Source organism: Epinephelus lanceolatus, chromosome 20, assembly GCF_041903045.1.
Source record: "Epinephelus lanceolatus isolate andai-2023 chromosome 20, ASM4190304v1, whole genome shotgun sequence".
Classification (NCBI taxonomy): domain Eukaryota; kingdom Metazoa; phylum Chordata; class Actinopteri; order Perciformes; family Serranidae; genus Epinephelus; species Epinephelus lanceolatus.
This window is the reverse complement of record NC_135753.1, coordinates 10690537-10762625: the sequence shown is the minus strand read 5'-3', so window position 1 is coordinate 10762625 and position 72089 is coordinate 10690537. Positions and strand designations below refer to the sequence as shown.

General features: G+C 39.7%; 1 protein-coding gene across 1 annotated transcript; it reads right to left on the bottom strand.

Annotated features, from left to right (window-relative positions):
* Window positions 1-22896: 22896 nt before the first annotated feature.
* LOC117264790 (cadherin-10) lies at window positions 22897-64517 on the bottom strand. Its single transcript, XM_033639047.2, has 12 exons — window positions 64217-64517; window positions 58022-58363; window positions 47518-47812; window positions 44735-44854; window positions 37749-37916; window positions 37430-37611; window positions 34919-35172; window positions 33764-33900; window positions 33501-33622; window positions 32119-32227; window positions 29960-30211; window positions 22897-24782 (listed from the first exon to the last, which is right to left on the bottom strand). The coding sequence occupies exons 2-12, from the start codon at window positions 58229-58231 to the stop codon at window positions 24292-24294; spliced, it is 2340 nt and encodes a 779-aa protein (XP_033494938.1). The 5' UTR covers window positions 58232-58363; window positions 64217-64517; the 3' UTR covers window positions 22897-24291.
* Between the last annotated feature and the right edge of the window lie 7572 nt (window positions 64518-72089).

Genomic DNA, 72089 nt, shown 5'->3' with positions numbered 1-72089 from the left:
AGGTACATCACAAGCAGTATTGTAGTAGGCACTGTATAAATCTTAAAACACTGCATGTGCACATAAATATTGTAAGATTTTGATCTCAGGGATTTTGTGCTTGCTAAAAACGAGATATTATTGGATTGATGGGACCTCAGGAAAACACAGTGCATAGCGGAGACCACAGCTATGAGACCATTAGAATTCATACTCTGTTCATGTGTCTTACTTGGCGTTCAAATGAACACACCGGTGCAGCTTGGGTACATCTCATCTCCATTTATATAAAGGTGAGCAGATCGCTCATGTTGTGATTACTTTAGGAGATAACATATGCATTAACGGAACATACCTGAAACTTAGCCAAGGTCAAACCTCAAATATGAACCGTAGAGCAGGAGCTACAATTGGAGCTGCAGTTTAATATCAAACAAGCAATTTGTGGTTAGAGATAAGTGGGACATGATGTATAGCAGGTGCCAGGTTGCATCATCTGACTTATTTGCTGCACAACCTTTTATATCCTGTTTCCAATAAATCTTATATTGACAGAGTCTTATCATGTCCGAGCTGAAACACGCATCCTATTCTTGAAAGAGACACTTGTGATGAGCCGCATCACATCAGGGGCAAATACACCCCAGTGCTTGTAAACAGTGAACAAGGACAGCTCTCCACTTCCTGCTGCAGAGATTCAGGTAGGGAGGCTCTATGCTGTTTCAAAAGTGCTGATCCTGATGTAATATTGACAGGCGCTGAGCCAGGCGAGGTCTTTGGGTCTGACACATTAAGGTCATATTACTTCCCTCCAACCTTTCTGCCTCTCTGACTGAGCTGAGCGCTAAAGATAGCACTTGGCCAATACAAAAGCCCAACTGTTACCATGTTGGTGATTAAAAATTCATGGACCTTTAATGTTAAACATGGCAAAGGACAATGAGTCAATACAGTTTTGGACATGTGCATGGGAAACTGTTGAAAAGACACTTTAACAAAACAACCTGTCAGTCTGTCAGTGCCAAAAAGATGATTTATATTTTTTATTTTTATTTTTTACAATACAACATATTAATACATGGTTGAAATAAAAAGAAAAGGTTTGATGATCCTAAGAAGATGTTATGATTTGGCATCGCCCTCTTGAGTCCGACAGACTATACCTTATTGAAGTGTCAGATCAAAATTCAATATATCGTCTTGGCAGCATAAATAATGCATTGCAGGCTCTTAGGGTAAAAAGGAGAGGAGGTTATAAATATGAAACATATGAGTTGTATTGACTAGGCCGAGCCAAGCTGGCACCTGTCATCAGCAGGAGAGCTTCCAGTGAAACAACAGACAAGTGTCCTTTATCATCTCTGCCCTTTATTGGACCTCTGGAGGTCGCATTTGTTAGCATATCTCAGGAAGGTTAAATCTGCTGATGTTGGGCTTTTGCCAAATACAACGTACTGTGATTACTGTAAAAGGAGTCCTTTCTTTCTTGATGGGAACAACAAAAAGAAATAAGACAAAACAACAACTTCAGTATGTTTTGGGCATATTGAGTGATGGGCCTCATATGCTTTCTCCATAATGGCCATTACGAACGCCCTAAGCAATAAGATATATAGATTCTCTGGACAGATTTTACCCATGTGTCTATTTTGATATAATACACAACAGCACCAGCCTAATACAAGCTACTATTTTTGTCTCATCCTGACTTGTGAACACAAATAAATAAATAAATAAATAAATAAAAATAAACACCGGGATATTTACTCAATACTTTTTAATTGGAAAGGGACTAGGACTCTTTGTTTTAATTCAGAGAGCTGCCATGATTTTTGAGCTGCCGTCACAAGATAATTGTTACCTGGATCGATGGTTTCTTTCCTCAGCCCGGATGATTCCTGTGCAGTCACAGTGGCAAAGAGTTGCTTTACTCATGGGGGTACATGTAAGGCCAGATTAATGGTCCACAAACCAACTCTAGTTACAGAGCTCAGTGCATGTAAGCCCTGAGAGAAAATAACTGCCAGTCCCATGAATCAAAAACATGTGAATGGCCATGTTGTAAATTACATACAGCAAACTTAAACAAAGATCTAGAGCATGACACTCAATTCTGAAGAATGCAACTTACGAACAATGCTCACTGAATTTAGTACACAATTGGGGAAATAATACTGTTACTGCTGCCAAGGTTAGAGGAATGAATTTTCCAATAACTATTGATTTCCCACTAATGAAAATATAAAAGGTCGTGCTCTTCAATTTTACAAATGGTAGATTTTAACAGTTATTTGTCTGTTTAGAAAGAATTCTTAAATGTTTTTGACAGACTGACAGGAAGGAGGATGGAGTTCAACATTAACTCAAGGCAGCGTGCAATTTTAACTCTTTCAGTGGACATAGTAGTTACTGTGGTGCAATTTTTAACTTCTAGATGTCAGAGCAAGTATTGAGAGGTAAGTTCAGTATTTTCCAACCTGGACCCTTCTCATGTTCTTGCATCTATGTGACTAATGGCAACACCATATTTTTTGTTTAAAAGTATCAAGCAATGGGCTGTAGAACAGAACAGAACAGGTAGCAATGTAACCATTTGGGTCATGTTCACACCATCAAATTATATCCACTAGCTGACAAGTTACGACAAAGGCTCCTTACAGAGATAGACATTGTTGTGAAAGATATGAGATCATTTTTATTTAATCAGACACAGCCATCCTAAACTGTATTTCAATAATGAATATTTTCACATCTAACTCAATAAATGAAGGATTTATTTCAACCAAAGCAGAGTTGGTGATTGCTGGAAAAGGAAAAAGAGGAACCAAGATGTTTTTGTGAGTTTTATTTTGTTTCTGTCGACTTTGAATGAAGTGAGTTTTACCATGATGTAATACTATTTATTAGGGCCCCAAACACCACCAGGTGTGAGGAACCTATTGAAATGCAAGGAATTTATCATCTTCTTCTTCTTCTTCCTTTTTCCTTCTTCCTTTAAAATACTCAAAAACCTATGAAACGTACACACATCACATGTGGCATTTTTGCTTGGAAGCAAAAAATGGCTCATTAGCGCCCCCTACAACATTTCTGGGAAGCAGCCTGCGAAGCTGGTTTTATCGACATGTATGAAATTTGGTAGGCACACGTAACACCCCAAGACCTACAAAAAAGGTCTCTTGGAGCCATTCCCTTAATCCAACAGGAAGTCGTCCACTTTGAATTTACTGTGCAATTTTGGTGCATTTTTGTGTTGGGTTTTGTGTTACCATGGCGAGGCGTCAAACTTCCATGTTTCGCCACCACACAGGAAGTGATTTGTAACTCCAGCATACATCGTCCAATCTGCCTTAGACTTCACATGTGTTATAAGGCTCCAGGCCTGAAGCCATCTACACACAAATTAGGTGTCATGGTGGTTGCGCCATCTGCTGGCAACAGGAAGTGAGTCTTTTCAGACACTTAACTTTTGATTTACCTGAAATTTACATGCTGTGGTCTACAATTGATGCACAACAACATGACATATAATTAGTGTCTTCTCAAGCTCCACATAGTGGAAACAGGAAGTGGTACAAAATGTAAAATAGGTCATTCCAGCGCCCACACTCTATGAAGTATATGCTATATTGCTGATGTCTACGGCGGCCTTGCTCAGTGCTGGACCAATTTAACAAATTGTTGTCCCCGCAACTCACCTAGACACAGCCAAACTTACCCTTTAAGGACTTCATATCCATTGCCAAATAGGTTGGACAAACAGGTCTACAGTAATTTAGTTAGAGAATGTTCTCAAAACAAAAGTTTCATGATGTGACAGTGCAATGGTTAAGGTCCGGTTAGGTTTAGGCTCTGTTGCAAAAGCTGGTCAAAATCTAGATTTATTAGTAAGAGGCCACCACAATAATGTTTCTTTGTGTACAACCCAATCTATATTCTGTTTATGTACATGACATACAAGATATCCACAAGTCTCAGAATTATTCATTGCACATCTGGTGCTGTTGTTTCATAATTAATTACCCTATGACTGACTGAAAATGGGCTAAAAATGGAATAAATATTTAAAAAAAAAAACAAAAAAAAAAAAACTATTCACGGATATGAGTAAGGAATTGATGCAAACATCTATCCGCTTACTTTCCAGAGCACACCTGTTTCTCATCATATCTCCTTTGCATAATCCTTTCAGAGTGCGAAAATGTATTATTCTCACTTTGCGAACATGTACCATGACTCATAAGACCAGTCTCATGAGCAGCAAATGGTGGTTTTGCACCTCTGAAGAAAAGGTGGGTTCCTCTGGTCTTTTCCCAATTCTGACACCCTGCTGTCTCGCTTTTGTCACTTTTCTGTCATTCCCAATTTTGTCATTACACCCTCCTGCTGCTCCCCTGCCATCCTTGCGCTGCTGTCTTGACATCATCCTGGCACTTATCTGCCACCTTTTTTTTTCTTACTCCAAGAAAGCCAACACAAAAAAGAAAACTCACTTTTTTAAAATGTCCTAACTAAATATCCTGGCTAAAGGCATAGCATTTTGGATCAGCGGTGCTAAAGGATTAAATCTGTTTGCCATTTTGACAGTGTCACAGCAAGACACAATAAAAAAACATATTTTGAAGTGAAAAGGAGCTGACTACTTTCCAGGAGTGTTTTTTTTCTCCATTTCATTTTTGTGACCTTAGAGGTTAAAGCTGTGGACTAAGTGCTACAGTGAGTGGATACAATTATTTTCAAGTGCATCCCATTCACTAATATACAAGGTAAGAATAATGCTAAGTCGATATAATTATTAAATTTACATTAATTTGAAAACTCAATTTCAATTCAAATTCCAAGCGAAACCTTAAAGTAGGCAATATAAATGTAACACAGTTGATGAGTTTTTAAAATTAGGTGAAGTCCTTGACAAAATATTAAGATTACTTTAAACATAATAAAAGGATTTATCAAGTTTAATAACTACTGACCTTTTTTTACAACAATGAATTACCTTGTAGTGATGTGTCCATGAAGTAACTAAAACACTCACACTACATTGTAATTTCCCATTAACGCATAGATAGAAAGCTAAGAAAGAGGTGTACTCCCCCTCATTACTGCTGCATGTAGGCTCAAGTTCAAGTTCACAGTCCCCAGACAACAGCAACAAAAAGAAGAGACAGTACACACAATAAACAGTACATATATTATACAGCAACAATGTGAGGTGTGTACGGATGCTTCAACTCTTCAGCAACCTGAATGCCTGAGGAAAGAAGGTGTTACATGTGGGAGGATGGCTGTTGTTTTTTATGCAGCACAAACCATACTGTCTTCATATTGTTTGTTAATATATTCTCTAATATAGTCTCCTTGCTTACTCTGTGATGAAAATGTGATACATTAAAACGTACAGGCTGGTCTCACTCCCAAAGTCTCAAAAAAATGCTTCTTGGTCAGTGGCCTTGGTGTCATATAAGTACACACCGTGCATCCCTCAGTGTCTGTATAGTCCCTTTCCCACTGGATAAAATCCCACAACACCTGGCTTTTGTATTTTAAGTCCAGTTTAGACCAAAGATTTGTGACAAGAAGAAACCTTTTTAGAACGTTGTAGAGAGAAGTTGCAGCTGTGTGAACTGGCCAAATTGCCTGTGGCTAGGTTTAGAACGTAAAGCACGTCACATGTTTCAACAGCCACTCAGCTTGTAGTGTGGTCCAGTGATCAAGTCTAAAGGACTGCAGACGGCGTGTGTTTTTTTGCTGGTCTCCATGTTGCTTTCAACTGTTTACTAAGCTGCCTGCAGTGAAAAATTAGTCTATTGCCTGTTTATAATGGGTTTTCTTTGGTTAAAAAAACAAACCCATATACACATGCTAATTTTGGTGGAAATTGGGGTATGGCGGGACGCAACAGGCTTTTGGCCAACTCCAGTGTAAATCCCTCTTCATCAGTATTTGATGGTCAGAGCAACAGACGTAGTACAAAGAGCGAGAAAGTCAGTGTTGAGCTATTTTGTCCCATCAACAATTGTCTTGCGAGTGGACTGATGTGACCTATGGCAACTACAATCTTTTCCCAATCCTAACAAAGTGGCTCTGTTGCCTTTACCTAATTACTGACCCCGTCTTATTCACTGGAGTTAACTTACATCAACCATGATCTTTTCCTAACCCTAACCAAGTAGTCATGTTGCCTAAACCTAACTGCCAACCTCCTGCCTCAAGATACAACGCAAAAGGCTGCCCAAGCATCACAATATGATGAGTTGGGATGAGATGACTTGAAAAGAACAAAACCTCCGGAAATGCCCGCCACACGCAGAATGTTACTTCATTTCATAACACATTTTATTTTTGTCCGTACTCTGTACTGTTCCAATGCTGTGTGATAACAGCCTAATTAGCTCAATTAAACCATTCACTTGTGAAAGCTTTGGAAATCTCTTTTGTGTTTTGGACTATTGGTTGGAAAAAAATAGCAATTTGAAGACACCTTGTGTTCTGCGAAATTAAGGTGGTCACTTTTTAAACTTTTCATGGAATAAACACGGTATTTGAATAATTTACAAAAAAATAAAAAATCCAGAGTAATTAAAAAAATAATTGCTAGTTGCAGTCATCTCACAGTTATGTTGACCTTGCAGAATGTTGGATGAGAAGACAGACTTTTCTAACCATTATTCTAGTCTGCTGCTGTCAACCTATTGAATCATGAACCTTGAGCACTATTGAAAGTTTTTCAAACTATTTTACCCACCTCTCTACTGTATCTTTTGAGATACAGTAGGTAGATGCTGAACACCCCAAGGAACTTTTGTTCAGAGGCTCACTAGCAAAGCCCAACAAAAGGTATGTCAGTGCATCTGCTCTGGGCTTTGTGACTACACAAAATCAAAGCTTTGAATCTCATCTCTCTTTTGGGCAACCCTGGGATAAACTCTTTTTTTTTCACACCTGGACAGAGTTATCTCAAGACCATAGCAATGCTCTGTTTTTTGTTTTGTCGGGTTTTCTTTTCAGTGATTCTAGCACATGTGCATTGCTGTGAACTGCGCTATGGCAAGATGCTAGTTAGTGAGAAGAGAAGAGACTGTTGTATCATGGGGTGTCTGTGTTGAGCTACAGGCAACCCGCGGAGCTTTTTATCTGGCTGTGCAACCTGGCCGGATGGCATTCTCTTGGCACGCCATCCTTGTGACTGGCCACTTGGCTCGTGGCCCAGGGATATTTGGCTCGCTGTGCATAGCAGAATCACCCCATCCCCCTAATTCCCTACTTTACTTCTCTCTCCCTCTCCCTCTCCTTCTCTCTCTTCTTCTCTCTCTCTCACTGGCCACTTGCCTAAGGACAACTGCAGTGCTTTGTGTGGCCTAGCGGGTCTCTTTATACCGGCTTCATGGCCATGGCTGGTAGGAAGACAGTGCCATGATAGCTACAGACAACCGCACAATTATACAACACAGTCAGTCAGTCACTGCAAGGTGGCTTTTTGCAATGCATGAGGCCCTATCAGCTGTGACTTACCAAGGCACCGGTGTAATTCAATTGTAGGGATGGCCTTGGGTGGCGCAGAATCAGGGGACGTACAACAGCTTATTATCCACCTCTCTGACTGTCTATCAAATTGATAGCTCACTCATAGTGGCATCTCATTGACATTGTGTTGAATGTCCTGTGTCTGCCCTGCTTAATTGAACACAGAATTACCCTATTTGGACACGCTTAGCAGAATGGAGCTTAACGAACGTAGAAAATAGAAGATGAGATCAGAGCTGACCTCTGGAACACACTCTATACACAAAAGCTAGAGGCTGCAGTCAGAGATTATCTAAAGGGGGTGGTATGAACATTTTGTAATCTGTCAAGTGCTGGCGCTGCAAAATACACATAAAAAATCCCAGTGGCCATTCCTAATATGCTTTGTTCTGTGCAGAACCACTGTGTTCATCATGATTTTGTTATTGTGCAAAGTTTTATGGATTGGAAAGGATGGAAGGGTCCCACATGTGCTCATTTATTTTGGTTTGAACTATGGGGCAGAAGTCATGGGTTTCTATGCAGAATCAGTGAGGTTGGATTAAATTTACCACACGTAAAAGGTTTCATGCCCATATTTTTGGATGGGAGTTGTCACTATCTTTAGTTTTTCATTGTAAGCGGGGTGAAAGCAAGAGTGAGTTGAAATCAGGAAATGTAATCATCTGCACAAAGGTGTATGGTTCTGGCAGCATCTCATTTGTGAAACATGAAAATAGAATGTCCATGATCATGAACACTGAATGATGCAACTCACATGACACACCTAATGAAAAGGCATCCAGAACTGTTGCCCTGATTTCAACACCTATGTTGTACGGGGGATGTTTCATCATTGTTTGGTAACTGAAGCATTCCCGTAATGGAGCGTGAATTCATGGAGGTGCAGGCTAGATCACTGCAAGTTATGGCGCCATGAATGACCTGCTGCAAATTATTTGTCATGATTTCATAATGTTGCAAAGTTTCGGGGATTGAAAATGATGAAAGGATCCCGTGTGTGCTGAATTAATTTGGTTATTACGGGTTTAAATATGGGGCCGTAGTGATTGCTTTCTCTGCAGATTCAGAGAGGTTGGATTACATTTTCCACATCTTTACATAAAAAGGTTTCATGTATTCTGATTGGAAAGGGCAAGGGTTGCAGGGGTATATTCTCACAAATATTTCAATTAAAAAAAATGGTTTCAAGTCTCAATTATAGTAATAAAACATGTGTTTAATTGAAAAAAAAAACCCTTTGTTGTTCTGATAATAATACTAATTATGAAATACCTTCATACCATGAAACCGCAATATTTTCTGAGATGATAATCGTACCATGAAACTTGCATATCGTTGCAACCCTAGAGTGGACACTCAGCCCTTTTTACACAGAGATTGTGCTAAAGGGCCACTATGAAGTCCCTTCTTAACACCACCTTCACATTTTTACACAGAACCAAATAATAGCAGCCTCATGCTGCTCCACTGTGTGATTTAAGACAGTATGCCGGCATCAGGGAAGCAAAGGAGGCGTGACGGGCATGACATTTAACAAAACAGCATCAACATCTTGTGTGACACATAACATACATGTTGGCAGTGCTTTCTAAACAATAAAAATGGCATTAACATGGCAGTACTAATCATTTACTGTTTCTGTTATATGGCAGCTCATCTCGTCCTCTGTTCAGAGGGTAAGGAGCTCCCTTACCTTGTTGTTTTCCCATTTTGCATACATTTTCACTGCTGTTTTTTTCCCTAGAGTTAGGCACTAACTGCTCCTAGCTGCTTTTAAATCTCCTGCACATGGTCGTCCTGCCAGCCGTCCCTTTTACACTGTTGTTGTTTCTGTGTTGCCACTACCTCTGTTGCATGCTTAAAGGTGAGAGAACACTGTCTCGTAATACCGGGATTGTACCTTTTATACAGAATGGAGATGGGGCAAGGCAGCATAATGACGTGATTCCTGCCTTGAACATGCAGTGTAAAAGAGGCTATTGTCTTAAGTTTTTCATTGTAAGCAGGGCGAAAGCAAGGATAAGTCGAAATCAGGAAATGTAATCATCCGCACAAAGGGTGGGTGGTTTTGGCAGCATCTCATTTGTGGAACATGAAAATACAAATGTCCATGATCGTGAACACTGAATGATGCAACTCATATGACACACCTAATGAAAAGGCATCCAGAACTGCTGCGCCTTATGTTGTATGGGGGATGTTTCATCATTGTTTGGTAACTGAAGCAGTCCCTTAATGGAGTGTAAAATCATGGAGGTGCAGGTGAGATCATTGCAAGTTATGGTCGCATGAAAAGCCAGCTTCTAAATTATTTGTCATGATTTTGTTACTTAACAAAGTTTTGTGGATTGAAAATGATGAAAGGACCCCATGTGTGCTCATTTTAATTGGTTATTACGGGGTTAAATATGGGGCAGTAGTGACTGGTTTCTAGGAGGATTCAGAGAGGTTCAGTTACATTTACCACATCTTAAAGGTGTCATGCTTTTATTTCTGATGGGGATTGTCATTGTCTTGAGTTTGTCATTGTAAGCCGATAAAAGCAAGAGCAAGTTGAAATCAGGAAATGTAATCATCCACAAAAAAGGGTGGGTGGTTTTGGCAGCATCTCATCTGTGAAACATGAAAATAGAATGTCCATGATGGTGAACACTGAATGATGCAACTCACACAACACACCTAATGAAAAAGCATTCAGAACTGTTGCAAAGATTTCAATACCTTTTGTTGTAGGAATGTTTTTATCATTGCTTGGCAACTGAAGCCTTCCTTGAAAGAATACTACGTTCACAAAATGATCATTTATTTATCAATTACTCACCCAGTATTACATTAAATTCATGGAGAAAACATTGTTTTTCTTGCATGCCTCCCAGGGAACAAAGACTCCAAGAACAGCAAAAAATTCTCGATGAACTGAAACAAAGGGAGAACACATCTAACAACAGCAAAACTATATCAAAACATCCATTTAAAAACTCTCACACAACTCTTTTACAGTTAAATGCTCAGTACTTACTGAACACATGCATTTGCACTAAAAACTTAGCGGCAATGGGTAAGCACGTGCATTTGAACTCTGCTTTTGTATTCCATTGAGCTGCCCAGGTCGCGAAAATGCATATGTTTTGGATGTGCTTAATGTACAACTGGATAAACAGCATCAGTGTGAAATAAACATATATAGCTTTAGCCAGGAAACAGTTAACTTAGCTTTGCATAAAGACTGGGAACGCTGAGGATTATTTAGTCTGGCTCTATTCAAACGCCACAAAAACTGGCTCCCATCAGGAATTAACATGACATATCTTGTCTGTTTAATCTGCATGAGAAACTCAGTAAACAAAGTGACAATTAACAGCGGGGTGCCAGACAAATGCTCCACGTCAAGGAATAGCTGACAAACCAAAACAATGCTGAAAGAGGCCAAATCGCTCTGTAGAGCTGAGGGGAGCTGCAGAGTTTGGTGATGATGTCTTATGGGTTCATTACAGCTAGTCATTAGCCATTTTCAACTAATCCAGTTTGGATTCTACGACAGCATTCAACTATTCTTCTACAGAGACCCATCTTTAAATAAAAATGACAGGTCTTTTTTCTTGTTAAATCTAACTAATTGAATGTCCAAACAATTTGTAAATACAGTTAAATATAACTTTACTCCTAAATGTGGGTTAAGATGATTTATTTTTCTATAAATCTTTGATATGCGATTTTTTGAAGAAGCAGTTGGTAACATCTATATCTGCTGAAACCGTCAGAATATGCACTTATTAGTACGGACGGATACTCTGTAAAAAAAATCGTGTTCATCTGTCTCCTTTTAGTGATTCTAATGGCCTTGCAAGAATTCACTGCACCTAAACGAAAATAACCAATCGCAGGCGAGGAGTTTCTAACACAGCTGTCAATCATGATGATCACTAAGCAGCGCTGATCAAATATGAATCAGGATTTTGTTACTGCATTGCCTTTTTCCTCACCTCAGTTTTTAGAAACATGTTTTAGGCTGCTTTCAGACCTAGAGTTCACTTGCTTTGGTCCCAATCAGGAACTAATTTTGTTACAAAGTTGCATAACTGCCAAGAGTTGGTGCGTGCTCTCACAGCAGCATTTACAAGCGGACCAGATAAAATGCCTTGTGCAAGAAAGCTGCTCTTGATTGGTCAGAATTTCCTTATGGAGTACACTTGCATGATAAATGCAATACTTTATAATGACACAATGGAGGGACAGCTATGCAGGTTTATTTTAGCGCTGGTCATCGCGTGCTATATTGCTTCCATTTTTCTCTTTAGGCAAACCATACAGTTTGAAAACGAGGCGTGACTCCAACTAGAAAACAACGTTTCTATGCACTGGGTGCACCAAATGCACATATCAAGGCAGCACAGGGGGAGGCGCACATTGATAATCCCCAAGGACTGTGACATGCTCAGGCTTGTTTAACCCAAACAATGCGTAATTAGACTGCAGTTGGTTCGGATCGAGGTCTAAACACGTTCTCACCACAAACCTCTTCAAGAAGGTCTCAGTCTGGTTGTTTGGTTGTTTTGGTGCGCACCAGAGTGTGACTACTGTGTTCACACCTGCCCAAATGAGCTGCACTTACTGGGCAAATGAACTTCAGTTCGACTGCACAGAACCAAACAGGGCAGGTGTGAAAGCACCCTTAGTGCACTGTTAAGCTGTTAAATGAAAAAAAAAATTGTAACCTGGCCATGATGTTTTAAACAGTCGAGCAAAAACTAAGCACTGCCCATCAGCTGGAGCAAACCTATTTCTTTCATAGCTAAATAACACAGTAAAATATGTTTCTGAAAACATTTTAGGTGAGAAATAGGCAATGCAGTAACAGAATCTTGATTAATATTTGATCAGTGCTGACTAGTTTGACAGTTTGACTGCAGATCATGAGCAGTGATTGAAAGCTGAGATAGAGACTCTAGACTGTCTGTCTCATGTTGCACTGTGTGGCCGTAGTGACAGTTGCAGCAAATATGACAAAAATTTAGTTCAATAAGAAGAACCAACTGTAACTTTAAGGTACATTAATGTTATAATATTCCTCATGCAATATAACTGCCACTGAAGAAGCCTGAAGTCTCAATTTGTAATGTATTTTACCTTTTAAAAGTAAAGCCGGATGATGAGTTTTGCATATAGATTAAAAAAATAACAATATCCTTACCAGCTGATTGCATATGTGAACGGGCCATCAGTCATTTTAAGTTACATTTTAATTCCTGTGTTGTGCATTTTTGGGAGTGCAAAATTTGGATGAAATTGCAATCTGTTAAAAAATAATTTAGATCATTTGAGGTGCTGTAGTGTAGTGCAAGGGAGTGTGAGTGTTGCAGCAAAACCGCTGGTACAACTTCCAGCTGACTATTTAAAGATCTCTGCTGCCCTCTGTTGATGGCCACCCAAGGACATCAAACCACAGAGGCCCATAAACAATGTGACTATGTTAAACACTACAGATGTGAAACACATACCCTAAGACTGTATGATTTACATACTTAGTCAAGCCCTAACTGTCCAGTCAAATTGACACAGTATAGTTCTTTTTAATACTCATAGGTTTTCTTGCAAATAAATCTGCTGGTTGACATGTTTGTAGTTCTGATTTCACTAAAAATAAATGTAACATAGTGTTCTTCTAGCATTGTTTGATTCTTGCCATTTCTATATTCGTTCATGATCCAGAAGCCTTTATCTAATTGTGAAGATCAATCAGTAAGAATGATGGCATGTATGGAGCGTCTGCAACGTCTGTGTGTTGTGATTTTAGACTTCCAGGAGATGGAGCCAAATACTAATTAAAGAAATCTGCTGTTGAGGTGGTGAGGTGCTGCATTCCTAAAGCCCACTACAACACAGCATGTTGGGCAGTGGATAAAGCTACGTAGTCCAACCGTTGGACTCCATTGAACACACTTTTTATGATCGACCCCCTGGTTTATATTTAATACAGAAATATCATCATGACGGTTGTAAAAATGCAATACCACACGAGCAAGCTCAGCTCTCAAACCAAGCTTTAATAGACTATTACAGGTCTAATTGACTGACAGGCAGACGGCGGCACCTGAATTATATGAAACCTGACAGAATGACAATTCATTGGCAGCAGAGGAAGTGGCATTATGCATCATCTCAGGTGCTGTTTTTGTGTGCATACACTCACCACAACAAAGATAGCATTCACCATTTCTGAACAGCAATTACATTTCCCCTAAGAAAATTATCCAGATGGGTTTGAAATATGCAACAATTTGTTTGGTCATTAAGATGCCTATTCAGAACTGCTTTTGCTTGTAATTATAACAAACTAGGCAGTATGCCATGCCACTGATGCATTCCCTTTGTGCTCAGAAGTAATTTTCTTTTCCTTAGGGAAAAAAACTGCCTTGTGTTTTTTAATGTTCAACCCACGTCCATAACTACTAGCCAGTAGAGCACTGAAATCGCTTTAAACCTGGAAGAGTGGTTTCAAAATTGCAACAGCTACAAAAAAAAAAAAAAAAAAAAAAATGGTCAAAGCAGGGTCTTTGTTGCTACTAAGATCCCTGTGGAGTTCTGATTGCTATCGCAAATAAAGTGTAATCATTTTGTGAAAAGTGAAAAGTCTTTTAGGTAAAGGATTGTTTGAAATTGCTACCATCACAACGAAATGATGAGAATGCTTATTTTAAAGGAGATATTGCTTTTAAATTGTCCTCTTAAGTATTAAATCCAGTTAGTGTGTTGTGCTTTCAATAAAAAAGCATGAGCTTTTTTCCTCTGGTACACATGTACAGTATTGCAAATTTGTTATCAGTCAATGCGCTGTAAAATATTGTTCAGTAAATGTTTTACTTTAGTAAGTTACATTTTTACCCAATATCCAACACATAAACATTTACCATTTTTTAAAAATTAATATTTAAAATGGGCAGAATCGTATTACGCTTTATTGCTTTGCTCAGTGCCTCATTGCCCCGCTGATTGCTCTTTCTTTGTCTATCATAAGAATACTGCTGCAGGAGTGTGAGCTCCATGCCAGTGACATTTGGTGAGAACCCAAACACACACACAATGACAGGGCTAACTGTTAGCATCACACAGCTAATACTACTTACAGTTTTAAGCTGGTTTAACAGAGTCTAGCAGTTTTGTTGTTGGTGTGAGCTGGTTGCAACCATTTAAGACTTGATGTCAGATGTTAGCTTGTACTAACCGGGCAAACATTGAACTGACCATGACTGAAATGGTTGTCAGACAGTCATTAAGTGCTGCTAAACTATTTATTATTTTCTATTTCTTATGTTAACTTTGAATTTATGGTTCGGTGTTTCCCGAAGAATTAGAGTGTATGTGGGGCATTAGCTGGCAAAGTGTGTGTGCGGAGGGGCGGAGGCACCTTTCTTTTTTGTCCCTCTTTCCTTTCTTTTAAATGCCTGTGTGTCCCTTTTTATCATTCTGTTTCCCCTCTCTAAATTAAGAGGTTTTTGTGGGTCCATGAACGCAGCACAGGCACAACTCTCCATAAGTTATTTTTCCCTCAGCAGCAGTTTGTGACTTGTGGGGTGGATAAATGATCTTTTGAGCTGTTCAGAGTTGATCAGATCAGAGAGGAACGGCTGCTGCAAGTGAATGCAAACTTTTAGGCTTAGCAGAATGAACTATGTTTCACTTTCAATGTGCCTGATGTTTCACTGCTCCGTGTCTGCTCTGTGCTTCAACAGTGGGGTGATATAAATAATCAAATGCATATAATATCCTAAAATCCTAATGAAAAAAGCAGAGAATCTGTTTGTGGCTGCAGATGTTTTAATTGTGGTGGCTGCCACAAATAAGGATATGGAAATTATTTAAAAAACCTGTCCCTACTGTGAACATGTACAAAACCCAATTTGAGAATGAGATGTTGCATTTCAAAGGTTGATTCTTGAATTTTAAAATAAATAGACTCCTTCTTGGCACCAGATTAGAATTCTGGATTTAATGTAAACCCATACTGCCATACACATCAGTGTTAACCTTATAGTTGCATTTTTGAGTGTTCTGTAATATCTTTGGCTACCTTTTGAATTCTTGTTTTCCTCTTGAAAGGAGTTTTAGACATTTTAGTTTTTAGGTTGTCATCTAGGGCTGCGGTTTACTGTTATTTTCATTGTTGATTAATATGCCAAATATTTTGTCCATTAATCATTTGAAAAGACCCAAAGCTATTCAGTTTATCATCATGAATCTTGTAGAAAAGCATCAAATTCTCAATTTTAAGAAACATGAATTCAGCAAATGTTTGGGTTTTTTTTTTTTTTTTGCTTAAAAATGACAAAAACGATTGTTCAATTATCCAAATAGCTGCCAATAAATATTCTGTCAATCAACAAATCGATTAATTGACTAATCGTTGCAGCTCTGTTTTCATCAGTTGAAATGTTAGGGACTGACATGGCTATGCTCTGAAATGATGAATGTTTGGTCGTTAATAAGACAGTCAGCTGAGACCTTCTCAGCCTGAATCGCAATTATGAGTGAAGCTATTTTGATGTAACATGCTATTTTACAGCCACTCCGCACCAAAGCAGTCTCTGATTATTTAAGTATTATGTGTTTGCTTTCTGACAGATAAGTGTTTCATAATTTATTCCATTGTCTAAGAAGAACAAGTCTCACTTTACACGGTCTGAGACAGAGCAGGCATCGCCACATGTCAAGACTCCGGGATTTCACAAAGCTTCACAGTCTTCACTGGCTCATGCCTGGCCATGCTGTGACTTGTCTGGCTCACAAAGATGTGACAATGTGTCCTAAGGTGTACAACCTGGCTAAAAACTGGCCAACCCATGCCTACAGCAGACACACAGACCTAAAATAAAGTGTTTAGATATGAGGTGGATGGATTAGAAATACAAAAAGGACAAGAAAGATAAGTAGAGCTTACAAACTTTTAATGATCAAAACATCAATATTGATATGATGTCTCATCCATAACTACAGCTGTATATTTTCAGTAGTAGCCCTAAATAACAATGCTCCTAATGATTTATCTGAGCAGATTTCATTTTGCAGAACATTTCTGAAGTCTGCCTTTATTGGCACATAGGGGGTTTGAGTTTCTAAAGGTCAGTTAATGGAAAAATCAATTCGGCACTCAAGCTGGGTAGCTGAGGCTTTACAAGTAGCCAAATGGACAGTTATGTAATCAATATGTGTTAAAAATAACGCCCTTTCAGTTACATTTTAGCCACATTAAGCTGAAGCCCAGAGCATGTTCGAAAATAGGGTATCTTGGGTGTCTGCTCATTACTTGTTTTGGGAAACGTTATGCTAGAAAGGACTGTTTTAAATAGTCCAGGCACAGGACAAGAAACAAAGCCTCAGGTGGCTCGCCTGTGCTGTCACATCTTGTCTGCATACCAATATTTCACCTGCATTATTGATTGCAGTACTTTGCATCTTTTAGTCTTTTCCAGCCAGACCCATATGAGACATTATGCATTATGAATCCTGACAAGAGGCCTGTTTCTCATAAGCGTGGCAGGGGGCACACAAACATCCTAAAAATGAAAGCCTTGAAGTTATGGCATCAACCTGCTGTCTGAAGTCTGTCTGTGATAATCTTAGAGCAGCTGTGCACAAACAATCTGGAATAACGCTTTTGAGAGTCAGAGCTGAACTGCCTGTCATGGTTGTGCCCTCTTTGCGTTGGGAGCACCATTGTTTTTGAGTTGCTCATGTCAGTAATCAATGGAAATAGCACACATAGCAGCTTGTCCATCAGAGAAAAGCTGTAGCAGCCCAAAGTTGGTTTGCAATCAGGACTTACCCGTCATGTATTATTCCATGTGACATGCAAATGCCTTTCTTACATCAAACAGGATATGTTCTACTTAAGCTCTAATCATGCGGTCATGTGAGCAGGGTGAGCGGAGAAAATTCCCTCTATCTGCCTAGAAAGCCAATAGAGACCCTCAAGAGAACAGAGGCCAGGCTCAATACAGGTCACTGTAGTCAAATTAGTGGCAAGACATGAAACATAATGGAGATACACCATTAATGAAATGATGGAAGAATAATCACTTCCCACTGGGCGTTTGTGTCCCAGCATAGCAGGTCAAATTTATAACGTTTCCTTTGATTCCTCCCACTGGACGGGAAACCAAATTATTTTATGACAAGCGCAGTCATTTCACAGCAGTGTTACACAGTCATGAATAAATATTCTGCGCACATTTATGTAATATAACTTTGGAATATTTTTTGGAAGTTTGAAAACAAATTCCACATATATTAACTAGTCAAACTTTATGTATGCAGTTTTAGTCCCAATATATTTGTTCTGGTGCCTTGTATTGATTATAAGTTTGATGTTTTTGTACAAAAGTTGCAGTCTTGATCATTTAATTCATGGTTTATTACCCCAATAAAAAAATGGCTAAATTATGTTGCAGGGTTTGAAATGAAGTGCTAAATCAACCAAAATAACCCCTTTGCCGCTACTTGACTAGCTAACTGGGCCCTCAACAATCAACTAAATATGTTGAAATAAAAACCACCAACAAAAAATTAGTAATGTTAAGAGCCATTTCACACCTATTATGGATTTTTATCTAAAAAATGTGTGTGTAAATGTACAAAGACATATATTCATCTTTTGGTTTGTTTGCACCCCAAGTTTTTGTGTGAGGGAAAAAAATATTCAGGCGTATGTAGATTTTGGGGGTTCCTGTCTGCAGAGATATATAGTTTTGACCAATGAAATCTTTCGTTCCAACTGATCTTATACCTTAAGGTCATAGCTCGCTTGTGGCCACAATGGAGGAACATCTCTTTCATTTGATTTCTCAACACCTAGTATGTACGACAAACACTGCAAGGACTACCTTGACAACAAAATAAAGAACAATATGCAGCTTGTCAAGCAGCTGGAATACACTGAAGTTGGTAACAATGCTGATATGCACTTCCCAACGTTAATATGTTGATCACGGAATGGGGCTAGCCAGATAGCCAAAACAGCTAGCATTAGCATCATATTTGGGGTCCACCGATAAAAAAAAGCTATTCTTTAACTCCAAAATGATATAAGGGTTGCCGTTAAAGTTTAATGGCAGTCAGCGGCGTTAGGGGAACATGGCAGGACAAGAATTAACATTAAGATGGCGAAAGTTTTGGCTTCTGGTGGCTAGGTACAACAAATACCATCTTTTTTACTGAACCCAACCACGTGCTTTTGTTTCCCAAATCCAGTCATGTGTGTTAATAGTTAAAGGCACATTGTGTAGCATTTTCAGTTGTTTATTGGCAAAAATCGATGTCTGCATTCATAAATATGTCATCACTGGTGTACTATTACCTCCACCAATAGTCTGACTTATTCTCGTAAAGGAAAATTTCTGATTTGTTTGTACATTGGGCAGATAAGTCGTTGGGGGTTCCATAACGTTTTGCCGTCTTGAAAAAACATCCGCCAGCAAGGAAAATACAGCACTACCAGGGAATAGCCCCGCCTTCAGCGTTTTTGTTGAGAGCCTGGCTAGTGCTGCGTGACTGAGAAGCGTAAGGAGAGGAGCAAGAGATGCTTCGCTACTAGCCTGGCAAATTTGAAAGCTGGCACTACTGCAGCATAACAAAGTCCCACTCTTTGAGCATAATGCAGGATCATGTATTATGCAGCAAAACGGGAGACGGAATCCTCGTCGCCAAGAAAGCGCAAAAGGGAATCAAAAAGGCAACGTGACTGGCGAATTAAAAAAACAAGGGTCAGCATTGGAGTAGCCTTTTGAAGGTGAAAGAGCTGCTGAAGGAGAAAGGTTTGCTGCTGGCCTACCTGTCATTTTTTTCCCAACAGGCAGGCCAGGCTACTGTCAGCGGCATAGTGATGCGAGGAGAGGGATGAGGTGTGTGAGGTTTAGCCACTTGTCACTTGTCAAAAGACAAGACGTGATTGGTTTGTTTCGATGTACACCTGTCCCAACAGTCCTACATTGTAAACGCAGCCAGCATGGTGAGGAGGGGGTTTGTCAACTCGCGTCGCGTGTGTCTGTGTAGGAGCCTGAATGAATACTCCATGTAGTATCGAATGACATGGTTTCATCAGTGTTATCATAGCTTTTTGTACACAGCGGCTACCGTTGTTGCAATACGCGTTTGAAACACTGAGGTGCTAGAGTGCGCCATCTGTTTGAATACAATATATGAGTTCAGCGTTAGATGGGAGAAATTTCTTTAAAGGAAAGAAAAACATCATTTTAAGGAGTGTATGTAAATTCCCTATAAAAGGGGAAGTCTATTTTGAAAGAAGACAATGCATGTAACAGGTAGAACTTGACACGGAAAACCAACACACCCTGGGTACCTTGCATGTCATATCTGGACGTGGAAAGTCCATGACCAAACGTTGATATGTGAAGAGGTCCAAGTAAGAATGTGTTGGTATTGTGTAGTTAATGTTACGCCCCTTATACATTCTCTTTTTGAGTCGGTTTGTGTTGCGTAGAGTGGACATGGGCACTATTTAGGGGGAACTTTTTTCTGTATCTGCGCACAGCATTTTGGCTTTGTACTTGTGAGAAACAGCTTTTACGGACGTGCTGGGAAAGTCTGCTCTTTGCTCAACCATGTCCTTTAACATAAGGCTTCTAAAGCATCCTTTTTTCTCAGGTTGTTTTATCATGAGACTAATCACGTTGAAGTATTTTGATTACATTACTTCCATCATCATTAGTCACTGAAAGATGATCAATATGGAAAACGCAGTGGTCTCCCCTGTGTTTAGCAGGTACGCTCTGTTGAATCTGCAAGCTGTGGCAGGTGACAGAAAGCAGGATGGTCAATAATAGTTGTGTGACATTAAGATCAGTAGATATGCTGCAGTGTGGACAAGGCTTGAGCTCCAGAGACCTGAGAGGTTCCTGCTGGCTCTCAGTGTCAGAACAATCATAATGGAAAGCAGCACAGCCATTGTTCCCACGTCTTGGAATGCACATTGAGTTTAATGCAATAAAGGAGATTTTTTTTTTTAAAAAAACATTAAGTTTCTATGCCTGTACAAGGCAACACAATTCAGACCTGCAAATAAAATCTATATCAATCCTCTAATTTGTAAGCACAATGTCAGAGGGGTGCTGAAAAAAATTTTTTTTTGAGGCCTTGGTAACTGTTATTGTATTGGACTGCATTTTTGGAGAAGTCATTTGAGAAGGGGTGAACAAAACAACTGAAATATCTATCCATGCATTGCAGTCAGTACAAACACAAATGCCCCAGAATGTTCAGCAGGGTTTGGTCAAAAGCTCTCGGTGATGGCAGAACACTAAAAAGTTCACAGAGCTGGAAGTTATTGCTTGGCTTTTGCATTGGTTTGCATAAGATTGTATGGATGTGCCTTAACTCTTTAAATTTTAATTTATGAATCAAGTGTTACTTTCTTGTTAACAAGGATGAATTACTTGTACAGGAGCTAGACAAACTGCAAAAATAGACATTTTTCAAAACTCAAAAATTATTAACAACAAAGTTTTAAATATTAGGGTTTCAAGTACTGTCCTAGTTCCTCTTTGTACAGCAATAAAGCGGGCTGTTCTCATTTCTGTGAGTGATAACTCTCGTAGTGATGCACGATACAACATTTGATGCCACAAATCCAAACAGCTAAACTAGAAGCTTTCATGGACTAGGTACACAAAGTCATTATGTCTGAGTAGAGAGAGACAAACATTTAACATCAGAACAAGAATTTAATGTTCCAACTCATTCCTCCAGGTATGGCACACATGTTGGAGGTGTACTTCAGAAATCATACTGTACATTAAGAAATAGGACAGCAACTACATGTGTAGCACTGCAACGGTGATCTGGCAGCTGTTGAAATCTGAATCCAAGTGAAATGACGTGAGAAGGGCATTGATTTGAGGTACTGTCATCTCCCCAGCTGCCCACTAATCAGCGAGTACTGTGTTGAAGAACAGAACATTTGCAGATGAGTGTGTAATTTAGCACGTGGAATTGGGGATACTGTACATTGGGAAATGTCATTTTCTTTTGGTCTGAGGTTTTCTTGTACATATTTAACACACAATTAAGAGAGAGTTAATCATTGGTGTACCCCAAAATAATTATTTTCTCTTCAAGTATTGTTTGTGAAGTCTCAATAAGTATTCTTTCTTCCTTCTTTTTATAATCAGTTTTCACAGAAAACCAAAATCAACAATCTTTAAAGAACACAGCTCATTTTGTTTTTAGGCCTCTGCACTGGTGACAGCCATTTGTGGAGGCATTATATTTCCAAGTTGTCTGTCTGTCCATCCCATTCTTGTGAACGTGATATCTCAAGAAGGCCCTGAGGGATTTTATTTTTTTAGAAAAATTTGTCCTCTTGGATTCAAGAATGAACTGATAACATATGGTTGGTAAAATATCTCAAGAATGCCTTGAGGGAATTTTTTCAAATTTGGCACAAACGTCCACTTGGAATCAATGATCAACTGATTACATTGTGTTGGTCAAATGTCAAGGTCACTGTTACTTTGTCTGTTTCATTCTCATTAATCCAATATCTCAATAATTGCTTGAAGGGATTTCTTTAAATTTTGTTAAAACGGCCACTTTGACTCAAGGATGAACTCATTAGAATTTGGTCACTGTAATTTTGCATTCAGCTCATTCTGATTCTCATGATATCTCAAGAAGTCCTTGAGGGAAAATTTTTAGAAAAATTTGGCACAAACAGCCAAACCAATTCAAACCACTTGGACTTGAGAATGAAATGATTTGAAATTGGTGGTTGAAGGTGAAATGGTATGGTCATTGAGACCTCACAAAACATGTTTTTGACCATCACTCAAGAATTCATCGCTAAGTTATGACAAAATTTCACACAAATGTCTAATGGACTTAAATTATAAAGTGATGTCACTATATATATTCAAAAGGTCAAAAATCAGCTTCACTGTGACATCATAATGTTATGCAAAAACACTTTTATGGCCCTTATTCAATGCCATAAGAACAGAAAGAACAGTAGGGTAGAGATTTGATTTGATACTGATTCAGTGACACTGAAACTTGGTACTGCAGTGATTGTATATATCTTCTGTGATGTGTGTGAAGCGTCCATATTTTCACAGACATGGACGTAAACTGTAACTGCAGCACGACTTGTTCATGGAGGTATACAACTGCAAGGCGGTAATTCTAGTTTTTAACTGCACTGAAAGTCAAAATGAGATGTGGAGGACAATGCACCATGTTCTTAAATGTTGCTCAAAATACTGATTAGATTAATCAGAATCTGCATATTTAATAGTACAACTACCCACAAGTGTTCACAGCACTCTAATATCACAAAAATTACCTAATGCATTCCGTCTCCGTACGTGATACCTATCTGTCAAAAACCCAAGGCAACACGTCTTACATCTCTACTGAATTCAGGCAGCTTGTCAAATTCAGGCGCAACATGGTAATGCTAACAAGACAGCTAGATTTTCAAATTTATCTCTGAGGTTTTTGGATGGGAAATTAGTTACTGCAATGTTGAATATAAAATAGATATATGAATCAAGAAAAATATTACTCACTATTTGGCCTTCCTTTCTCTTTTTTTCCTTTACATGTATATCCCTTTGTGTCCTTTTATTCTGGAAAAAATATAAATTGTAACAATACTAACCAGCATTGAAGGAAAAACAGCTGAAAATACAATGCCTTTATGAAATCCCCATCAAGTTCACTGACCTGGGCCTAATAGTCATCTTGAAATGGCCTGTATTATCACATTGATTAGAGAGTTTTACAAATGTTTTAATGAACCACATCTCTATTGATATTTATAATGGGTGGCACAGTTTTACCAACGTGCAGACTGCATGACATTTGGAAACTTGCTTTTTTTTCTAGGAGATTATGTCTGTAATGACTCAGTAAGGACTTACAGCATCACCCTTTCAGTAGCCACAAAAGCAGGCAATGGACCAAAACTATAGCTGCTTCTTTTTTTAACATCATTTTATTAAGAAAATAAGTATAAAAATATAAATATAAAACAATATGACTCAGCATTCAAACGGCATGAATTGTCAGTGTATGACAGTTTTCCTACAACATACACTTTCCATTACATATTACACCTATATGATGGAATGAATTCACAGTTTGACAAATAAACTGCACCAACCACTCACATGAACATTGCTTGTCAAACAAAGATAGCAAATAGTATATAGGATGTCCATCATTTAAAAACACTTTGTACATTTACAGTATTTAATGGAGGTGGCTGGAAAAACCACTAGACTCCTTCCCTACCCCCACCCCAACCCACTCCAGTGCCATTAAACATTGATAGTATACAATACTACTATCTCTCAGGTCGATTACAAAACACATTGTCCACACCATTGTTCACAAAAAAAATCCTAAAATTCAAAGGCATCTTTACTGATTATGACCAAAAACGGTAAAACTTTGAGAATTATACTGTATCTCCATTAATGAGAAAATGCAACTCTGTTCAAGTCTTAATATCCACTTCAGCATCCACAAATAGATTGTGGAAATTGTGTATTTTTGTGCGTGTGTGCACATGTGTATGAGAATCAAATAGACTACTAGTTAACTAGCGAGCTAGCTAGCAAACTAGACAGATAAACAGATAGATAGCTGGATAGATAGGTAGACAGACAGTCAACTAGCTGGCTAGCTAACTAGACAAATAGCTGTCTGGCTCGCTAGCTAGATAAACAGACCAAAAAAATGGGCTTGAAAAAAGAGAGACTGCCATTGCGCACTCTAGGTCTCCCTGTCGGGGCTCTTCCCTATGTACATCTCTGCCAACTTTTTGAATTGTGGTCCCCAGTTGCTGAGGTAATCGTAATCATGGTCCCCCTCAGTGGCAGCAGACTCCAGCGAACTGAGGGATTCTGCCAATGACCCACTGCCCTCGTAAGCATACGTAGCCAGGGAGTCATAGGGCGGCGCTGTCGGATCTGTATCGTTCTCCTGAAGCCTCCCGTTAATGAAGTCTCTGACGTCTGTGTTATCTTTTATAGGTGATGTCCTCCGAAAGGGAAACAGCATTTCGGGTATGATGTCCCTGCGTAGCTTGTTAGCATCCATCACCTCTGGGTTGCGCAGCGTGCCAATATCAAAGGCCTGAGTGTCCTCCTCTCCACCCCCTTCATCGTTGTAGCTGACAACGTTGTCTCTGACATCCTCTTTGGAGATGATCAGAGGCTCCTTCTTCCTCTGTCTCCTCAGGGCAGCAAACAGCACCACGATCACTACACAAAAACAGTTGGAAACACAGAGACAGAAAGCTCAGCATAAGATGTGTGCCTCCTAACATGTGTCATGCATTAAAGAGCACAGGGGAGCGGGAGCGCAGAGGGGAGACACATTTGCTACCAGTGATAAATCCCCAACACTGCCTCAGGCATTCACCTCCTATTATTAAAGATTCAGTGAAAAAGCTTTCTCTTTCTTTTTCCCTTGAACGGCACATTCACTGTATAAAATGCACGGTGGTTAGATTTTCTCCCCAGCACCCAGCCTCATATCTATCATCTCCTTCATTCCTTTTCAGCAGTAAAAGACAATCAGAGATTGCAGAGTGAGCATGTTTCCAGAGAGTGGCACTGTGTGGTAGCAAGTTTTTAAATAAACCCATAATTCTTCAGAAAAACAGGAAGCAATCTCTTGTTTAAGACAGGCACACATTCTGCTTCACCTGTGCTGCTCTCCTCCTCCTTGCTTTCCCTTTTTGTCCTGCCAGCAGGTACCGTAGTTGTCTACTTGCCTCCCACCTAGGTGTTAATTACAACGCCTTCAACGTGAGTTGTACGGGGGTGGAGGTGGCTGTTTATAAGGTTCTTTACGAACATTTGTGACTGACCAGTGCCATGATTTTAGACGGTGCAGAGGGCTGCAATGAGGAGGACCAGATAGGGAGAGCCGTTCCAGCTCAGCACCTGCCTGTCGGAGTCAAGCAGAGGTGAATGAGACAGTCTGTCAGGGGGGTTCAAGCGCGAAAAGCGTCAGATAATGAGCAGATGTCATGATATTTTGCTCAAGAGGAGAGCATGGAGTTTAACCTTCAGTATGCTCGATATGTGAGACAAGATCTGCCCACCGCCAGACACAGAATTCAAAATTTGGAGTTAAAACAAGCAGATGGAAGAGAAGCTGGTCAATACTAATTTGCTTGTATCGCCGGTTTAGTCAGGGTGGAGATCAAAAAGGACACTCCAAAAAAAGAAATAATGACAGGACGAAGGGGGTTCAAATTAAACACATGGAAAGGGTTAGAAGCTCACAGGCAGAACAGCACACACACGTGCATGCACACATTCATGAGGAAGATGATTTGTTGAAACTGTTAATTGCCCTCAACAGCATGCAAGGAATTCTACAGTCACAATGTCTAGTGAGTCGTAAATGCTCCTATCAAGCACTGTGCTTAGCCAAGCGAGGTAAAGTTCAATGACAGTTGAAACCCATTACTTATTGATATGCCCTTGACCATAAGCACTACACATTTCTGCTTTTTACTGGGTAAAACGATAGGCACTGTTGCTGCTGTGCCCTGTATGCTGATACATACTGCATTAGATCACGAGGAGGGCTGAAGTGGTGCTTTAGGATGTCAGGAAGTAACATGCAACCAACCGAGGAAACACACAGACTATTTTGTTAAGTGGATTTATTTGCTAATGAATGGAGCTTGGAACCATAGTGCTATTTTCTGAGGGCGAACAGCCGTGTATAACACAATATGCAAAGTAACCTGTCTTTGATTGCGCCTGCTTTAATTACTAATGATCGCCTACACGCTAAAAAGTCCCTAACAAAACCTCCTGAAGCTCTTTGCAGCAGGTGACAAAATGTTAAATATTACTGCAGTGTCCTTGATACCGGCAGCATCAGTTGTTTTGTTCAAATGCTTTAAACAGCTATTCCTTGACAAGTAACCTCCTGTGGTCATGTGAATAATGACTGTCCTCACTCAGAAGCAAAGGTAAAAGTACTGTGGCATGACGTTTTGTAGCACCCTGGGAAAACACGCAGTGCGTTCAAATACCCATACGACCACACTTATTAGTATGCCAGAATAAGATTTAGTATGTCCACATGTCAAACACCGTATGCCACAAATACCAGAATGTCCTGCATCCGGTCGCATTTTGCAGTATGCAAACCAGCATGCTTTACAGCTATTCTGACCCGCAATCCTCAGCAGGAGATCAATCACATCGACTGAACCGCAGACAAATGACAGCAAATTATGAACTGATAGAAGCCACAATAACTATAATCAGTCAATCACAAACAATCTACATTATGCAGTAATACCTTAAATGTTTAAACTACATACACTGCAAACAACAACAACAACAACAACAACAACAACAACAACAACAACAGAGATCTCCAGAATAGCCTCCGTCTCTGGTGAGCTTGGTGAATTGAAATGCATGCCTTTCGTTTTTACTTCAAAGTTCGTGCTACGAACTACAACGGACATACAAGCAAGTGAGACAACGTTCAAAGAGATGTTATGATGAAGTAGTATCTCCCAGTTGTACAGTATGTATACTCCATGCAACAGTGCAGAACAGCTGTAGGGTGTTCTCAAAGTAAAAAGGAAAAGCATGCAATTTGGAATGTAGCCATTGTTGGTTGTACAAGGTCTCAGGTTTGCATCTAACAAAAGCAAATGCAGTTCGAAGTATGACTACGGTTTTTGACCAAGTTTAACAAAGCAGTAGAATGTTAATATGAATCATGGGTGTTTTTGGAAGGAACTGAAAAACGACTTAGTTTGCCATTTAGGTATGAGGTGTTCTAGTTGTGATTCATTGTCGGCTGAATCATTCCAGTGCATTATTTCTAATACTGTAAGATAGAACTGTTTCAGAGTTACATCTTGTTGCATCAACAATTGTAAGTATTTAATGTCACAATAATGGTTTTAATACATTAAGATGCTGGAGACTGGTGACACAATTGCATATTTACAGGAGCATTTTATTGATTGCGCTGAGTCGGGACAGCTTTCAATCGATGTTGTATTTGAAATGATAGACCATGTTGTGGCAGAGATATTCACTACTTTTTCCCCCTCTGTGGGCACTCGGCAACATGTGCTTGAGCAAAGCAACACACTCTGGGCCACGTTATTGACTTAAGTACCTTGAATTAGCTGCAGCATGGAGCATACGAAAGTAAGGCTTGCCTGGAGTGCTGATTTTATCTGCTTTCTGTGTGTCATGTGTCCATTTCATGGACAGAAAAACACCAGCATTACAAAAAAGAGCAGCAAAAGAAAAGCCCTGTGTGCTGTGGCAGTGTCATTTAGATCCTTTGTCTGGCTCGTATCCTACCCAGGGCTCATGTAGTGAGGAAAACTGGTTCTGAGCACAGCCATGGTAGCAAAAGAGGTCGATGTGGACTGGACAGACATATGCTTCTGTAGTGCTTACATGCCACATATGTTGTTGTGACTTCAAGGTCAGGTAGATCTCTGTTTGGAAACATTTCTGTCACAAAGAAAGGGGCATGTTTGACATTGCTGAAGGGACGTCACAAGAACTGATGCATCGGTACCAAAACGATGGCAGAATTCCGAAAAGTACAACAGTACACATTTTCCTCCAGTATTGTAGGTAGCAGAATGGAATTTTTCCGGACCTGACGAGGTAGCACATATGCCAGAGCGTTGTAGTCGGTTAATTACCAAAGGAAGAAGAAGGCCTACCAGCATGGAAGAACAACAACAACACATGACAAGTAGATCTGCAGCAACAACCCAGCTCAAGTCGTCTATAAGAAAAATGTTTTTCCTGGCCCCTGTGTATTTTCTGTGCTTTGTAATGGGAGTGCTATGTATTTACATGATGCTTAAAATGCCCACATGATGAGACATTGAGCGTCTATTCTGCACTGAGCGCTGCACAGTCAGCATTTATTTTCTAATTGCTGTGTGTTCAAAAATGTTCAGCTTTGGGAAGAACACTGCTCTCGTTACTGTATCTTTTTATCTATCTTTTAAAAACACTTATTCATAGATGTCAAACAGCCTGTGATGTCTTTAGAAGAATTACTGCAATTTCAAAAATATTTCTCTTTTTTTCCACATTCAGTCAGTCTACTATCTATTATATGCACATTTTTCTATACATTTCCACTCCTGTGTACTAATCCTGACATAACAACACCAAACTAGAGTGAAATAAGAGAACTGTATTCTGTGGTCAGGGTAGAAAAGCCTATGAAGTAGCATTTCACATGAAGAAAGCTACTCACTGTTGATACGTGGCACCTCTTAGCCTTCACAAGTGCATCACTACAAGGTGTGCAAGGTCATCCAATGGGCCGGATTGGACCCTTTGGCAAGCCAATACTGACCCACAGGCGGTATGTCTGACACCCCTGTATTAATCTCTTGAACCCACATAGACAAGTACTTTGTTTTTACTGTGGTATCGAATTGGGTATCGAGAATCAGTTGTGTTGTGACATCCCTAGATTGCAGGAATTGGCAACATTTTTTGTAGATGACAGAATTGACAGTTTGCTAAACGTCCCCCTTGACAATGAGTCTCCAATCAGAACTTTCTCTTTTCTAAGTGACCTTTGTGTTGCTTTCCAAGTCTTCTTCTCTTTTTTTATAGTAATCATCCAAACCACATTTTTTGAAATACTGTTATATGATACCGGGGCTAATAAGATACCTTACCAAACAAGAACAAGGGTGGTCATCATTTACGTGTCTTCTACGTGGGTCATCAACTCATAAGAATGCTTTACTACTTTTTGGCCTTATACATGTAGCTTTAGCCTTAGCCTTCAGCCACTCATCGATGCTTAAGACCCTGTTACAGATCCCTTGTTTTAAAAAGAGTCAGCTAGTAACATTAAGAAGTCCACCGGTGGTGGAGTTTTCAACCAACTCAAGAAACCAACATTAATTGGGAAAAGTTGTGATTTCAGCCAAAAAAATCAACAATGGCTGGCTAGAAACAAGAAGCCTGCATTTGTTAACGTCTGTGTGAAATCATAGACCCATTATTTCAAAAACAACCACACATTTAGAAATCTGCCACCGTTATCTCTGTGAATTGCACTTGTGGTATGCCAGAATGGAAAGCCTACATGCATAGCAACAGTAACTGTTGCCAGGGGTCGGTTATAGCAAAGGATTATTTGAGAGTCTAAAGATAAAGTTGTATGTTGTACAGATTTTAAAGCCCTGTGAGGCCAATTTGTGATTTTTGATTCTGGGCAATACCAATAAAATCGACTTGTCTTGAATAAGAAAACTGAGTTTGTTGCTACAAGCAGAAGTTGCAAACAGAGCTGAACAAAGAAACAAACATCACAACACAAGACAGACGAGAGGGTTCAAATGCACATAGTCACACACATGCGCATACACATGCTCGTACACGAGGGGACTTACTGAGGAGAATGATGACACAGAGCAGTATGGCCACCAGAGCTCCAGTTGTGAGACCATCTGAGAAGGGCAGGACCTCTGGGTTACAGGACAGCATGTTTCCACGGCTGTCACAAGCACACACTCGCACGATCAGTGTGCTGGTGCTGCTTTGAATGGGGTAGTCGTTGTCTGAGATCACTACAGGCAGGAAGTACATGCTCATCTCGCGTCGGCTGAAACCTCCCCTCCGTGTCAGGATATTGGCGGTGTTATCTGTGGAAAGATGCAAATGGATAAAGCTTGTCAGGGATGTGATGTTTTCGTCAGCCAAGGGATCATACAGGAAAGAGTTGCAATCTTTGGTTTCTTTTCTTTGTATCCTTCAACAGACAGCTTGTAACAACTAAAAACTAATGAAAAAACTCTAAGCATATTAGGAGCAACCTGTGTTGTTTGGCTTTATTTTTGAAAAATATATAGTAGTCTCTCAGCAAACACAGCTTAATTAGTAACCATACAGTAGTCCCCTTCTAAAAAGACATAAGCATAGTGGTTACGCATGGCCTCACTTTCTTGCAAAACTAATTAAAGTCCGAAGTTTTTTTGTAAAATTCCACTTAGAGGGGACTTTCTAGTCTCCATTTTGAGACTCTGCTGCCGTTGCTTCATTTTGTCTACTGCAGTACATCCCAGTCATTGAGGAGCTTAGTTAATATTTACTTTAAATCAATTCTAAAACTATGATAGGCACACTGAAGCAGCTGTACTAAATAGAAAGGGAATATAGAGATCTAGCTGCTGAAGTTGTCCAATCTTCTACTGCAAGCTTGCTAACTGACCTCTACATTTCTCTCTCCCTCATAAGGGTTGTGAGCATGACCTTTTTTGATTAGCATATTTTTATCATAGACTGTATACAAATAATGGGCATAGCCACGGTGACATCACCCATTGGTTTGTAGACTCAGGTTTTAAAGCCTTTAGTTCAGTATTCCGGTTGTCACCATGTTGGATATTTGAAGTCAGATGTGACCATATGTGGGCGAGAGGCTGGTGCTGTGGATGAGCGAGGGGAGGATGTGACCTAGAGCCCGAGGACACTATTGGCTTTGAGTGACAACCTGTCACTCAAAGCCAATAGCCGAACTGCCCTTAATTGTGCGTAACTTTGCACCTCAAAAAAATTTAAACGGGTGAGTTGTATTAAAATTCATTGCCCATACAGCTGTCTTGAATAGGAAAATTAGCCATAGAGACAAGGTTGTAAACATGTTTATTTCTGCTGTTAAGTTGAGCATCTTAACATGGGGGTCTACAGGGACTGACCTGCTTTTGGAGCCAGCCTCAAGTGGCCATTTGAGGAACTACAGTTTTTGGCACTTCAGCATTGGATTTATTTTACTGCCTGGAGGTTGCTGCTTAATTTTTATTGTATGACAGAGCATTCTATTTTCATTCCAATGTCATCAAATACTGGCGCTTGGTCTTTGATCGCAGCATCAGACACAGACGAAAATACGACATCCTTTTGCAGTGGTACAATATGCTGCCAGTTGGCGTCAGATCATAACCCTGTGGGACAACGTAACATAATTTAAGTAGCTGGAAAATCCCTACAGGGCGGGCAGGAGGGGTGGTGAATGAATACAGCAACACTAGACTTTCACCCCAGAGGCTGGTGTTTGCTCCCCATATGAATGTAGAGCCAAACCATGTTTTTTTCTAAACCTAACCACGTGCATTTGTTGCACAGTAAAACTGACATCAATACGAGGCATTTTACTGATGCTGTAAGTTTATGTTATAAAAAAAGACTATGCATCTAATAAGCAGAAATTGTACACTTCCTGTGAAAACAGAAATGATACTGTGCATGTAATAGGCGTAAACAGAGAAGGCATCCCAGAACATCAACAACACTTCTGAGCTCTGCTGCTAATTACATTTTTCCACACAACTCTGTATATCAAAAGCTTTTCAGAAAAGGGCATCAGAATCACAAAGTCAATCAAAAGGCTAAAATCACTTCTTTTTTTTTTTCAAACAAATTATTTTATGCACCATATTTGGCATTCTGTTATTATCAAACCTCATTTCCTGACTGAAACCTTAGGACTTATTTTTTTTTCTTTACATGCATTAAGATTTCATTTGTTCTCAGTAAAAAATATGTTTCTTACCTTCCCTGTCAACAATAGTGAAGTTTGGATTGGTGGCACTTATGCTGAAGACAAACTTGTGTCCAACAAGGGGTTCATCGGTGTCAACAGCACTTATTGTCTGGATCAGCTGCAAAGAATAGAAGAGGAATGAGAAAACACGTGACAGCTTGTAATTCTTCTTAGTCCAAACTCATGACATAGAGCAAAGCAATTATCCCTACTTTTCTTTAATTACATTTAAAACATATACATTTGTATGCATTATAATTTACTGCCAAGACTGCGCCTCAGAATCTTGCTGTTGTGTTGGGGAAAAAAAAACATTCACAGAGAGTTAACTGTGGCCAATCAGATACATTGTAGACTAATCTGCAATTAGTGAGGAGTGTGTGGCTAATTAAAGGATTTGCTGTCTCTTGAAACTCCAAAACTATAAACACATGTAGCTGTAGTGCAAATGACTGTGAACCAACACAGATCTGTCGGCATGCACTGTGCACATGGAGTGAGCATTGTGAATGACACTTCTTCTGTAAATGTCAGGAAGTGACTGATAATCGCTGCCAACTTCTGTTTGGCTCTTTGCCCAGTAACACTGAAAACTGTTTGCTAATGTAGGAAATGGTTCTCCTAAGACCTAAGCCTCACAATTACCGTGTGTTACTTTGCTTCCAAGTTTGTTGATTAAAGGATATGTATGTATATATATATATATATATATATATATATATATATATTCATGTATATTCTGGTAATTATACACCTCCAGCTCACAGATATCACATAAAACCAGTCACATTACAAGTATATCTATAATATGCTTGATAATTAAGCAACATTATGAGAAACAAGACAAGTTGCCAGAAGAAAATGTTGGCATTGTACATTTCTGCAAACCACGAATGCTATATTTGCATGTTTCATACATATGATATCAAAAAACTATCATAATTGTGTTTCCAGTGGCTTTTTAGCCATCAAACGCATATGTTTTTTTAGTGACTTGTCGCTGTGTTTCCATTTGGTATTGTGCTACAAAAAGTGGTTGTTTTTTTTAACCAATACATTGTTGCATTCCCAGCCAGGAATGTGCCACAATAAAATGGTTGTTTATTATCGATACATCGACAGCTTCTCCAGCCACCAAAACCGCGTTTCTTAAGCCCAAACAAGATGTTTTCCTCACCATAACCAAGTGTTTTTTGTACATAGTAATGTATGTGTGGTTTGCAGAAGTGTACAATACCAACATGTTTTCTGGCGATTAGGTTGAGGTCACAGATACTGTGTCAAAAAATCAACATTGTGATTCTGTGACCCAGCGTATAATAAACCTGAACCTACACAAAAATGATGACAATAGCCAAACAAATCTTTTCAAAGTCATGAATTTTAAGCACCTGTCCTGCTTTGACATTCTCACAGACAAATGTGTCATAGGACATTGCAAACTCAGGGGCGTTGTCATTGACATCTAACACCTTGATGAACACAGGCACTCGAGTTGTCTGACGTGGGTTATCTGAAATGAATAGATACAAAATGAAAATCAGCATGCTTTTGTAGAATTAGAAATAAAGAAAACACCTTGACTGAAGTCAGCATATGTCATATATTAGGAATTGCGACCAAAAACTATTTAAGAAATGAAAGCAGCAATTACTTATTTCAGTGGCCACCACAGAAATGTTGTGCCATTTGGACGTTTCTCTGTCCAGTGATTTCAGTGTTGTGATGGTGCCATTCACTGAATCAATGTTGAACAGTCTCTCCAGATCTGTATGCCGATCAATAGAGTATCTGAAAGAGAAATGCGCAAACATGTTATTGTTATTACCAACAAATATGAAAATGCTTCACCTGTGAACAAAGCACACTGTGTGTCTCTGCGACATTTGCATACCTGTAATATTGCTTTTAAAATTTATCTATCGTTATCTTTACCTGCCTGCACAGATCTGTCTTCACAAGACGAACACACTAAAGTGCCTCTTTACTTCATATGAGAAGGTGTACAGGTACACAGTACATCACTCCCTGTTGCCAAAAGAGAATATATTCCACGCTCTCCTTTGTCAAAAGATGATACATCCTTCCTCGTGCCTGCTCATTTGTCATAGTCAACTTTCATATTCCACTGAAATTTGAATAATGCAACACAATACACCATGTGGCATGGGCCGAGAGTGGCATATCTCTTTGTCAGAGACGGGTAGGCGCCATATGTGTGGAATGTGCGGTACTGAGCTGTGTGGAATCGATACAGCAAATTAGGCTCTTTCACTTTGACTTTGTGCAGTGCCACAGAGGGCTTACATAATTCTGGGAAATAAACAGTGTCTGTATTCACTTCACAGGGCCACCGCCACCTTCCACTGGGAAATAACCAGGGGGGGACCCATGAATAATATCCTTGCCCCCCCCCCCCCCCCTGCACTGACACATGGTTAGGCTGATGGATTAGATTTAGCCAAGTGGGCATTTTCATCCTCCTGCTACAAAAAAAACCTGATAAGAGGAGACTTTGCATTTCTACCATGTGTTGCTTGTTTTCTTATTGATTTTATACTAGTATAATTAAAGCTGGAACAATGTGTTTTGAAACAAATTACCACATTAAAGCATTACATCCACTTGCTTGATGAGGAAATCTTTGCTTTACAGCTCATTGATTAATTTCTAAGTTTACTAAATAGTGAGAACTTCCCAAAGTGAATTCATTTGTTTAGAAAAGGGGAGAGAAGTCATTTGGCACACTGCTCAAACAATCTGGCACTGTTTAAAAGCTGAACACTTTTCTCTGTGTTTTATAGCGTACTTGACTGGCTTGTTGTCAGCATCAGGGTCCCTGGCCGACACGACACCGACGAAGCTGCCAGCAGCTGTGTCCTCGTGCACCTCGATGATGTAAGGGTTCCTGGTGAAGACGGGTGGCTCATCCACATCTTCCACGGTTACCTTGACCGTGGCGTAGTCTTTGAATTGCAAACCGTGGATGAACCTTGAGTCTAAGTAGGTGTTTCTCACCTCCACTCTGAACTCATAGTCCTTCTTACTTTCGTAATCCAGTGCCTGGAGATGAAAGAGCATCAGAAGTCAAGCTGTGGACTTTTCCATAAAAACAGTCCGCCTCCAGGATTTTGATAGGCAATTCATAGCATTTCATTTGTCTGCCTTTATCTTATTCATGCTCTAAATTCTAAGTTACAAATCCAAGTGAGGAATACTGATCTCTGGGATCTCGGGGGAGAAACTAAAAAGAGTTTCTAGCAAAAGACTGCTTTATATTATTCATTTCACAGGCTTAGGGTATCTGATTCTACACTACAGTTCGAGAAAAATTCTGCCATATGTCTTTCTTACATGAATAAACGTTATCACAGAGCTTTTTCTAATCTGAGACTGCACCATTCAGTCCTACCATTGAAGTTAAACGTACATATAGACGAGATAAGACAGCTCAGATTCAGATCAAATTAAATCGTACACTGAAGCCTGAAGAGGAACTCCTGAAGGTTAATGAATTAAACTACTAAGGAAATAGTAAAAGTAGGTTTGTAATATATAAGTATTGGCTGGCATTTGATTAAAAAAAAAAAAGAAGTTAACTTAATAAATAAAGCACCTCAATCTTATCTGAAATTGTTGGCATAGTGCATTTCTGCAAACCATGGATATATTATGTTTGTATGTTTTATACATACCATACCAATGTTTCTAAAGTGATGCAGTATGTGGACTGACTTTGGCACAATCCTTATACACTCCTTGCCCCTATCACCAAGAAGCTCACCCCTCCGTTTTGCATCCTCATGGGTAGGGTGTCCTGATTCTTGGGATGGAGGGGTACGGTGAAGTGTTAAGAAGTTTTTCAGTGGCACATTTTAAAGTGAGTGTTATAAGAAATTATAGATGACCCCACTAGCAAAAAGAAATCCTGACAGCTGCATTTTCCATGTTAATAAAGATTTAAAAACTTGATATCTTCTGTGTTAACTTAATTCATTTTCGTTTTAATGTGTTGTGGTCCTTTTGTCTATAACAAGCAAAACATATTGCTAGTATGCCGATGGCTCATTAACTTACTAGCTAGCTAGCCAATGTTACATTGTTATTGTGGACTTGTGCACGACAGTCCTGCATTTTGATATATTCCAATGCTGCATTCCCCCTCGCTTGATAGCGTTTGACAACAGAAATTTAATCAAAATTCAGCAGTGAAGTTGCTGCACTTGTTAGCACTCCTCTAATATCAGTAGAGACTGGCAGGGTAGGAACATGGGTTGCTAGTGTCAGCCTACAGAGCACTGCTAGTGGCCTGGTAATGAAGCGGTTTTCTATTTTTATTTAATGGCTTGTTTGGTCAATTGATGGTGTGAAATTTAAGTTGTTAACAAATTGCAAGTGTCCAGACAACTGCAAAAGGCTGACTGTAGCCCACGCAAGGGAAATTACCATTGCAGAAAACAGCATATTGGCAATTTCCGGCAAGTCTTGTCGCATCTGTTTATGGAAACGCAAGCATGCTGATTAAGTACTGGGGTTTTGAAGGGTTGTTCTATGTCATAGGGGAATAATTCAACCACTGGCCTAACTCTGTTTCAAGGGGCAAGGTGGCACTTGAAAACAAGGAGTAGGGGTAGAAATATGATGGGATTCGACCTTATCAGGGGGTGGAGGAGATGTTAGATAGTGTGACACCCAGGACCATCAAACAACAAGAAACAGTTGTTTTTAGTGAGCCATTGATGCATTTTCAGTTGCTTTTTAGTCATAGAACATTTGTGAACCATTGCGTTTTATGAGATATGTCATTAAAAGTGGCTTTTTTTTACCAAGACATCATTGTGTTTTTTGTTTGTTTTTTTCCGCATAACTCTAATCACACATTAACCAGTGTTGTCCAAATGTAAAGTTATAAAGTATCTGCTATATAATAATGTAAACATGTAACAAATCCATGGTTTGCAGAAACACGCAATGCCAGTATTTATTCTTGCAATTTGGTTGTCGCAAAGGGTACAATTGTAAATTTTTCATACCGGTGGTATTCCTTAATCTTTCAGTTAAAATGCATTTTATTGAAATGCTTTCCTTGGAACACTAAAGTATTTCTTGAAGGCAGCTGTATGAAAACATGTCACTTGTCACAACAAGTGTATTGACTGATTGCAAAGCCGTTATCAGTCTAGTAATAGTTACATGACTGCTCACAGTGACTGCGTTTGATGGAGGTTGCAGAATACAAAAGCATAAAGCAGTGAAGTACATGAAAGAAAATAATAAAGCACATAAAAGGAAAGAGAAACCGGGAACAAAACAAAGTCACCTTTTTGATTATGATGACTCCCTCCTGTGTGGTTTGGTCAGTGATAATGTTGAATATGTCATGACCCCCGACGATACTGTACTCCATCTCCGCATTGCGCCCGATGTCTGGATCATCGGCCTTGATACGTCCGATGGCACCTCCAATCTCTGTAGACTCCACGGCAGTCAACCGGAAGGAATCTATACATGAAAGTGAATTAAATGAATTCATGAAAGACCTGTTTGTGTGTGAGATTTCTTTACTTAGTGACTAAAGCTCACTTGTGTTTAAAAGTCTGTTACAAATCAATCCAACATGGGGAGGAATGGTCTCTTACGGTTAGCAAAGCGTGGTGGGCTGTCATTCACATCGGAGAGGGTGATGCTGACTGTAGTGGTCCCTGAAAGCCCTCCCATCTGTCCAGCCATGTCTTTAGCCTGAATCACAACCTGGTAGTTTTCTTTGACTTCTCTGTCCATGCCCGGCAGGGCTGTCTTGATGGTGCCTGGAAAAAAAAATAAAACAAAACAAAAAACCCATTCTTTTCACCACTGTAACCAATTTGAAGGAAAACTTCATTTTCGAAAATGCATTTACTGCCTTACTGAAAATGAAAACAGATTAAGATCAATTTCATCCCTGTGCTCAACCATGTCTCCTAGAAAATTGCATTTATATACTACTAATTTGGTATGCCAATTATGTTTTGAGGGGAAATGTAATTGCTGCCTGGATTATGTTCCCTGGCAACGTTTTTCTTGTGTCACAAGTGCTACATTTATGTACAGCATGAAAGTCGTGGGAGGTGGTCAGGGTGGCTGCGCATACGAAGCACAGGACTTTGAACCTAACCACATGCAGGACTCAGGATGTCAAACAACAAAGAAGTTTCGGTTAAAGATGATTTCTGTGGCGCTGCAAATGGAGCCCAACTGTTTACTGGTCAGATCTGCTGCCTATGCTGTGTGTAAACCACATTGTTCTGTCACTTTTCTCCATGTTAAAGAAACAAACCCAATGTGTAAATAAGATGGTTTGCAGTTCTTGGAATGAGCCTTTGAAAGAGCCTGGCTATCGGTTTTCCTCTGCTTCCAGCTAACAATGTCACAGAGCTATGTACTCTGTACTGAACGCCCCCAGATGAAACTGACATTCATCATTTTATCTACCTCTTGGTTAGACATCAAGTAAGGACACTTCCTAAAATGTCAGACATTTACCTAAATCAAATTTTATACATGCTGCAAATAAACAATATGAATGATGGCTTAAAATAGCTCTGCCTTTTGAGCTTTTTTTGATAAGTGGTTTCTAAAAGGAAAAGTGATTGTAGAAATTTTAACTACCAGCACCGCAGTCTTCTTGCAAAGCAGTAAAGGAGCAGGAGCCGGCTGCTCCAGCTGCTATAAGTTCACAATTGGCCTAGTGATAACAAAGGTTTACAAAGTTGAAATTTATGTTGCCATCAAATGGGATCAGGAAGATGGTAGATGGCAAACTTCAAACTTTAAAATTAGGCAAGGCCAGAAGAGAATACTGTCAGTGGTAACAGTAGATGGCATTGCCGTTCATAGTTACAATATTTTAACTTTTTCCCGCCCCCCGCAATCAAATTTACAATCTGGACAATCGATCTTGAACAATACAGCATTACCATCCCAACGTATCGTCATGCATGTTTTGTTTTACCATTCTGCCATATTCTGTCTGCCTGATTCTATGTGAATGCAGCATTGCACTCAATTAAAACTGGTTGCACCATGCAAACTCCTTCCTTTAGAAGGCTCAGCTGTTAGTAAATATTTTTACCCAGTAAGTACTAGAAGCTACTGTGTATCTACTGAACAAATTTGTCTAGAATGAAAAGAAAAAAACAAAAAAAAAACCCAAATGGTCTCCAACTATGAACTGCTTTTGGAACCAAATACAATTGAAGCATATGTCATAAACACCACTGGTGAAAGATGTCGCCCATTCATACAAATTGGGACAAATCATGTCCTTCCAAAAACTTTCCTAAAATTATAACTTTACACACTGGTTTCGTTTCTGGGTTGAAACATTATTTTCAAAGGATTAATATGTATGAAATAAATATGATTTATAAAATAGTCAAGAGTTCAAAAACTTCCAGCGCACACTAGAATATCAGGATTGACACAAAGTTTATTCAAAAATGTTTAACAACAAAACGCGTTTCACTTGTTGCATCATCAGATTCGCGAATCTGATGACACAACAAGCGAAACGCTTGTTTTCGAACTCTTGACTGTGTTTTATCCTGCACCAGCTGGCACCTAGAAGAAGCACTGCGCCGCTGTGCACAGGGATTTACTATTTTTATGATTTATAAAATATTTTGATCTGCTTACAATTTTTCAACTTGTTAACTTGCCCTATGCCAGAAAACAGCCTTGTCCAAATCTAAAACTAACATTACATACTGATTACATTGGAGTAAAAATATACTGCTATAATTGTCTTTGTTTTTAAATATTTTTTGTTGTGAAAATGTTAGACCTTTAAGGATTTGTCCCAGATTTTTGTCAACTCTGTCAGATTTCTACAAAAACATCAGGCGTTTAATCAGGCGTAAAAGGGGTTTAGTTTTATCACAAGGACTTCTGTCTCACTTCTTGGTTTCCAAAAAGATGGGGATGCTGCTCAAGTACTGGTAAGCTTTGTTTTCTGATAAATTCATATAATAATATTGCTGACATATGGTATAAAAATTAGTATTTTGATTTGTATTGAAGATAACTTGTATATATAAATATATAACTTTATGTCAGCTCCACCTGTGAAACTCATTATGTATGCTTTTCAAAAAAAAAAAAAAATCACTGGGAGTTTGGCACATTTCAAGGTCTAATTGTCAATACTTTAATCTTTTAAAATATATTCATCCAGCCTAAATGAAGAGTAAATATTAAAACCCCCCAAAAGTAAGATTTTGTCCCAGTTCTCAAGAATGAGTGATGTAATAAATCAGACTGATGAATAAAATTAAGTTAAAGAATGTAATTCACATTGAACATTATGAACAGAAACATTAGATTGCATTATACTTTTTCAATGCCGAACATTTTGAAGCCCTCAGTTCCTCTTGTAGCTTCATGTTTTCGAGGTTTTTCGAGCTCATTTCTTTCCTTTTTTAGCTGGTATTTTCAGAGTCTCCTGTTTAACTTTGCTCTGCCTTATAAAGCTGGCACCTCAGGGTCTCGATGTCCTCCATTAAGGCTCCTCTCTTCACAGGATGTCTGATTGCCTGAGGAAGAGCTGATATTTAAGGTCTGTGGAGGTGCTTGTATAAGCCTGCTCTCCCACGGAAGGATTATCTTGCAGGCTAGCATCTTGACTATTCATATGACTGGATTACAGACACGCCAGCTGATTGACAGGCTGGTAGACTGGCTGCAGGGCTGGGTGTCTGACAGATGGTTTGGTGAAGGTCTTCAGAGCATGATGGCTGGTCTCTCAATCCCCTTATACACCACATTTGATACCTTTAACTGCGGGTGAAATATCTCCTATCATATCCAGGACCAGGATGAATAAGGTCCCTCCTCTAGTTTGGGACCACCTCTTGATAGAAAGTGTTTTGATCTGGGGAAGTGATATGTACCCAGGCTTTTTAAGTCACTCCTTTTCTTCTCACCACTCACACTTCCCTAACTTGAATTCTGTTAAAATTAATGGCTGTAGTTTTCTCTTGCCATTTCTTGAGCTTTCCTCTGATGGTGACAGTGCTATTGAACTTAGACCTGGAGTCGAGTAGTGATTTTTTTTTTTTTCCCACTTCACACAGCTTAATAATATCACGGCTTTATCATGTGTAGTTTTTTTCCTCGGGTGCTTGTCCTGCAGGTTTTCCTCCTTAAATGTGAGAAACCACATGTGTACTCACAGTAACTGAAAGGCTCTTGAAAACACTAATACCTCCAATAGTCATTATAACAAATGTGATGAATGCTATTGTAAGTAACAAGAAATTCTTTACACAAATTAATTACATTATATAAATATATCCAAATTAGCCATGGCATTAACATATTTCACCAAAATCTGTCTATTCTGTGGCATAATGCTACTTAAATTTTAATTGTCTCAACTAACACAACTGGTGTGAAGTGACGTAACAGTAAAATAAGATAAAAATGTATTTATAAATGTGTCCCATTTATGCACAAAGCATGAAAACACTTACCTTTAAGATCAAGCTTGCCAGTTGAAAATGTTATCAAACATTATGATGGACTGGACAACTCAGTCAACAGATAAAATGTTGGCATTGTATTTTTCTGCAAACCACAGATGCACTCCATTTCTATGTTATTATGTAACAAGATGCATCAAAAATATTTTTTAACAGCACTGTGGTTAAAGTTATGTTAGGTTTAGGCACAAAAGCTACTTGGTTATGATAAGGAAAAGATCATGTTTGGGCTTAAAACATGTTTGGTTTTTTTTACGACCTCAGTGTCTTAATAAAAAAACAACCACTTTTTGTGGCACAGTCTCGGTATGAAATATAGCTATTTCTTTGTAAAGAACAACCACTTTTGAGGCACCATCTCCGGCTTGCTAAAAAACACCCACATTTGAAAACACAACGATGACTTGCTAAAAGACAACCAGTTTTGTTATTTTTTATTTTTTTACATCTTGTGTCGCACCCTTCACAGCCCCTTCTCCTTCAATGATAAAGTCAGCTCATATTGCATCACTTTAGAAATGTTGGTACAATAAGTAAAGTATTTGTGGTTTGCGGAAATGTACAATGCTAATATCTTCTCCTGACGACTAGGCTGGATTGTAAGTTACACTACAGAAAAGTCATAATACAACACAATAGACACTTTTAAGGGCCAATGTCACAATGATGTCATTTTATGAGCTGGAGGCAAAACAAGACTCGCCACCACAGGGCTGTAGGCTACATAGGAGTTTTAAAATGTTGTCTTGTTGTGTTATTGGGAGCCAGAATAGAAGGAGTCATGGCTCAAAACTTTAATTTTATTGCATACTAGCCGCCACTGCCTGTCAACAAAAACAAAGACTATGGTTAAATGTGATAAGATGAAAGGACTGGACAAAGGCGATCATCAAAAATGCTCGCATGTGCAGCTCAGACATCATAACAGGTTAGGGGAAAAGCATTCTCGGAACCCATCGGCTGTATTCGGCGTCTGACTTCCGGCAGACGGCGATACAGCCTCTGGGGGCAGACCCCTGATTTTTTGGCATTCCGGTTTGATTTGGGCGGGTTTAGCCGGCTCAAACGTGATTGGTCCATATCACACGGACTACAAACAGCCTACAACGGGAAACCAGGGCTCTTCCGCTCTTCTTCCGGAGGCAAGATCTCCGGGGTTTGCCTACAGACTCTACATTCACTGAATGTAGAGTCTGTAGAGACTTGGGGGAAAAGTATTTACTGTTGTAGGGATGAATAACGTTATGTGTATAAAGGGTTATCTAATCAGGAATTGGGGAGGTATTAAGAGAAATATTGGATTTCTCTGTAACGCTATCTTTTTAGTGCGTTAGACTTTGCTTCAATAGCAAAGCAAACTGGGGAAACCTGTTCAAGTGTTGTCCTCCTTTCTAAGATTTGCATAGTAATCAACCACAAAGCCTGCCATCCCACCTTCATCATCCATCCACTGAGAGCATACGGGTCGGCCAGTCTGGTCCCGTTGGTCAGTTTTAACTTTTTCAAACAACACTCATGGTCCCGGTGGGTGAGTGACCTGACATGGTGCAATCGCAAATTCAGTCTGACACTCTACACTAAAATGAGAGCCCTGCTTTTCGAAGAACTGGAGCGTTCTATTTCTACATGAATTAACGAATGGGTAAGTTAATCACACATTCAATCCGCTCGGCGCTCTGCTGCTCTGTCTCCCCAGACAGAGTGCCTAGATTGCACTCTGTTGCTCAAAGAGTGCGGTGTTCTGGATACACGAAAGACACATTCAGACAGCGCTCCAAATTTACGGAACGGTCCAGTTTGTGCCAGAGTGCTCTCGGAACACTCGGAATGAATATTTCTGAATGCACCACTCATATCATCTTCCTCCACTGTCTAAAACAATCCAACAGAACTTGCTAGCTAGCGCTAGCTAATGTCTGTGGAGAATTGTTTTGTCTCCAGCAAAGCCATGCCCACCCAAAAAAAAAGGTCAGTTAAAGGGTCTATTAAGGCATTTTTCTGTTGTTATAGCACCACCCAGTTGCCAATTAGAGTTAAATTTCTCCAGTCACCTTGAGACATCCTGATCTACATATCTACCAAGTTTAGTAAAAATCGATGTGGCGGTTAGGCCTAGATAAGAAATTAGCTCTCTAGCGCCCCCATTTTGTTTGATGGGGTCAATAATGGAGGGGTCCCCTCAGATTATGTGTGGTCATATACCTACAAAGTTGCGTGGTGATCGGTGAAACCCTTGAGATGTTATACACCTTTATGTGATGAGCCACGCCCTCCGCAATATTCATTGCCCTATAGAAGCTCAGTTTTAGTAAGTTTTCCAACTTTTGCCAAGAGGGAACTTTAGATATTGGTCCCTAGATCATGTTCACTGAGTTTCATGCAGATCGGTCAAACTTCCTAGGAAGAGATTGACTTTAAGTGTTTTTCAAAAAATTCAAAATGGTGGAAAATCTATAAACCAGAAGTTATGGGTTCTTGAGTCAAATTTGTTCCTCATGAGGAGAGGCATCTCTGTGCAAAGTTTCATGTCTCTACGACATACGGGGCATGAGATATGCCCATTCAAAGTTTGCAATTTCAATCGGTTGCTATAGCGCCCCCCTTTGGCCAATTGATGTAATATTGCTTCATTCGCATCCTCCCATGACCCTCTAGTAAACTTTACTGCACTTAAGCAGTAAACGTTACTTATTTACAGCATGTATGTGTTGGTTTTATCTGTTATGGCCAAAAGCAAAAAAGAAAGGGGTGGCAGCTTCTTTTGTATGCGTGTGTTATATGGGCATATAGTATCGTCTCATATCGATGGCAGGCACCTTAATCGCATTGAATCAAAATTGTATCATGGCAGATTTTGTAATATCAGCATATATCTTTTTTCAAATAATCAATATAATATCGTATTGTGATGAGACTGGTGATTTACACCCCTAGTGTTTAGTGGAGTAAAATCTTTAGTTTTATAGGATCAGCAGTGTTGATGAGCTGCTCAATCCTTATTCTTTTTATTTAATTCTCAGAAAGACTTTGCAGTGTCAAAGAATCTGTTTACAGACTTGCATAACATTAGAAACTGCATCCAATAGATCCTGCTGTGTTTGGCTTACCATTTTCAGAATCCACAGAGAAATATGGCTGTCCCTGTAGAATACTATAGACAAGCTTGGCACTGTTCCCATATGTTTGATCATCAGCGTCATTGGCAGTTACGGTGGCAACAGATGTACCTGTGAAAAGAACATGCAAAGTCAGTTTTAGTGCCAACGCAGTGATACTGCGCGTCATGATTAAGTAACTAACATAACATTTGTTTTTTTTTTTAACTTTCTCTTCATATGGTAAGTAAGTTATTTGGACTGATCTCTAATTTCCTATCAAATAACAGGGCTGTGGAGAAAAATCAAATTAGTCGGCTACAAAAAGGCAGTGATGTCTAAGTTTACCAGGAACAACGGTAGTAATTTCTTCCCTTTTTAAAGGAACATCAAGATAGTTGTTTCAGCTTAAGAAACTGTGAAACAAAGGTGATAGGCTTGCAGACTCTACCTAGGTCTCTCCTGGCACCTCAGTTAAACCTACTGCGTTGATTAAACCCTGGTGTCCTAGTAGATGTATCTCTTAAATGTCAGAGACTGAAAGGTTCTACAACAGCAAGACTTTAAGTGAAGATTTCTTTCTCCTTAGTTAATATATATCACAGCGTCTGATAAATCAAACCTTTACCAAAGCCTGTGAACAAACAGTTACATGTTTGGTGCACAGTCTTCAACAAATGTAATATAAGACTTAGCTTAGCAAGGTCATATTACTGATGCATTTCTTTCTAACCTCTGTTGTCGGAGCCAGAGGTGTGGGGACATTAGATAAATACTGACAAGCTTCTGTTGAGGAGCTGGGATGTAATTACTGTACTCAGGGACACTGTGTTTCTTATTTCCAGCTGGGATTATATCCAGCAACTGGTAGTGAAGCATTATTTGGCAATAAAACCGTATCACCTGCAGTATCATATCACTTAATGTCCAACCACAGGGACCCCATGCATTACACATGAGCCTCCGCAACCAAGTGATAGGTGCCAGAATATGTGTAATTTGTGTGTTAAAGAAATAGAAATGATTAAATTAATACATATATAAGCTTAGAAAGAGCTCAGTTCCACTCAGATATCCTGTCACTGAGTCACTTCTATATTAGGTCCGGCATAATCCACCCAAGCGTTTCAATAATGCCACATTGCAAATACTGTCCTTGGCATTCAGGAGACCTCTGCCGTGTCCTCTTTGGGTCTGACTGTCTCCGTGCATACTAATGAACCCTTGAACATCTGTCCCACTTAGTCCCAGCACTGATAGCATAAAAGGGAGCTGCTGATTTTTCATGGCTGGCTGGCTTGATTAACCAGTGTGTTCAGTCTGAACATATAAGGCAGTTTATCAGTTCGCAGATGAGCAGTGGTGACCCTGACCCACCTTTTGTCAGTATCCATGCAGCTGAGAAATCTAAGAACAGTGCAATATGAATTCCAAATAGGGCATTGTTGTTTGTCATATAAGCAATTGGGTTTTGATTTGCCCTTGATTGCTCCTGTGTATTAATTTGTGGTCACATAATTGAGGATTGATTTCAAGTTGCATGCATTATTTTCATAAGCTTTGTTTATATTCATGCCACTTGGTTTATTTATATGACTTGAATGGAATGAAGTGAAGCGCAATGAGGCAAATCCTTAATTGGAACGAGTGTGACAATCTAAACTTTCAATATTTTCACTGCCTATTAAAAATGGCAAATGGCATTACTTGTTATGAATGCCCAATGAGCCTGACCAAACAAACAGCAATCACAAAAAGAGTGAGTAACTTTGAGGAACTGAATACAGCATCACAATGGGCCAGCTGAACAACACTGGTTAATGTTTTTTTTGTTTTTGTTGTGTTATGTTTTACATTCCCTGAAAAGTCTTTTGCAGCATTCAATTAATTATATGATTGCATACATTTAGAAAACAAAGTATGGCTACAACCAATGATTATGTAATTTGTTGGTTTATATGCTGATCATTTTCTCAATTAATTGCAAATCCACTGAAATTACAACAAAAGCAACAAAATGCAAAAAAAAATCTCTGTGGCAATATTTGCCAGCGTCAATTGTGACTTATTCAAATTGCATATTTTGTCCAACTAACAACATGTTCTCACTCTCAACTCGTCAAATACGTCAGCTTGGTCAGTGGCCCTATGCTTCAAACTATGGCGCTCTAGGCATCCCTCTAGTCACTTTTGGACGCTTAGGGACGGACGACAATTTTTGCTCATTACATGCTCAAAATAAAGTTCTATGTTCATAGGAAATGTAGGTTTCATCACTAAAACCACTTTAGGTGTAGGCAACAAAAATACTTGGTTAGGTAAGGTTTAGAAAAAGGATCATAGCTTATGATTGTTACTTAACTTTACTTCCGATGTCAGTCGACTAGAATGTCACCTGACACATGTAACGTAGGTCACTACGTAACAAAGTTAAAAAACCTCAACATTGACTTTCGGTTTCACACCAGACACAGACAGCAGTCTCCTAGGTGAAAGCCCTGTGTTTGTTTGACCCACTGACCCAGATGGATTTACACTGAAGTTAGTTGAAAGCCTCATACAGATGCTAAAGGGTGCCTTGTGCGTTGGAATCAGAAAATGATAGCTTATTAGCAAACTGCCATATTTGAGGTCCTGGGAGAGAGAATGAGCTGCAACTAATAACCCAATTAACAGTTTACAGTATAAAACAGAGAGAAGCAGCAACACTTAACATTTCAGAAGCTTGAAATAGAACCTGTTGGACAAATCCATCCATCTCTAAAAGAACCATCATAAAACAAACCATAACTTACCCACTTCAGACATTTCAGGAACGCTGGCGAAGTAGATCTCCTTTGCAAACTTTGGCTCGTTGTCGTTGATGTCGTGAATTTTTATATTAAATTCTGTGTCAGGCTCCAGCTCTGCGTTGGTGTTTCTATCCAGAACCTTTGCATTGAGTGTGTACATAGCCTTCTCTTCCCTGTCCAACCTTTTGGTGGCATGAATATCCCCAGACTTCTCATCGATCAGGAACAGGGTGCCTGCCCCGTCTCCAGTCAGAACGTACTTCACATTGCCATCACCTTTGTCCATGTTGGAATGCAGCTGAAAATTAGAGAGAAACATTATATATATACAGTAAAATTTAGAGAGAGTAGAGTGATGTTTCATGGGGTTCTATCTGCACACTCTTCTGTCATGCACGTTACACTAACAAGAAAACACATCATTGACATTTTGACATTTTTTGTAACCAATGGCAACAGTACATAGCTGTTTGAACTTAAATTATACTGAAAAAATCACAAATATTCACAAGTCCTAATCAATGTCCTTGAACAACTCTCTACATAATAACAAATCCTTGCCTATTTTGTTGCTAACATCAAGTCTAGTACAATACTTAAAATACTGATACCTTTGATTCTGTTTGCATGAAAAAAATTTCAGCCACAATCAGATAAAAAAAAAAAAGAGGTTTTAAAAAAATGTAATGCAATTGGTCTCTTAGTGCAGGTGTATGTGTTGTCTTTAGGCATTTCTGAAAAAAATGTGGTCTCTCTGGAAAAATAGCTAAAAAAAAAAAGGCAATAGACCTCTTTTTTGTCAGTAGACAACATTTTTTTCTTTTTCTCTTTTCGTTGGTTTCATTGAAGGCCAGTAAAAAATGTTACAGTGGTTCAATCTCTGGCGTTTTTGCCAGAGCACTCTGAAGTCCTTGAGTTGAAAAAAACGTCTACTCAGAGCGGAAAAGAGCCCCAGGTTATCTCTTTTTATCGTCATCTTTTTACCCACTGTCTAATCAGATGATTTGAGAGGCGGGCTAGTTAGTAAACAATGGATGAGAAAATGGTGGTAGCAGTTGCTGGATACCCAGAGCTATGCGGCCCTACGATAGGCAGCAGGTTGTCAAACCAAAAATCTGCCTGAAAACGGCCATCATAGAGGCAAAGCTCCTGGACCAACTGGTGATACTCCCCATGATCCACCCTCTTTTTTAGGGTCTCATGTACCCACACAGAGCTCCTTTTCCCTGTGCCCAAAAATCTATTTGCTGACAGCCTCTCACCCTCAACCAAAGCGTAAGCAAGTACCCTCTGCCTGTCCATCCGATTTGCCAGTTTAGCTCTTTTTCATATAGCTTAAATATATTTATATATATGTAAAAATATGTTTTTTGTTTTCCTGATGAAGTTTCTTTTCGCCTACCAGAGTTGTAATTGTGTCTTGACACTTAGTAAGTTTGTTTTCTGCATCTCCAAGTTCATTTACTGAAAATGCAATAAATAAACAGTACAACATGTCTTCCTTAGGGACACACAGTTTTTTTTCTTCTTTCGAATAAAGTTTATTTTTGTCTACCTGAATTGTGGAGCCCTGTATCTTGACACTTAGGTTAGTTTGTATTCTACATCCCTTAATTTATTTACTGAACATGTAGTAAATAAACCGTACACTATGATTTCCTTGGGAATGAATAAAATGAATATACTGTTTGGCCAAGGGGACCTCGACTACATTTTCACCAGTCTTGATGTATGAAAACTTTGACCCTCTTGTGAACACTGAAATAATGGCGCAAACCCACTGAGGAATCTATCTGTTTCAGTCTCAGAACAGAACATTGCCTTGGCACCCACGGTGTCAAGTGTGACACACTCCATTAGTTCAGATCAAATTAGTCTTAGATTTTTCTTCCAAATTGTGCCTTTGAAAAATGATGAAAACCTAACCTACAGCAACAATTGCTAAAATTAGTCACCTCTGACCTATCCATCACCTTGAAGCGGCTCCAAGCGTCATGGAGGAGTAATGGCGGCATACTGTGACAGACACTTGGTTCAAGCTCATTACTGTACTGGAATCTGTCAGCAGATATATTTAGAGCACTATCTCATGGGTTCACATTTTAAATGACAAGTAGTTAGGGACACAGAATGTACGTCACCAACGTATTAATATTAATGTCTGCATGCTGTGAGGAAACTAATTATATTTTTTTCCCCGCAGTTGGAAGAGTGATGTCAACAGTACAACTTTGAATGGAAATCAGAAATGTATTGCCAGCTATTCTCAGGCAGAATTAAAAAATGGGGACGCATGTGAAAACAAGATGCTGTCAAGTTCAAATGAACAGTATGCGCGGTATTTGCCGTCGTGTTTGAAAATATTTCCATGCAGATGAACTCCATTATCCAGAGTCTATTAAAGACAAATACATCTCAACTTGTATTTTCATATATATCTGTGTTCTGGGAGAGTCTATTCATTGTTTATGAATATGAATTCTCTCCGAAGCTGTACACCAGAGAACCAAGGATTTATGACGTGCTATGGATGTGAAGGCTGCCACCGCTATTGACTATGAATGACAGGCTAATTTTGGTGAGAAGGGGAGTGTGTGTATCATTTTTTGCATTCAAAAAGGGTTTCGTATCTGAGGTATGTGCATTTACTCGCGGGAAAAAGAAAATCTTGAATAGAACCATGGTCACCTTTTCTGTCCTTTGAAAAGGTTTGTCACAGTAGCGGTAAAGCACGTTGGCTTCAGGAGTCATAAGGACATGCTCACAAAGCAATGCCAAACATGAGAACATATATCATTGCTGCTATCCAGCACTATTACCATTCAAAAATACCCCTGTGCTTATTGTGTGATAATTAGGCCAATACGATTTCAGACTGAGGCGGACCACAGGAACTGCATTTATTCCAAATCTTTTGAATGTATTCTTCTGTAGTTTTCATCTGATTATTAGCATATTTCCAGTCTTGGTTGTTAATCCTGTGAAAAGGAACCTGAGAAGCAAGAGCAACAAACAACGAGCCATCAAAGGAGCCTGCACCCTATGCAGCCAAGCTGTCTACAGGATAATAGGAATTTTACAGTCTTTGCAGAACCTTGTGGTGTGCATTTTACATATTTCTCCCATTCTACGTGGGGGTATGCAAGCCCTTACCTCATGCACTTTTGCTAATTATTAGGTGTCTACATAACACCAGCTTCCTCATCATATGGATAAACAGATCTTCTTCCCATGGCCATTACGTAAAGTTCTTACTGAGTGGTGGTCGTTTTTTTGCAGAAGTAAGCAATGTTGAGCAGAGTTATAATGAGACAACATGCCACCTAAGAATAATAATGCTCCTGTTCATCTAAATCGACCAGCAATATGAAGGCTCAAGGTTTGATTTCTGCAGGGATTTCCCATAGAATGCTATCATGTATTCAGTGCAGTGACTTAAAGCATAGAAACCAAGTCGTTGATTTTTATTGACATACACCAGAAGTGAGTTTTTATATGTCGAAGTGCACTAAACTCTGCATCTACCATGTAGTGTAAATCAATTACTTCTTGTATGGCCAGGGAAAAAATGCCATTGATACTCTTGACAAAGTGTGGCACAAAGTGTTTTCTCACACAGCCTTAACAAAATCAAATGTTAGCACTACCGCACTATATTTGCAGAGATTTAGTGGCTCCCCTTTCAAGGCCTTGCAGCACAAACACAGTGTTTTCAAGGCCTTACAACAGAGGCACAGAAGAGAGCCTTGATGAGTTAAATCGCCTTGCACAAACACTGAGGAATTGTCAGTAAAGCGGCAAAATCATTGGCAATTCTTGTCAGGTCTCTGGTAAGCATGGCTTGGTGCTGCAAAGAGGAGATAGCAAAATAGAGTGCAGAATGGATACAGAATAATTACTCTTCGTCGCTTTTTCCCTCTGTCTCTTAAGACATAGGCAGAAATTATTTACCATTGGAACACTGTACTATAATGTATATTTTGCAGGTTACAGCTTACAGTATCTCTAGTGGGCTTTATAGTTTCCATAGCTCATACAAGTTTTGCAAAATTCATGCATAAATGTATCGAACAAGGCCTTGCCAATTCTCAAGGATACTCATTGGCAAAATATTAACACAACAAAGTGAGCTACCTTGAATATTTTAATTTAGAGCAGCACATTTTTTCCCTTACAAGGTACAAGACAATACAGTGTACCGGGAGTTTAATAGGATTTAGTTCACTTCAAACACGCCACTCAAATGCTCCAGAATCCAAAGTTTGTGGTTGTATTGCTCAGCATTGCAAGTGTTCACACTTCACAGCCCTGCTTAAGAAGTAGGGCACCACAGCTGCACACAGTGAGTGCTCACACTCATTAATGGCCCCGTGAAAGTCAGTTAAAATGAGATTTGAAGGTTTTACACTTGATTCATGCACTGCCACTGCATAGTATTTTTGCAATCATAAAATACGCTGTGCTCTTTTTCAGTGTTGACAATTGCTACTGAGTAAGTGCTCCAAACGCTTACTTTTACTAATGCAGTTATTTTCCTTATCATTCTGTGAGGTATCCATCAACACCACTTAGTGTGTGAGCTTCAAAGCAGCGTGTCTGTTGAACACCTTTATAAGCCTTATGAGCTGCATTTATTATATGGTGCAGTTGCAGTGGTGCACTGCTTCCCTTTCGGTTAAAAAGCGCAATATACAAGAGTGTGGCTGTTCTTTACATCAGATTTGATTGGCACAATCAAGAAATCAACCTCGAGTGACAGTTAGGGAGTGTGTGTGGGCTGATTGGAGAGGTTTGATTGAATGTGAAATAAACAAGGTCTCCCACAGTGCACTGCAAAGGCCATTAAATGATCTTTATGAGGAGGACCATCGAGGCCCTGATGGCTTTGTGCTGGGCATGAAAGTGTTTTTGCATTTTGTCTTTGGTTCTCCATCTCTCTCTGTTTCTCTCTTTGTATCTTTCTCTCTGTCTGCCTCTCATTTGTTTTTCTATCTACTATCGTCACTATCTGGCCATTCTGCCTTTGCTGTATCAATTACAGCTGCCACTATAGATTATTTTCATTGCCTACAGACTTAAATAGAAATAGAAAATAATGTCCAGATTTTCTTCCCAGAGCCAAAGATGTTGGCTTTTCCTGTTTGTTATCCGACCAACAATTTGCAATAGAGCTGCAACGTTTTGTTGTCAGCTTTAAAATAATTGCCAACTAATGTCATAATTGAAAAATCAGTTTTATTAATTCCTTTATGAAAAAGAAAAAAAAATCTGATTCCAGCTTCTTAGGTGTCCTTTTTTTGTTTTCTGTCCTCTTTTATGACAGCACACTGAATTTATTTTTTTTTATTTTTTTCAAAGCAAGACATTTAAGGATGTCACCCTTGGCTTTGGGAAACACTAATCAATATTGTTCTCCATTTTCTGGCATTTGATTGCTGGCAGCTGATTCATTCATTGAAAAAAAAAATCAACAAAAAATCAATCAAAAAAAAATAGTTGTAGCCTTAGTCGACAACCCAAAGACATTCAAATCAAATTACAATGATGTGAGCCAGAGGCAAGCAGCATATCTTAGTCTTTTTAAGGCTGAAGCCAGATGAAGTTTGACCTTCTAGCTTGAGAAAAGGCCCAGTCTTTTAATCAGTTGTCAAAATAGTGGATTCGTGTTTGTGGATTTGTTCACCTATTATTGATTGACTACTGGTTGTAATATCTATCAACTTGTTTTCTATATATCCACTCATCTTGTAACTGGTTTTAGGGTTGCAAACTAATATTTTCATTTTTGATTAATCGGCCCATTCTTTTATCAATTAACTGAAAGTTTGCAGTGAAAAAATGACATTCACAATTTCTCAGAAGCCACAGTAATGTCTTAAATTTCATGACAAATAAAAACAACAAATGAGAAGCTTGACCTTGACAATGTTGAGAGTTTTCTTGAAACATAATTGAAACTATAAGGTACTGCAGGGTTGGCACTTTTTAGGTGGCCAGCTCTGGAAGTGAACATCATCTTGGTTCCCTCGTCAAAAAGCCTATTCGATTTCACCGTTGGATTTTGGATGACTGCAGAAAAAAAGCTCTGTTGAAGATGATATGATATGTACAATTTTTGTTCAGCAAAATAATCTTTACAAATGAACACCACTTTTATGATTTCTGAAACACATTCTCACTCCGACCTTGTCACATATTGATGTTTGGTCATGGACTTTCCATGTCCAGATACAATGTGCAAGGTACCCTAGGTGCATTGATTGTTGATGTTCATAGGAAATTTACCATTTACATACCGTCTTATTCAAAATAAACCCACAGCGCCAGTTGACATTTTTTTTCCCTCCAACAACTTGTGGTGACGTTCTTTAGTCTCGTTCAGCCACTTGTTAGCAACGAGAAGGCATGTAAAAGCTTCAACATTTATGAGTAGAGCTTTATCTGATGCATTTTATGTCTAAATCTTGACAATGTATTAATAAACACATTTTGAAATAGAATTTGCTTCATGTCTGGGCCCCTATTCTCAAGCTTTCGATAGCTTATCAGGCGGAATTGAATATGTCGTAGAACAAAACTTCAAAGTCTCTTTAGCTTGTGTTAACCACAGGCTTTACTTCAGGCAACCAAAAACCCATTCAAAAAAAGCCACTGACTCTGTGACAAGGAAACTGGAAGTCCAAAAATGCTTACTCATGTTGTGGGTTATGAGACTTGTTGGCGCAGCACTGTATTATCAAAATAGGCCCCAGTAATTCACTGTTGATTGAATTTTTTTTGCAGCTCTGCTTATTCTCTATCTATCCCTAATATAACTTGTTCTCTATCTATGCATCTGTCATTTAACTTGTTCTCTGTATATCTGTCTCTGGCGCCATCACAGTCCGTCTCTCTATCTAAAACTCCAAAGTTAAACTGATTGAATTAGTGATACGGATCGCCGCAGCTCCTTCTGTAAAGCAGAATGGCACTATGTGTCTGCCCTATTTTCTCCCCTCAGTAATTTATTACAGCTGCATGTTTTTCTGACAGTTTAATAGTGAATGATATTGGACACAGGCAGAGTGGGGAACTGGTGAATGTGATTGCTGTCATGCCACAGAAGTTGGGTGCCAGAGAGCATCAAAGAGTCGAGACGAACGCCACATCGCACCACTCACTGACATATCAAGGGATGGCCCCATTTATAGTTAGCACTTCCTTTGCTGCTTCATCACATAACACAACAAGGTGAATTTCATTGGCCTTCGTGATTGATATGTTTTCTTCTTCCTTCTCCTTTTACCCATATTCCATTTATTTTTCGTCGTTCCTTTCTCTTCACCACATCAGGATGATGGTTTCTGCAAAAGAAGTTGTCATATCCCCCCTACTCAACCTTGCACAAGACACTTGTTTACTCCGGAGAATGAGGTGTGTGATGAAAGCCAGCTTCCTCTGAGAAAATTGGCTGTCGACAGTCACCTCATTTCCCTTCCTCGAGTTGATAACTGTAGCGTTCCCCATCACACCTGTCTTTATAGTGCTAGCATGGGTGAGCTGACAAGAACCTCTCTGATCTGGGTGGGTGGGGAGGAGGAGCATTGTCCCGAAACTCTTCTTTTTTTTGATTCATGGGAAAAAGTGTCTTGCAAGAGCTGTAGTTTTAGAATTTGGTCTCAAAGCACTTTGCCCTTACCCTTTAGTTTTTAACCTGTTTTGAGTCAGACTTGACCTGATACTGATTATCACATTTGCACCTTATCTGTCTTTAAAGATGATCTGTTTTCCTTATTTTCCCTCATTTATATATGTCACAATGTTAGATGTTCATATTAAATGATGCCATAGTTTCAAATGAAATAAATAAATGTAAAAGTAATTTATGTGAGCAAAAACCTCAAGCTTCAGACTGTTCTTAATACTCTGTTTCCAAGTTTTTTCAGTTTATGAGAGAAGCTTACATGAGCTTGTGGCGGATTTATTTATATGGTCATCTGCTCCAGGCACGCCACTAAGTGTTAGCATTACGTAGCCTACACCGCTACATGCTAATGTCAGGAACATAAACTTGGTTGCAGATTTTGCTATTTTACCCCAGACTTCAAATAGCTGCTGTATCATGTCTGGTTGTATTTAGGAGCTTGTGTTGGTTTTAACAGGTGAGCATGCCGCTACACAGTCATTCCCTGGCTGCAAGTACACCATTACATATATCTATGTGCTAACGTCAAGGAAACATGATCTTAGATGCTGACGTTGTTAATTTCTCCCTGATTTCAGATTTTGTTCTTGCCGGGACATGCCCTGTTGCGTTTAGAAGCTTTGGTAGGTGATTTTTAACAAGAGAAAGTGCTGCAACATATAGTCATCCCCCGAATGCAAGTACACTGCTACATTACATAAGAAAAATATTTTATCTTTGTCACAAATGTTGATAATTTCCCCCCTGATTCTAAATCATGTTTCTGTTGGAACATACCTTGCTGTGTTTAGAGGCATTTCAATTAATCAATTTCTAACAATTTTATTTATAAGGCCCAATATCACAAATCACAATTTGCCTCACAGGGCTTTACAGCATACGACATCCCTCTGTCCTTTGGACCCTCACAGCAGATAAGGAAAAACTCCCCAAAAACTCCTTTAACAGGGAAAAAAAACGGTAGAAACCTCAGGAAGAGCAACTGAGGAGGGATCCTTCTTCCAGGACAGACAGACGAGCAATAGATGTCATACAGAATAACAGATAACATTTATTAGCACATCTTTACACAGTCATCTTCGACTGCAAGTACAAGGCTACATGAGGCTACATGCTAATGTCAGGAACATAAACTTGGTTGCTGATGTTGTAATTTTCTCCCAGAGTTCAGTTTCCTGCTGTATCATGTCTGGTTGTATTTAGGAGCTTGTATTGGCAAGTTTTAACAGGAGAAAGTGCCGCCATACAAAGTCATTCCTCAACTGCAAGTACAAGGCTACATGAAGCTACATGCTAATGTCTGGACCATGAACTTGGTTGCTGATGTTGTAATTTTCTCCCAGAGTTCAATTTCCTGCTTTATCATGTCTGGTTGTATTTAGGAGCTTGTATTGGCAAGATTTAACATGAGAAGGTGCCGCCACACTAAGCCATTCCTCAACTGCAAGTACAAGGTTACATGTGGCTACATGCTAACATCAGGGAAATGTAATCTTGGTAGTCAAAGTTATTAATTTTTCCCTGATTTTAGATCATATTCCTGCTAAAATATATTTGTCTGTGCTTAGAAGCATGTACTGGAGATTTTTAACAGGAGAAAGTGTCGCTATACACAGTCATCCTCCAGATGCAAATACATTGCTACATGTAGCTACATGCTAACATAAGAAATAATGTAATCTTGGTCTCAGATTATGTTAGTTTCTCCTTGATTTTGAATCATTTTCCTGCTGAAACATGTCCAGCTGTATTTAGGAGCTTCTATTGGTGATTTTTCAACAGTAGAAAGTGCTGCTACACTCTTTTACAGTCATTCGTCAGCTGCAGTGACGGTGCAGAGATGCCAAGATCTGGAAGACGAAATGCTGACTTATTGCAGCAGACTAGGTATTTTTTGGAGGAACGCTTAAGATAGGCTCTAAAACAAAGTGTTTCAGACAGAGGGTGAATACAAGTGTTCGGGTACAAAGAGAATAAGGTAAATGAAATGTCTGTTGAACAGTAAAGCATGTAAACATGTTCTAGTAGAAACCTAAAAAACAAGTATGAACTGAAAATGAACGCAACAGGTCCCCTTTACATCCACATGATAACAGTCTTTGTCAGACTTCCTAAAAGAGGAGATCTTATAAACAAAGTTAAATACATATTAGGTCCTAATAGACATATTATAGTCATGAACACTGTGTGAAGGTATGTAGACTGTCAACGTTTGATTTCAATGACTGAGCAACAGTCATTGCTGTCTCCTTATTCTTATTCTGTTTCTTTTGTCTGTCAAGTCTCGTGTGACAATAAAGGGGTCATTCTGTCAAGAAAAATCTATTTCTTTTTAAGGCCTGGTGTTGAATAGGGCTCGCCAACAGAATATTTCAGCTCAGTCGGTTCATGACTCATATACCCTTGGTATTATTGACTGACTTGAACAATGATTATGATGCTTGTCTGTCAAAGAAATGACTTAATATTTGATGTGGTGAAAAAAGCACACACTGTTTTGGGTTATCAGTGAGTTCTTTTTTTTTTTTTTTACATTGATGGCATCTGCACAACATGGAATCAATGCCATTTTGATTTTAGACTATGTTTTTCATTCTGCAAACAATGTTAGAAAAAGCACTGTACAAAAGAACTGTGGAAGACTTGAGGAAAAAGAGAGCCGTTTACGTGCACTTGCTGTGTATCTGATAGCTCCAGTTAACTGTGCCTGTAACCGCCAGATTCCTGGCAGCCCATTCGTCTTCAGCCAATTACATCAAACAGTACTTCAACAAGCTAGACCTTCTATAATTAGTCTGCCGACATTGTGTTTGGACACGTTACCTTGCCGACATATTGATGGTCATTTCCTGCGTATTCCTCGAGCAGAAAGAATTGATTCCACATCCATCCACGTTTGGATCGCTGGAGAATCCTCCCGTCACTCTCTGGCATCCCAAACAGATTCCCAATATTCCCAGGTGTGAAAGGCAGGGCAGTACTGGGCCAGAGGATAGTGAGCATCAGGAGGAGCAGAACCTGATTGGTTATCATGGTATCCACTCAGCTGGGTAATGTCCTGGATGACTTCTAAATTATGGTAATAGGCTTCTGATAGGATGAACACTGGAAGGCAGTGTCAACAGAACAGACATTGTATTCCTCTCTTTGATGTCCTTTTGATCCCTGTGAAAAAAAAAAAGAAAATTTAGTCAGGAAGTGCTCTTGTGACACTTAACGTATCTCCCTTACAATAGGCTTTAAATCAACAGGGTTGAAGAAGCACTGAGACAGCTCGCGGACTACAATAGGACAACACTTATGTATAAAATCTCTCTTCTGTATGCCGTGTCTCTCTTTCAATTTGTGCTTCACTGGGGCAGCAGCTAATTACACAATCAGCACATGTGCATTGTGCGAGTGAAGGAGACCTTAAAAGTCCTAATTCAGTGATTGGATTTGTCTGAGATCAGTAAACTCAAAAACACATTTGAATTTAGTGGTTGTAAAATGAAAAATACAAATTAATGAACAACCTAAACCTGCTCAACCCAAACCTATTCGGGTGTGTTTTTATTCATACGAATTAAATAATCTAATAATAAGACAGTATGCAAAACATATTCAGTAGAAGTCATTAGAAAAACTTCTAAGGTAGTGATTCATGACTGAAAGAAATAAAAGAGCCACTGCGATGTAAATGTATCAACAAAAGGGTGCAGTCATCGTCGTGCATTTGTCAAATTCAAATGTTTAATCACTGCAGCTACAACTCCCTGGCATGCCTCCTTGTTTTCTTGTGTTTGAGTAGTAAAAGAGTGAGCAGCACTTCACTAATTATAAGTTGCATTACTGATGATTTGCAAACAGTGCTTCACAGCCGGTGAGTATATTTGAATAGCAGAGCACAGGCATCTCCAGGAGCAGAATGCCTCCGCCATGAATGAGAGGCACCACTGTAAAACACTTGACTGAAGCTCAGTTTGTATTTCTATGGCCTGCTTGGGGCTGCATGATATGTGCAATAACATTGTTGAATATCGTGATATTGCTTGCGATAAATAAACAGATATTAAAAGTTAAATTGTTTCTTTTATTGAACAAATTGAACATTGAATTCAACACAAAAGGCCCCCAAGAAAAAAACAGAATGATAGATACCATTTAAAATGCAGTTTTCTCTGGTGCTCTCTTTCAACTAACTGGAAAAAAAAACCCTGAGTGAAACCTCGCACTCTTTCCCGATGTGTTTCATCAGTTACATTTCAAGTAGAGCTGCAACGATAAGTCAATTAATTGATTAGTCCATTGAAAGAAAATGAAATACCAACTATCCTGATAATCATATAATCATCTTAATCATTTCTCAGGCAAAACATCAAATATTTGCTGGTTCCAGCTTCTTAAATGTGACAATTTGCTGTCTTTGGGTTTTCGACTGCTAGTTGGACAAAAGGAGCGTTTTGAAGACGTCACATTGGGTTCTGGGAAATGTTGGGAAGTGTTTATCACTTTTTTTTTGACATTTTATAGACTGAACAATTCCTCATCACAGAGCAACTACCGTATGTGGAGATGAATTGTCTTGCTAAAGATATGTATCTTTTTCATCCCCCTTACCCATTTGTCCAAGATTTTAACTCAGATTCATCTATTCATACATTTCTGATAGTTTTCATGATGTACTCTTCCAAAAGAAGAAAATATATAGAGATGTGTGAGGAAATGCCAAAACCGCCCAAATCACCCCAAGCTTTGTCAGGGTTTCTGCCTCTGATAAGGTATTTTGTGTTATTGGTAGTCCTCTCCTTAAAGTCCCCATCAGGACTCGTCCTGATAGGTAATTTGGGTGTGCATGCATAATTTATGCTCTTTTCGAAGTTAATCCTAATAAATCTTGCCTTTCTTTCTAAATGAGCCCATTTAGCAGGGTTTCCGTACGAGGGCTAGAATACCAGAGTTATCCTGACAAGCATTCCCTGTGTACCACAGGGGAGGCTGCGTAACATGCACATTGCCATTTTAGCAATTTCTCTGCATTTGTCCAGAGCACTTAAATAAGGGCTGTATTGTCAGTGGGAGCATTCACACGGACAAAAGGCCTGTTACTGTCTACGAACGAATTAGCATTATGGTACCATTGATGAAAGTGAAGTGCAGAATGTAAATGAATGCAATCCTTTGAATGGGAAATCAAATGAGCAGGCTAATGAGATCTCAACCTAAACATTACTCATTCGGCTCTTTTGCAGTCACTCAGATAGTTTCACTCAACTGAATCTGTTTAATCAGCAATAATTTTCAAGTATTCAGAAAACTTTTTGGCTGAGTTGATCAAAGTCTGGTATGGATGAACATTGACTTTAGGACTACAGAACCACAGCAGCATGAGAGAACTGACCAAACCTTTTCTATAATACATATAAAAATATAAACATGTTGAGCCAGATAATACGAATAACAACAGTTTGTCTTTCTCTGACGCCAGAACAGAGTGTACTGAGATTTTAATTTAGTCAGAATACTGCTTCAGTGGGAGAGGAGATAAAATATAGATAATGTTGTAAATGCTGATCAGCACTACATTTTTTATGTTATTTTGTTGTGCGTGCCCATAATGTGGCACGATGTGACACGTGCGTTCCCGAAAATCAGGAAACGCCGCCTCGCAATTAATCTAGTCTGATGCTTGTGATTGCATTTTCTAATTATCATTCCAGCCTGTCCTTGAGTTTTAATAGCATTCTGGATATTAATCTTTGATGTGGTGTGCCTATTAAGCATTAGGCCAGTGTGTCTTTTTAGAATTCTTCCAAACACTCCATTAAAGGATGAGTGAGCATGCTGAATCAGTGCCAGATCCTATAGACTCAAGCTGAATTATCCCAACTCATTCAGCCTATTAAATACTGGGGTTTATTAAAGGGGGAAAAAAAAGTTGTTTATGATTAGATTAAGTTGTAGACAGCTTATATGGCTTGGCATTAAAAACAGAGATGTGAAGAGACCAAATTGTTAAATATGCTTTTAAAGTGTTGTCTGGGGTTGTTATTCTTAATCTTGGCTCAAGCTCATTCTGGCAGGAGCTCCGCTGCGCTCCATTTCTGTAATCTGCAAAATTATACATTCTTGTGTTGCTGAATAAGAATATCTTTGGTCAGATATAAACTAGCTGTTCATCGGGATATTCTTCCTCGAAAAGCAGAGCCTTGCACATTAGTCTGTATAAATTTGTATGCACATGCATCCCAAATTTGAACGTGCAGGCTTCCCAACCAAAAAATAAAATAAAAAGAAGAACATTAAACCGAAGCATTGCAACTAAGCACTTTTATGGCTTCTCTGACTTTAGTAGGACAATAATTATGTGCAGCACAAGTCTGGTTGGCAAGCCCTTTCAGGAGGTCTTGCATGCATAATAAATTGATAATCCTAAATACATGGGAGAGTATAAACACCTAAACTGACCATCTGTTCTCAGTGTTCTCAACCTTGGGCACAGAGATTATTGAAAGCATACAACTTTGTTTGTGTGGTTTTAACGTGGTGTTGCACTTTGACCCAGAAGCTCCTCAATATGACGTTTTGTCATGTAACGCAAAGGAAACATTTTTTCTGATGTTATCAGTGGACTAAACTGATAATGAGTCATATTTTGGTAAAAGAAAAAAAGAAAAAAGTATGGTTTACTACACATTATCATCAAAGGACACACCTCTAAACCACCCAGATCAACACACACATACATTCATACACATATGCAGGGTTAAATAAGGGTGGGGCGACATATTTAAACATCTACCACCCAAAACCTTCTACCTGCTGCACAGATATCTACCACGTTTGAAACTGCTGGCATTCAAACCCTGTTTTTAATTATAGTCCTGCTGTTGAGGAATTCAACAAGTGACTATATTGTGAGAGACCCATAAATAAACAGAGACAGAGATACATTAATTGGAAGACAGTAAAGACAAAGATGAAGAGAGGGCAAAGGAGGGTTGCAAGGTCACGAAACGGCTGCCATGATTAGTCTCCATCATTTGCACCGGCACCATTCATCCTGTAACATGATTCACTGCTGCTGAATGAATGCAGCATCTCTCACACTAACCACACATGTGAGCCGGGTGCAATAAACTCCTGTTTTTGGGATTGGCAGTTTGAGTAGCTCCAGTGATTGCTTGCCAGTGTTGACAGAGCAGCACAGACAAGAGTGTAAATCTAGCATGAGGGGCGTTGATGGACCGGGATGCGGCACCTGTGTGAGCCTCCACTTGGTGGAGCCCTAGACCTTCCCAAGTCTGCCTCAGCTGGCTGCAGTCTTTGGCAAACCTCAGCAAGCTTTACTCATGTTTTGAAATCCTCTAAGCAATTTTGTGATACAGTGCACACTTCCTCGTTGAAAAGCTACTTTAAAAAAGAGGGAGGGCCTTCTTTCTTGAAAAGGGTATGTTGACAGTGAAAATGTTACATAAAAATCCACTCCATTATGTAAAAATATATGCATTACTTATATTGGGATTGCTTTAGAAGGGTGTATGTAGTTTAACAAGGTGATGATAATCAATTAACTTTGACATATGTCTTCCTGACAGCTATGTGAAGTATTTTAAGGTTAGCATAGCCACACCATGAGAAAATCACAGTGGCAAAAAATGCCGTAAGAATAGAAAGATGCTGGAGTTAAATTAAAACTGACTAAAATGGCCATATTAATTCCTTTATTTTGTCAGGAAAAAACCCCTATTTCCTCCTCCCTGCTCCCTGTTCCTCACTAACACACACAGTGTTTTTGCAAATAAATATTCATGTTTGATTCTTTAAAACCAGCTGTGAGAATGCTCATGAGAGCCCCTGTGCCTGTGTGGGAGAATGGATTTCCACCTCTTTTCATTTCAACACTGAAAGGTCACTCCATATCTGACAATAATTCAGGGAGCGTGTTAGTGGCTAATTTGCACTAAACAGTAATGGCATTACATGGATGACCCGGTGCACGCTACCATACCCTAATATATCACTTTGGCGACTGTAAAGCTGTCGGTGTGTGAGGCAGCACACCCGAGGACTAGGCGGCTGGGGAGAGAGCGGCGGTAAAAAGAGTGAGGGGTGGATTAAGTTTGTGCCGTGGAGGATATGCACATGTACATACTCAGCAACACCGTTGGCTGCTCTTGTCGCGCCGCTCCAACACCACGATAAACACCTCCATGCGTTTTTAGAGATATGAATGGTACAGTGCCTCTCCATCAAATCTGCCCGGAGCACATCACAAGTATGATTTCGCCCTCGCTGCATCTCAGCAGTCAGACAAATTCGTCCACACACAGAGAGAGAGAGCTTGGCATGGCACTTGAACAGGTGCAAACACAGATTCACACGCACTTAAGACATTCCAATCACATGCATCTATACATGTATTTAAGATATATGGACACCCACTGGCGCAGAGTGTGGAGTCAGAAGAGCAATTAGCTGAATGAAGCATCTTGGATTGGGTGATAAAGTTAATGCCAGTCTTTAGGAGAGAACAGTATGACCCCAAACAATATTGTGCCAATGTTAAAGTTATATATGCAGTGTTATTCACTGTGTGACAGGTGTCATGGACTTTTAAAATTTATTGATATATGCTTGAAATTCTTGTGCTGATTTAAGGTGTTTTCTCAGGCATCATTAATGAGCTTAAAGTTCCAATTTGTCAAAAAACAGACTACTGAGAATCTACGGTGGCACTATCACGTTCAGTTTCTTTCATTTTCAAACACGCCTTGTACATAAATAAATTATAAGGACAAATTCAAGATAAGAGTAAAGAACAGCAAATCTAATCATCCCCCAGTTCACTCAGTATAGCTGTTATCAACCTCTTTGAAGTTGCAACACTTCTTTTCACCAGATATCCACAGTGCTGCATTAGTCTGGCTTTGTCACAGTGCAAAAAAAAAAAAGAAGAAGCAGATCATCCCCTGGAGTCTGGAGGCACCACAAAAATATAAATATATCCTTAAACATTAATCAGAAAAAAGCCCTTACCTTTGATTTTCACAGCTTAGCATCCATCTGTGTCACTGAGAGCACGGTGCTGTGTTCCCTACTCCTTAGCAGTGCTTAGCGGTGGAGAATCTGACTCCTCACGGCAGTGCTTACATTCCAAGACTGACAACAGCTCAGCTGGTGCGAATGTGTATCGGAGTGTGTGTGTGTGTGGTGGGTGTGTGTGTGAGAGAGAGAGGGAGAGAGAGAGTCTCCTGCCTGCTTCCCTCCCTCGCTCTATGCCTTTCTCTCTGCCCTCCCTCGCTCCATTTCTCCTCCCCGCTCTCTGGCTTCTCTCCCTTTCCTCCTCTACACTTTCTTTCTATCATCTCTTCTCTCTCTCCGTCTCTCTTTCTCTGTCTCTCCCCCCTTCCTCCTCCTCCTCCTCCTCCACCTCCTCCCCCTCCTCTCCTCTCTCTCTATGTCCTCTCCTCTCTCTTTCTCTAGCAGTGCATCACTTCTGGCGGTGGATGTCACCGAGGCTGAAGCTAAGGCGACTCTGCCCCTGATTGGCTGCCATTCACAAGTTGGCGATAAAGAAAAAGGGAGAGAGAAAACGGGAAGAAAAGCAAAGGGAGGGTGAAAAGGGAGGGGTAAGGGGTAAAGGAGGAAAATAGTGCCCTTACATCCCAGTGAGCATCAGTTGACTGTGGAATGGAGAAACAGGGGAGGTTAGGGGCTGAAGAAGAGGGTGGATGCTGGAAAAGGGACAGAGTGTTTTCTTTTTTTTTTTTTTCTCCTCACACTGCGAATGCATAAGAGGCTGCGCTGAAAGCGACTGCTATGACGGATCGACCGTATGATGTTTGATGTCTAAAGCAATCTGCCCCATCTAATCTTCTTTCAATGACGGTGGAATGAAGGGGAAAAAGGCCATAACTTGTAAATCAGCCACACAGCGAGGGGTGTGGAGTTGAGGGTGGGTGTGGAGTGGGGAGGGGGGGGCAGGTTTTTGCCCTGTTCATCTTCATCTTTCGTCCCGCTGACTTGGCCGGCTGTATGTGGCAGGTGCACATGCAGTCCAGGCACTCTGTCATCTCTTCTCATTACATGCTCCATGTTGGATGCATATCAATACATCTCTGTATAGTGTGTGCCTATTGAGAGTGATATAGCATTTTAATTCAACTGAGTGAAACAGAGTCGGGGGGATAATATATCACGGAGGTGTTTGATGCTGAGGGGTGAGGTACGGGGAGCGATACGTTATTAGATGCCGATATCCGTCCCCAACATGTACCTTGAGCAGATAAACGGTCGCTTCAAGTGACTTTGAAATGCATGGGACGCCACTCAGAGCTGCGCCGTTGATGAATAATTTAAGAAAAGCGGCAGTTTCACTGGCCAACCTCATCCGAGCTCAAGTTTTATCTCCCAATATCAGTGTGAATAGATTATCAGCTCAAACTCTCTGCACCAGATAAATAGAAATGCAAACAGGCCAAACTAATTAACATCCGAACAAGCAGCGAGGTAGCCTCCCTCTGATACCAAGCCAAGTCCTCACACTTCATAATTCACTCCCTCGTTGTGTTCATGGTGCTGGGAGATTAAGAAGTAGGTGTGTGTTTGCATTTCATGTGTGCATATGTTGGCTTGTGTACTGTATTTGTATGTACGACTGGGGGAGGGGAGGTTTGTCATGTTTACTTATACCCATGTGTGCACAGGATGGATGTGAATGTGTGTCTCTGAGTGTATTTGTGTGAATATGTGTGTGTATGTGTGTTTGGTGTTCCTCACTAACAAGCCACTGGGAAAAAAAAGCAGGCTAATTTGTACATCTCTGCATAGAATTAGTATTAATTTACCTGCTATCTACACCCCTGGGATGTTAATAACGCTGTTGTTACACAGCACAAACAACTCTGTGCAAACATCAGAGAACAAGAGCGAGCATTGTACCCAACTGTTCTGGGAAATATGTTTTCAGAGTCAAAGTCCTCCACTATACATGGTCAAAAATCCCCATCTTCTCTTCTTAATTCCACAGGCCTTAAACAATTTCCAGACTCCCATTGTTTTTTTCATCCCCTCCTGATGATGACTCCATTACATTAAATCAAAGTTTTCCAGGCTGAGGAAACAGCTTCCTTAAGTAAGGGTGTCTCCTGATCCTCTCCCAATTCTCACTGTCAGCTCCCATCAGCATCACTTTCTTGTTGCACTTGCATTCACCTCCACAGTCCTAGCTGCTGCTGATTAGTTCTCTGATTTCCCTTTCCTTCCCAAAGGAACGCTCAAGTGCGGATGTCTACCCAGTGTTTGCTGTGCTGGCATAACAACTGCAGCTGCTGATAGGTTATTGATACAGCTCTCTGTATGGCAATGACAAGACCACATAAGCTGAGCGCTGAGAACTCAAATCCCATCTCTTGTTGCTGCTCTTAGCGGCCACGTGAAGATCCCTAACAAGCTAGCTAAAGGTAGAGGCTGAATGAACAGGGTGCTACATTTCCTGCTCCACGGCCATAAATTCTCAGCTTCAACAAAACGCAATGTTTTTTACATAAGTCCTGACCTTTTCCTTGGACATGCATATTCCTCTCAAATCACATTGATTTTTTTTTCTAATTTTAAACACGTTTTAGATTCTCCTAGGTAATAATTAATTTTTTTATTACTGCTTGTTTCTAATTCTAATGGCCCTATTTTAGTATTGAGTATTACGATTTTACATGCATTTTCCCATACCGTACATCCACAACAAGTAAAATATGAAAATATGTAAGACGTAAAATGAAGCTTAATTTAAGAAATCCTTTTATACAGTAAATTAAAACAGCTTTATAACCTTAATTTGCTTTTGATTTCACCATAATTTATTATTAGTTTTATTTGTAAATCAGTGAACACAATAACCAATCATTGTGAGATTAGTCTTCAGAGATAATTTGTGAAAACTAAACTATTGCAAAATTTGAATTATTATTTAAAGTTTAAATTATGTATTTCTTACCACAACAAAACAAATGTGCAACTAACCGTCCAACCCAGCCATCTGAATAAATGTCAGCTTTGTATGTTCTGCAAACCATGGACAGGTAATATTTGTATGTAATTATGTAGCAGATACTTTGAAACCTTGGCCTCTAGTTTCGCAGACCGGGCGAGGCGGAGGCGCAGCGCACCTGCACTTCGCCAACTGGGTGTGGCCAGGCGGATTTTGCAAGTTTGGCACACCGTGTGCACTGGCGCAGCTACTCCTCTTTCCCACCTTCGTCCCTCCTACCTGCGCAAGTCAGAAAGAGGGAGGAGAGAAGGCGTGGAGTGGGTTTTACACACATCACACCAATCAAATGAGCCCCTCTCCTCGCCCTTAAATGCGCCGCACAAGGGCGTAATGAGAGTTTACTCAATTCGCCATGGCAGAAGAGAGCAGCAGCGTCAGACGGCCAAACTTCTCCCAGGAAGAAACTGATGTTTTGGTCCGGGAGGTCCAAGCTCGAAGTGTCCGAATATAAGGAACTGCGAGCAGACCTCCACGGGCTGATGATGCAAAGGTAGCCTGGGAGGAGGTCACCACAATTGTAAATCAATGTTGCGTTACTGCAAACTTACTCTCGTGCAAGCGCTCTCTTTCTCTCTCGCAGCCTCACTCTGTTTCTGTTTTCTAAGATGACAGATGCTGAATATATACTCCCTATCTGATGCTGTGGCTGTTTGTGGTTGGCTGAGAGGGATGTGAACTCATTAGTTTGCAGCTGTGTTAATCAAATCAGGTTGGGTTTCCATTACGCGTGCCAAATGTGCCAAACGGTGCCAATCCCCTTTGATCTGACATCAGATGTGACGGGACAGTCGATACAGAGATACATTTATGTGCTGATTGCAGATAGTTGCATTGAATAGTGGTTTTTGTGGGTATTTATTGCATCGTTAATGTGCCTGATATTCTGGAAACCTGCCTGTGAGGTTTTGGTGACGTGTGCACACTGTCCGCCGGTCAGCCAAACTTCGGCTTACACCGGCTGCGCTCCCCCTGCCCTGACAGTAGACCTGGTTTCAGCTGGCAAGCTTTTAGCGCACCTTCGGCGAAGCCTTTTGGCACGAAACTGTCACTGTGCCAAGCTGGATCTGTCAACACCTCCCCCTGCTGTGCCGCCACACCCATCTCAGCGCACCTCGGTCTGCCAAACTACCAAACTGAGCGCACCTCGTGTTGCGCTGCTCGAAACTAGCTCTGGGGTTCGCCACCCTGCTCTGCACTGGGAAACTAGAGGCCCTTATGTTTCAACAATGCTGCAGTTAATGTGTGGTTATGTCTAGGCACAAAAACTGCTTTGTTACGATTATGAAAAAGATCACGCTTTGACATAACATACACAGTTTTGGTGCCACAAGTGTCATTGGACATGCAGCAATAGCTCCCTAAAAGAAGTCTGCTTTTGGTGGCACAATCCCTGCTGGAAATGCAGCAATGTCTCTCTACAAAACACTGCTTTTGAGTGGCTCAGCCCCCACAGGAAATGTTGCAATTTCTTGCTAGAGAATGCCCAATTTGGTTGCGCGACCTCCATTAGAAACACAGTGATCTTTTGTCAGAAAACATTCACTTTAGGCGTCAAAACTCCCGCTGGAAACACATTGATCTCTCACTAGATAACACCTGCATTTGGTGGCACATTCCCCGGTGAAAATTCGGTGATGTCTCTAAAAAACACCTGCTTTTGGTTGGCTCAGCCCCCACAGGAAATGTAGCAATGTCTTGCCAGAAAAGCTCAATTAGGTGGCACAATCCCACTGGAAACACGGCAATCTTAGCTAGGAAACACCTGCTTTTGGTTGCAAAATCCCAGTTGGAAACATCCACTTTAGGAGGCAAAATCCCTGCTGGAAATGCATTAATGTCTGGCTAGATAATACCTGCTTTTGATGGCACAACCCCCACTGGAAATGCAGTGATGTCTCTGAAAACCACCTGCTTTTGGGTGGCTCAGCCTCCACAGGAAATGTAGCAATGTCTTGCAAGAAAACGTTAAATCTGGTCGCACGATCCCACTGTAAATGCAGCAAATTTAGCCAGAAAAACCCTCTTTTGGTGGCACAATCTCCATTGGAAATACAATAATCTTTTGCCAGAATACATCTGCTTTTGGTGGCACAATCCACATTGGAAACACAGCAATCTCTCACTAGAAAACGCCTGCTTTTGGTGGCACAATCCCTACTGTGCTGGAAATGCAGTAATGTCTCTCTAAAAAAACACCTGCTTTTGGGTTGCTCAGCCCCCACAGGAGATGTAGGAATGTCCTATTAGAAAATGCTCAATTTGGTGGCACAATCTCTGCTGGAAAAGCAGCGAAGTCTTGCTTTAAAAACAGTCACTTTCATTGTTTGTTGGTCTTGAACAGTTGTTTGCAGTGGTCTGCAGTTTGGCAGCTGTGTCGCCTTGGTGTCACCCCCTCCACCTCCTGATGACAAAGTCAGGTCACATATGTAATCAGAACTACAGTACATCACTTCAGAGACGTAATAAACGTAAAAGCAAGAAACATAATAATATGTATGACGTACAAATATCATGTAAACGTGGTTTGCAGAAACACACAATGCCACCATTTTCTTCTGTCAGTTGGGCTTAACCTTTAGTAATTTTGGATTAAATGCATTTAATGGATTGAATTCAAAGTAGATAAAGTAATAAGAAACTATTTAATGCACAAGCTGGTTCTGTAGCATCAGACATGTTGAGGAACGGGTCGACACGTTGGACAGAGGCACCTTTACACCACAAAGCAATATACTGCTTCTTGACTGACTGAGCCAAGCTGCTTCATGTTCATTGTGGATATATCGCCCTGTGAAAAGACGTCAGCCTTTCAGAGGTCAGTCATTCACTTTGCTAAATAACCCAAAGTGTAAAGAAAGATCTGTAAGTTTGAGTCAGTATTCTTTTACAAAAATACTTTGCTGCCAGGTTTGCAGCTGTGAATTGTGCTTTACCTCTGACAGCACTGTTTGCAGCAAAAACTGTATACTGTTGGTATAGCTAAAACAAACACAAGATTGATTGCCAGCACGACAATGGGGCAAAAAACCTGAGCGGGCAAATAATATATGCTCTCTAAAATACAGGTAACACTGGTATAACTTCTGCAAAAAAAGCAGTTAAGTATTTTAAAGTGCCGTTTGCTTTTTTCTCGATGATTCTGATTGTTGTTAAGTGCAGCGGGTGTCTCAATTTCTCCCATTTAATACCTGCAGGAATAGAATACTTCAACACAACCGTTGCTTCAATAGAAAGTGCCGCAATAAATTAATAATGATGCCAAGTGTTTGATAGTGCTCTATCGTTCTCAGAAGTTTGGTAATGGTGCAGTGCCGGGTTATTATATTGTGAATGTCAGACCCATTATCTCTGATTACAATCTGTGGAGCATGTAAACACCATACCTTATATCATCATTATATTTAGCACACACAGTGAAGTGGTTCCCCATTGAAGCTTTTCTCAGCAGTTTTTCCAATAAAGATGAAAAATTGCGATCCAGAGCAGATAGACTCTAAGATGTACAAGGCACAAAAATATTAAACAGCACTTACATGTCATGTTTGACTCAAGAATCAAGCATTTTGTATCATGAGCTGGGATATAAGTAGTTGTTCAGTGTGTCTGTGTCAACATCAAAGGTGTGAGGCCAGTACCTGCAGCCTTCTCTTCAGACTTCCCTGAAATCACTCCATAATTAAACTCACAAGGTTGGCAGAATTGTAAAGTAGAGTCTGACCCATAATGGCTTCATTCATTTACATACATTTCACAGATTTACTGCAGCTGAAGCTCTTACCCAGGCCAACTATCACTGGGTGAGAGGGTAAGGGGTAAGGTTCAGGTCCTTGCTCAAGGACACTTAGACGATTTACATGTCTGTTAATGGACACATGTTGGCTATTACAGGGACTGAACCTGTCCTGGTTCTATGATCAGCAGCCCAGCCTGGAGCTTGAGAAATGCTTTCTACTTTTAAATCAAAGGTTATTCAGAAGCCATCTTTGCTTTTTTTCTGATTAGTATGCACCTGGGCCATGATGAAAAAAAGGAAAGTTGAATTTGGGCCAATTCGATAAATTGCAAGCCCTCTTTAGCGTAACTTCACTTCCTCTTCACAAACTTAACAGATACTGCAGTATTTTTCTTTTTTTAGCAGTGGCATTTCTTAGGGTGCCTGTAGGCTTCCATAGTAATAATGGATAGTCACTTGCATATATTAATTTTGAACTCTATAGTTGCTCACTACTATGCTCTCCAATTAGCGAGTCTTTCTCTGTTGCATTGGATAAAACTTTTCCTTTTTCCCCCTGTCAAGAAAAAGTGTTCCCCTGAGGATCTTATCTAGCAGCAATGCGGAAGTGTGTGTTTCCTAAGGTATTTATTGCATCCACTACCACAAGCTTCAGACACATATTTGTACACAGTTGTAGGTGTTAAATTATGTGTAATAAAATGCTTCCCATACCTCATACGCTGTTACAATTACTCCTGCATGTGAGGGCAGACGTAACATTTGACATCTTGTGTTTCAGTCAATGTTGTGACTCTAACATTGCCTTTAAAAACAATTCATGACTGTCATGTCGATCTAAATCGTCCAAGAGGTTTTTGAGGAATGGCATCAAAAACACAAATGGTTACTATTGTCCCTGGTCTCCCCTAATAACCCTGCCTTTCCAGTTGCAGAGACCAAACAACTCAGTCCTGGAGAAATAAAGATGAGAAAGAGCTGGGTCACAGAAACATGCCATGTAAATTGTGTGGGCACAATACAGGACAAAGAAAGCTAAATGCAAACACTGTCAGAAAACAGCTGCATGTATTGAGGGTTTCCCACTCATTCATGTATTTGTGACGGCACGGCACAATTAAAATATC

What these genes read in the sequence shown, in the direction of transcription:
- LOC117264790 (XM_033639047.2), bottom strand. Translation starts at nt 58,231, where the DNA reads ATGATAACCAATCAGGTTCTGCTCCTCCTGATGCTCACTATCCTCTGG. An exon ending in TGTGGTGGCCACTGAAATAA is followed by an intron (nt 33,623 to 33,763) that starts GTAATTGCTGCT and finishes TATTCATTTCAG; the next exon opens with ATAACCCACGTCAGACAACT. An exon ending in AGAATGTCAAAGCAGGACAG is followed by an intron (nt 32,228 to 33,500) that starts GTGCTTAAAATT and finishes TATTCTTTGCAG; the next exon opens with CTGATCCAGACAATAAGTGC.